Consider the following 72089-nt stretch of genomic DNA (forward strand, 5'->3'; position numbering starts at 1 on the left):
CCAGGAAAGTGTGGGGTTTAGAGTGATCTTTATTTCTGGCTGCAACTCCCTGCATCCAGGCAAAGGCTGAGGGGCCCAGATTCTGAGTTGGGGGCGCAGAAATGGAAGCCACAAGAACAGGAACAGTGTCACCTCTGGAGCTGGCTTTGCAAGACTTGTCTTGTTATTCTGAGAAAGTGAGGAGGCTATGACTGTTCCCACATTGATAATCATGGCAACTGTGGCTCTTGTTCACGTCTCTCTTTGCTACTAAGCTGTGGGGTCCTGGAGGACAGCCTCTGTGAGTACTCAGTACATGCTCAACAAACACAACTTTAGTGAATGACTGAGTGCTCCACTAAAACTCCAGGTTACTGTGGAAGCTGAGATCCTCACACACTTGAGTGAGTAGCTGATCAGGGACCAGAGCCCACCACCTTGTGTTCCACATCCCGTAGTGTAACTTACTGTAAGAAGGGTTGTTGTCCAAAGCTTAGACAGAGCTAATTTACCAAGACAGAGGAATTGCAATAGAGAAAGAGTTTAATTCATGCATAGCCAGCTGTATGGGAATACTGGAGTTTTATTATGACTCAAGTCAGTCTCCCAGAAAATCCGAGGATCAGAGTTTTTAAGGATAATTTGATGGGTAGGGTGTTGCAAAGCGGCAAGTACTGGTCGGTTGGGCCGAGATAAAATCATAAGGAGTTGAAGCTGTCCTCTGGTGCTGAGTCAGTGTCGGGGTGAGGGCCATAAGACCAGACAAGCCAGTTTATAGATCTGGGTCTTACCAGCTGATCCACCAAGAACAAGGCCTGCAAAATATCTCAGCCACTCATCTTAGGTTTTACAATAGTGATGTTATCCCCAGGAGAAATTTGGAAAGGTTCAGAATCTTGTAGCCTCCAGCTGCATAACCCCTAAATCATAATTTTGAATCCTGTAGCTAATTTGTTAGTCCTGCAAAGGCAGCCTAGTGCCCAGGTAGGAAGGGGATTTGTTATGGGAAAGGGCTGCTATGGTCTCTGTTTTAAACTATAAACTCAATTTCTCCTAAATTTAGTTTGGCCTATGCCCAGGAATGAACAATGACAGCTTGGAAGTTAGATGCAAGATGGAGTGAGTTAGGTCAGATCTCTTTCACCATTATAATTTTCCGTTATGATTTTTTCAAAGGTGGATTCAGTAGTGGCCAAGGCTGAGAGCAGGGTCCTCACCTTGTGAAGCCCTTGTCTGGGCCAGGACAGAGGAATTCACACAAGGTCGAAATGTTGTGACCGGTACCCAAGCCCCAGATGCCCTTGCCCTCACAGAAGCACATTCAGTGCTTAGACGCTTAGACAAGAACAAGAGGGCCAGTCCCTTCTCCCCCTGCTCCTGCCTTGGTCTCTTTCATATGCAGATTAAAGGAGCCAGGGAGCCCTGGTTAGCTGTGGGCAGCTGAATATGCAAGGGGAGTTCAAGGTCTTTGTCAGCGGATCCCTTTGGAAAAATTCTGAGTGAACATTAAGTCATCTATTTTAATACAACTTGGAAAAGCAAAACACTCAGCGGGGAGGTGTTAGAGAAATGACCTGGCCTAGAAAATACAGGCTGGTAGGATTCTTTCGTCCATCTCTTTCTCTCCCACTTTTTATAGGATACTGGTCGTTTACTTTGGAGAGGAGAATACATTAAGGCCTTTCACCACTATTTTTCATCAGAAATATCCTCCTCTTTCCTAAAAATGGAAAGAAATCCATCCGTTTAGTGAACGTGTGTGGAGGATCTAGCAAATGCGTTCTCAGAGCAAACAGAGCAAAGATAGGAAGGAAAGTGTCTTTTAGCATGCTAATGTATTATAATGAGCAGCCAGGGCGACCAGAGTCACATTCATGGTGGGATTTGGCTGCCTTCTTTATCACAAACTGTTTTATCAGCAGGGTCTTTATGACCTGTATCTCCTTCTATCTCATCCTGTGACTAAGCATACCTAACCTCCTGGGAATGCAGCCCATAGGTCTCAGTTTATTTTACCCAGTCCCTGTTCAAAACGGAGTCCCTCTGGTTCAAACGCCTCTGACAAAATCATCTCGTGCTAAAAGACACTCCCACCAGTGCCATGACAGTTTACAGATGCCATGGCAACATCAGGAAGTTACCTTATATGACCTAAGAAGGGGATGAACCCTCCCTTAGTTCCAGAAATTGCCCACTCTTTTCCCAGAAAACTCATGAGTAATCCGCCTCTCGTTTAGCATATAATCAAGAAGCAACTCTAAGTATACTCAGTATACTCAGTCTAGGAGCCCATGCTGCTGCTCTGCCTATGGAGTAGCCAGTCTTCTATTTCTTTGCTTTTTTTTTTTTTTTTTTTTTTTTTTTTTTTTTTTTTGAGACGGAGTCTTTCTCTGTCACCCAGACTGGAGTGCAGTGGCGCGAACTCGGCTCACTGCAAGCTCCGCCTCCTGGGTTCAAGCAATTCTCTGCCTCAGTCTCCTGAGTAGCTGGGATTACAGGCGCCCACCACCAATCCCAGCTAATTTTTTTGTATTTTTAGTAGAGACGGGGTTTCACTGTGTTAGCCAGGATGGTCTCAATCTCCTGACCTCGTGATCCGCCCGAGTCAGCCTCCCAAAGTGTTGGGATTACAGGCATGAGCCACTTTGATTTCTTAATGAACTTGCTTTCACTGTACTCTATGCATTTACCCAAAATTCTTTCTTGCCTGAGTTCCAGAAACCCTCTGTTGGGGTCTGAATCAGGAGCCCTTTCGGGTAACAGTTTCAAGGGGATATTAGCTAACTGTCTCCATGAAAATACTCAGCATAATGCAGGCAGATAGGTTATTATCTTAAGTGAAGATTGATAAGAAGACTTTGAAGAGATAGCTGAGGTTATTTGGGCATCATGTATCAACTTTCAAATATAGAATATTCAAATATACTTTAAAAGAGGGACCAACCAGAAACAAAATTCTCAAAGCTCCCTCGAACACCTTCTGTTCAATTTTATCCAGCTTCCTTCCACTCCACATGGGACTTAACTATGTATTATTATTGTATTTCTATTATCAGGATGTAGGAAACATTTTCTTGCTGAATAGCTAAAGCCCTAATAGTCGCTAAAAGCGACCTGATTTTGTGTTTCCAATCTGGCGCACACCAACCTTTACATCAAGTGGCCGAGGCACACACTTTACAGAAACTATTATCAAAGAACTCAGTAAGGTATCACCACTTATTCAAAAACTACACCGATATTATCATCCCTAACCTTCTATAAAGATTTAAAGGATGAAAGATGGAAAGGATTTTTAACTTAAGAATGACCAATGGCATTCTTCAATTAAAAATAACAAAACCTTCAGAAAACTTTGAGATCATTTAGCCAATGGCACGAGCCCTTACGTTTGTTTGGTCCACTCCTTCAAGGACATATGAGTCATCCTCCTGTGACTTGGCAACTGGAAGATTCATTTAAATAGGGCTTTCGCCTCAGATACAAGACTCTTCTCTGCTGCACAGGGACATGGCAGTCCTATATTCAACAGGTTCAGGTCACCTTCCCACAACACTCTTCCTAAACAGATCCTTAGTGATCTTCAATCCAGAGAATTCATTGGCCCAAAGAGGTATCAGGAATAAACTTCCTGGAACCCCTTTTGGAAGTGACCATATAACATCAACAAATATAGCAGTGGGTTCACAGTTCACAACTTAATGTAGAAACTCAGAATTCTACGTGATAGGAAGCTTACTTCAATCCAAGGCCTGAAAATGAAGTTTTCAAAGATCCTCTAGAATATCCCACATACAGCACTAAACGGTTGACACAAGACATTCTGAAGCAGCTGATGACCTTAAACAGCAGACAGTTTCCTCCCAACATGTAGAATGAAGACCCTTGTCTAATTCCTGTTTTGTTTTCACCTGCTTTATTATAATCATTCTTCCTCTCAATGTCTATATATCTCTGGCATCTACTCATAATGGTCCTTTTACTCATTCTAATGTTACCTCTATAGATGTAATTCCAAACAGTAGCCACTGCCCCTATCCTTGCTGACTGTTGGACATCACCAGACACCCATGACAAAAAGTTCTGGGCAATTTTGGTCTCATTGCATGAGACCTTTGGGAATTATAGCCAACAGCCTTTCAACTTTCACCTACCTGGAAAATAATGTCCCTAAACAAATCAACCTCTGACTTTTCTTGCATCCATCTCTTCAAGAAAAAGAATGAATGATTACAATCTATTGTTCAGACCCTATATAATTCTACGTTTGAATTCAACAGCCTCCATAGCACAATGGGCCAATTACTCATTCCCAGAAACAGACTAATAGAGATTTCAAATATTTCAGCTGATGTTAGCCCTTGATCGGACCTGACAGCATTAGCAACTCCTCTTCCTGGGTCTCCATGGGCTTGCTAGACACTGCTTCTTTATTGCCCAGGACACCTGGTCCTGTTTGCCTCGAATTAGCCCCTTATGCATGGTAGAGATTGTATCCCAAGACTTGATTCCAAAATCACCAAAGCTGCATATTCTGACTCAGACATGAGCTCCACAACAAGGCTACCCTTAATTAGCTATTGAGGCACTCAGTCTAGGGGAATTGTTGACTTATTATTTATGCAAACAATCTGAGCAATGTTTCCAATGGTGAGAGTCATATAAACGAAAAACACTTTGGGCTCAGTGGTTCATGCCTGTAATCCCAGCACTTCAAGAGGCTGAGGCAGGCAGATCACAAGGTCAAGAAATTGATACCATCCTGGCCAACATGGTGAAACCCCATCTCTACTAAAAATACGAAAAAATTAGCAGAGCATAGTGGTGCATGTCTATAGTCCCAGCTACTCAGGAGGCTGAGGCAGGAGAATCGTTTGAATCGGGAGGCAGAGGTTGTAGTGAGCAGAGATCGTGCCACCGCACTCCAGCCTGGTGACAAAGGGAGACTCCATCTCAAAAAAAAAAAAAGTTAGTCAGGTGTGGTGGCATGGGCCTGTAATTCCAGCTACTTGGGAAGCAGAGGTAGGAGAATCACTTGAACCTGGGAGGCAGAGGCTGCAGTGAGCTGAGATAGTGCCACTGCACTCCAGCCAGGGCGACAGAGTGAGACTCCTTCTCAAAAAAAAGAAAAAAATATTAAAAAGTAAAATAAACAAATAACACCATAAGAAGATGATAATTAAGCCTAGCAGAAGTTATTAATATCACCTGCAGCTCATAGGCGAGCCAGTCGCCATCTGAGAAGGCTGCAGAGGTTTTCATCTCTCTTTATGATGTATCAGTTCACTTCAAAACAATGAAAGAAAATAAAAGGCTTTTGGGGAGTGATTTCTAGAAGTGATGAAGAAAAGCATTTAATATGAATATTTATCTGGAGAAGACAATCAAACACAAGCATTTTAAAAGTAGAAAGATGCATAGTTTCTTTTCTGATGTTTTCTTCTCTTCTCTTGATGAAAGTGAATTATTTAATGCCATCTATAACTTCCCAGTTCAATTTAATGAGCTTTACCAGCTCCCCACATTTGACAATTTATTTTCTGTTAGGCTTTCAACTAAAATCCAGAAATAAAAGGTATGTTCCTTCAAAGCAATGTGATTTGCTTTGTGTATCTAATATATTCAAATGGAATAAATTCAGACATATTGTATCAGACTTCACTGAAAACCATATTAAAAGTTCTCCTGTTTGTTTTCAACGTCCCTGAAAATCATTCTCTTCCAGGCTATATTGACCTTTGTGAAAAAAAGGAGTAATGTTTGTCTATGTAGATAAACTTATTTGCAAAAGCCCACAAATTTAAGGTCATAACAACTAAGACAAATCTTGAAAATATGAGAGAATGCGTAAGAGAGTTAACAAAATAAAAGATACTGCAAAAAGCATATAAAGGAATCTTAAAAAATGGAAAGTCATTGATCCCAGGTTTGGGATGAATAGTGCAGTTCTGGTTACTTACTTTGTCATCGTGCTCCGTGTGAGTTCTGTTTCCAGAGCCCACCCTCCAGCACTAGCACCTCCTGCAGCCCACACAGGTGGGAGCTGGGGGCAGAGGACTTGGGAAGAAAGGCAGGCTGTGGCCAACTTTGCCATTAACTCACAGGCCTCTCAGTCATTTTGACGAAGTAGAAATCCTGTAGGCCTGGGTTGTCTAGGCTGAAAGACGTGGTGAAGTGTCCTTTCTCTCAACTCGGATGAAATGGAATTTGCATTCTGTACAGGAAACATGGTTTTGGGTCAAAGATTGGTTTGAAAAGGCACAACAGAGCTCCCATCTGTCCCTGATGGCTTGTGCAGAATCAGGTTACAAGCAGGTGTGGGACAGGTTTGGTTCAAACTTGGCCTTGGCAAGCACTATTTAGTATCTTTGTTCAATGGGCTTCACCCTTCTGACCCCCAATTTTCTCAATTATAAACAAAAAATTGTTGGTGCAGCAATTCCTCTTCCCAATGCCGCTGTATGGGTGAACCATCATTGTGCCTTCACAGTGGTTAGCTGGCTTCTACTAATACCACTTATCACTACCTTTATTGAATAATGATAACCAGGTTTTATGAAGCCAAACAGCGTTTGTGAGTTAAATTTGCAAACATTAGGTTATTTTATCAATATACCATCTGTAAATTCGGCTTGCCGATAAGAACACCTGGGTTAGGAGAAAAGTAACTGTCTCAAAGCTGCATGGCCAGTAGCGAGAGGCGAAGCTCTCACACCTGCAGATAGTCTTTCAGTTCCTAAACCTGTGGTCTTCCCTTTCTATCCTGTTATCTCTTCAATAGGCAAAGATCCAGGGTGCCCAGCCTGTGACACTCACACATATAACATTGCAGAAAAAGGTGCATGAGATAAAGTGTCTCCATCTCAGAGTTCCTTCCGGGAATTACAAAATGGTTTGTGTAGCCAGGGTGCAGATGGTGTATGACTGTTTAATTTGGCTCTCAAGCATTTTTTTTTTAATTTTCTGTTATAGAAAATTGCAAACATACACAAAAGCAAAAAGAAGAGTATAATGAATCCCTGAGAACCCATCATTCATTTTTAGCAATGCCAACTGGCTTACCCCTGGAGAGCATTTAGAGGGTCTCATAATTGGCACTTATTGGACTTGGAATCAGAGCAAGCCAAATTAGTAATTATTGGTTTAATCCAACCTGCCTTATGCACTTGGTTACCAGCCTGGATAGGGAAGATGTGTGTGTTTGGGACCTTTTTCAAATGTTGATGCAAAATAGAGATGGAAAAAAAGTAGTTTCTGACCTCAACTCACATTCACTTGAGATAAAAAATAAAAAAAGACAAACCATCTATAAACCAAGTACTGACATATGGGGCACATTAATTTGTCAGGGAGTGGAACATGTTCCTTTGGCAGCTGATGAATTGCAGGTAACTTGGGGCTTCTCAATCTGGAGTAACTGCAGAGAACAGAAATAAGAGTTTCATGTCCTCACTCAAATCTCCTTCACCATCCCAAATAACTACCACTCTCCCCAAAAACCTACAATCAAAACACAGGCACTTGAAGTTTTACATGGGGAATATTTTGATCTGGCAAACCTTGAACTGCAAATTATTATTGCTGAGGAGGAAAAGAGGTGCCAAAAGTGGCAGGGAAGGAAATACACTTTAACAACCCTGTCTCTGTGAATTCTGCAAATATGTGTTAACAAGACAAATACTCGCCAAGCAAAGAATCAAGTCCGACATTCATTCAGTTTTTATTTGTTGCTACACAATTCTGGTTGGTGTTTGTTGATAGCCTTAAACGTGTCAAAATTAGGTCTTTAGACATTGTATTTCACAACTTAATTTAGGCAGATAAAGTAAAATATTCCAAGTAAAAGACACCTATAAGTATACCCTGAGTCTATCTGTTTTCTAATACAGAAATCCAAGTAGTTGGGTTCAGCAAGGATTCGTTTTGAAATAATAGAAAATAATGCTTTAAGTTTACTGTGAAAGATGTAGCCACCAACAATGCTGAATAGCTATAACTGGGTATTCCTTCCCACAGAACATTTGAAGGAAAGGGCTCGTATCAATATCGAGAGCAGAAACTAGTTTGTCTCACGCGAGTGCGTCCATGGATGCTCTGGTCCATCTCCTCCAGATTCCCTAAGACCTGTTCTGTTCATATTGTTACTTTCTCCTCATTTTCTCCTTTCCTAATGGCTCTTTCTCATTAAGATTTTAATAAACTGAAGCCAATTCCAAAAGAAGGAGAATCAAAGTCTCTGAGTCTCTATTAGCCATCCTCTCGCCCTCTTTCCCTTCTCAGCCTAACTTTTTAAACCCCTTTTTCCCTGATTATCCCCAATGCACTCCTCAATCCACTGCAGTCTCTTTGGCTCCAATCATTCCACTGAAACTGTTCCTTAAGATTAATACAATTGGGCCAGGTGCAATGGCTCACGCCTATAATCCCAACACTTTGGGAGGCCAACGCAGGTGGATCACATGAGGTCAGGAGTTCGAGACCAGCCTGGCCAACATGGTGAAACCCCGTCTGTACTAAAAATACAAAAATTAGCTGGGCATAGTGGTGTGTGCCTGTAATCCCAACTACTAGGGAGACTGAGGCAGGAGGATCACTTAAACCCAGGAGATGGCGGTTGCAGTGAGCTGAGATCACACCACTGCACTCCAGCCTGTGCGACAGAGTGAAAAAAGAAAAAAAAAATCAGTGAAATCTCCATCTTGTTGAGTCCAGGACATTTTCAGTTTTCATTTTGATTGAACCCATGAACAAATTTGACATTGTTAGTAATGCCATCCTTCTTTAAACGATGTCCTATTTTTGTTTCACACATTTATGGAATTTCTGCCCATGCCTCTTTCCTGCTCCATCCTAATCTGTTTGATGGATCCTCGTTCTCTACATGCCCTTTAATGCCTGACTCCTTGACACACAGTCTCCGGATTTGTCTTCTCCTCTTCAAGATGAATAGCTTGCTCACATTAGTGTCTAGAAGCACCACTTGGAAACGTATTGAAATGCATGTTCTTTGGACTTACCCAAGACACAGGGCATCAGTTTTGACCAAGCCCAAGAGACAACATTTTTAAATAAACATGTCAAGAAATTCTTTCTACCTGCTGGGCTGATTGAGCTTAGCCAGTCCAGGGCTTCCATTGCTGTCTAATTCTGACACTTTCATTTGTATGCCTCCACCCAAAACCTCCTTTCTTGGCTTCAGAGCCACACATCCACTATCCTGGCAAATACTCACACTTGGATGTCATCAGAGAACTCAAAGGCAAATAACTCAGAACAGCTATCATCATCTTTCTACAAAGCTGGTTCTCCAACAGCAGTCTCTGTGGGAAACAAATGGAAACTTTTTGTCGACTGGGCACTGAGAATAATGTGGGAGTTATCCTTTGTTTTTCTCTCTCCCTCCTTTCTTTCCTAGCCAAATGTCTAGTACAATTAATTCTATCTCCCAGATATCTCTTGACCCCATTAATTTATCTCCATGCCCAGCACCCTAACAAAACTCCAGGTGGCCATCATCTCTTACCTGAATTATTAAAATAGTCAAAGGTCTCTGCCCCTCTACTCTTGTTCACTCTCATGTCTTTTCCACACAACCACCAGGATCATTTTTCTAAAACAAGATTTTTATCATTTTATTACCCTGATAAATAGTTTGTAATGATTTCCATTGCCTGTAGGGTAAAATCCAAACTTCTTAGTGTGACTTTTCATCATCTCTCTCCTGTCTACGTCCTCAGATTCATCTCAAGCCAGTTGCTCTGAATTCTGAGACTTTGCACAGGCTACTCCCACTGACGGTAACATTCTCCCCTTCCTCCTCAGACTCTGGTCTCAGCTTAAAACCCTCTACCTTGGGGCCACCTCTCCTAAGCCTTGTATGTTTCAGGTCCCTTGCTGTGTACCTCTAGATCTGCCTCACGTAACACTGGGCATATTTTATTTAGTATTTGTATGATCTGCTTTTGGCATTCCAGGGTAAGCTCTGTGAAGACACAGATGGCATCTACCTTCTTCTGTATCTCCAGCACCTGGGATGATGCCTGTACATTTCATGTTCCAAAGATACCCACGTGAGTGAATGAGTCATAAATTATCCCAACATTCCCGGTCTCTCCTTTTCCCTACAGCTGCCTCTGACCAATCCAGTAACAATATCTGATATTAACCTTTCTGTTAAATTATTTTTAACTTAGACCCTAAAATATACCATTGAGCATCCCAGATTTAACTGATTAAATGTACTTGTTCATGTACTCTTTTCTCTTTGCCAGATAACCGTATATCTTTCTTTTGCACTTAGCATAGATTCTCACAACCTAAGAAAAAATGCTTCTCCAACAAGGTAATTAAATATAAGTTTACATAGGAAAGCACGCGTCTCTAAGAAAAAATTCTGCCTATGGGATAGATCATATAAAGTATATGGTCATCTTATAATGAGGCCCCTATAGGAAAAAGTCAGGAAGGCTGTGACTGAGCAGAGGATTGTGAGAGAAAGGCAGCTTTTGCATCTTCACAAAATTTTATTATGATGTGAAGAAATATAAAAATGTAATATACTTGTGACTAGTGCATAATATTCATAAATGTACTTACTGTCATATTAAAGGAAATAAGTGATACAAAATTATATGCACTAAGGATAAATGTATAGTTATTGACATAAATGTAGAAAAAGCTTTTGGCAAAATATGCTGTTATCCACAACAAGAAAATAACTACAAAACCGGGGATAGAGAGGAATTATATTAATCTGGTAAATGGATTGAAGGATGTGGACTTCCTGATTGGAAGATTCTACAACAGGCACAGCACAATTGAGAACATTAGAGCACAGCGTTTTCAGAACACTGGAGATAGTCAGGCGATCTGTGAACTTCCAAAGACTAAGAACATGCTAAGTTCTGGTGAGCCCATCCACCCTTCCCTACCAAGACAATTCAGTGCCCCGATGCGTTTCCCAAATTTCTCTTTGCCTCAGGATATTCCTATCCTGCCCAAAGCTCCTCTGGCCCTCAAATACCCCTGCCCATAGGATCTCAGATGTTACACACGATGTGTGATCAAAGGGAAAAAAATGGCTTCTGTAAAAAGAGGCAGATACATCAACCCCACTCCTACACCCATCCCCACTCCTGCTAAGAAATTCTTATTTGCTGAGGTTCCGAAACAGGTTTCACATAAGCTAAGAAAAGAAAAAAGTAAAAAAAAAAAAAAAAAAGCCCTTCAAGTCATTACCGGGTCTGTCCTATTTTTTTCTTCTCACCTGCCAGTGATCAGGACATAGAAAAGTTGAATTTTAAAATTCCGAGTCTTTATTTCTGTTACCAAAACAACAACAACAAGAATTACGTTATCTTTGGTCTTCTCAATAGTGACATCAGAATGTCAAAAACAATGGAGCAATGTCTTCCAAGTTGTTAAAGAAATTGATTTTATGTTAAAGTTTAATATGGAGCAAATAAGAATAGGATAGAATAGGTATTTTCCACATATGTAAGGTCTTGAAAATTACTTACCATGCACCCCCTTTCAGGAGGTTGTTGGATGAAGTGCTCTACCAAAATGAGGACATAAACCCAGCAAGAGATATTCATGGAAACTGTTAAAAAGAGGAGCTTACACAGGAGAAGGGCAAAGGGAGTCCCCACAGGATGGTGAAAACGGTCCCCAAAATGGCGAGTATATCCAACAGGCGTGTGTCAGAAGACTGCAAAACTGGATCCTTCAGGAAGGCCACATGAATGGAATAACTGATTTTTCTAAACAGAAAAAAAAGAGAGTTTGACAAATGGCAGAGAGTTTGGAGTTAATAATCAGTGTATAGCAAACCACACACACATACCTACACACAAAGGAGATAATCATTAACTCAAGACAAAACAGTAAGTATTCAGGAAAACAAAGTGTGTATAGGAAACCACAAGGCTCGGCTTGAATAAGGTTTGCATCGTGCTACACAATGACCCTGAATATGCAGACAGAGAGCTGGAACTTGTGTGGCAATAGAACTCCCACGCAAAGCTCAGGCTCTGCAACAACCAGCACTGGAAAGCCCAACTGCAGCCTCCACAGCAATTTGCCCAGAATGGTCAGAACTTGGTGAGTGACTTCCAGTTTCCCTCCAATTCGAGACCGACTAGACGAAGCCAAAGGGGCTCCCAAGCCCGTTACATAAGATGCCTTCTTCTAGTTAATTCACCTCCAGCTTCCCTGGGCCAGTAACCTGGGACCTGAGCATACCTGAAGCCTTATTTTTTCCTATTCTAAGCTCTCTCACTCCTCCACCTGTGATCTAGTCCCTGCCAAATGCAAGGGATGGTCTCTGACATCCTAGCCACAGCAAGCTCTGAGTGAATAGCTTGTGTTGGTTCTCATTTTGGTGGTCTTCATTTATTTCCACAACAGAACATTGATTTAGCCACAATGTATTACTACTGTGGGGGGAAGGAGGTCAGAAAGGATGGATATAGGAAGACAGTAGGCGTATGTGAGAGATTAATACGTGTCTTCTAGAGGGGGAAAGCATAAACAATGACTAACACCTAAAAAAATAATCAAGTGCCACTGTAAGTATATTACAGAGAGATTTGGACGTAAACCCCAAAGGAATCAGCTAGAAATGCTTTCCATCAGGAGAGAAAGAGGAGGACTGTAAAGGGATGGCTGTTTGACTGACAAGCGTTTTTGAATTATCTGATCCTATGTGAAAATACGGCTGAGGTAAAAACTAAAAGAAAGCAAACCATATATTTAGAAATCTCCAGATTAATCCTATTCATGTAAAGTAACACACACAAATTCAAAAACCACCACCAAAACAACAATACATATTGTACAAAGCTACGACTCCTAAACAAGACATATGTCTATGTCTATATGACAGAGAATGAGATGCAAGTAGGAATCTGAAATGAAGAAAGAAAATGAAATAAAACAAATGCAATATCCTGCCTAGGGCAATGGGATGTGTCTTGAAATCAGAAGTGCGAAAAATCAAATCTCTGCATTGGAGGTTAATAAAAGGGGTGGGGGCAGGATAAAAAAAGAGCCTTAGAAAAAGAAAGGAAAATAAAAGAAGGGAAGAGAAAAGAAAAGAAAGGAAAGGAAAGGAAAGAAAAGAAAAGAAAAAAGAAAAATTAAAAACATATTTGCAGAAAACTCTTCAATCTTCTGGAGAGTGACTGTGAATCTCCTAGCAAATCTTGTTCTGACATAGGAATTAAAACACCTGTAGTATTAACCCTGACCCTAACCCTAACCCTACCTGAACCCTAACCCTAGCCCTAACCCCAACCCTAACACTAAACCTAATAATTAATCTAGTGTTCAAACATCATCCTACCACCTACTTTCTATGTGACCTTGGGCATGTTTTCTCATCTGCAAAGAGGAATAATAATACCCACCTCTCAGGATTGAGTTGAAAATTAAATGAAATAATATGTAAAAATTTCTAACACACATCTTGCCAAATAATGAGTCTTAGTAAATGTCTGAAATTATAATTATCAGATGCTTTGCGATTATTTGGCTTTTCATTGGGACTTCCAAAATAAAGTCTAAGTCTTATGAGAAAAACAGATGTTTTAATCTCCTTTCTCCCTCTTACTCTGTGGCTCTCAAAAAAAACACATTTGCATACTTAATGGTCATTGAGTGAAAAGAACTCATTTTGGTGAGAATTACAAAGACTGCTGAAGAAAGGGAAGAGACCCCATGAGTCCAGACTATGGAAACTGGTGATGTGGGGTTTTTAGCCTGTAGATAAAACACTTGGACTAAGGTGATTATTATAACATTCGTAGATAAAATTTTGGAAAGTCAAACGTCACCAGGGCCACTGTTCTGGAAATTAGCAGCTCTCTCACTCAATATTTTTAAACGAAGTCTCACTTTAATAGAGACATAGGTACAATACATATTTCTCTTTCCTTTTTCTATGGAGGAAACCACAGTCGAAGTGTGAGGATTAATGGCATCAGACATGAGTCCCCAGTGTTGGGGAGAAACGGTGCATGTCGGTAATCTGTCTACTGAGGACAGAGCAGCTCCCGTCTGTTGAAAGGAGGAGGCTGAGCTCAGCTCCCTCCAAAGGTGCCCCATACGTAGAGGGCAGACACAAGGGTAGCAGGCCTTAGATCATACAAGAAACTCTATGAATGCAGATTGTCATATAAAGTATCCTCATTTTTATATATTGGCTTATATATTACAAAAATCCTAGGTCAGCCAAACAAAATGCATTATACATCTGCAGACCAAATATAGTCCAATAGTTTGATAAATTTTGATAATTTTTTCTCACAGGAGAGGGATTGTTTTGTGTATTTTTGATAGAGATTGGAAGACTGAGGCCCAAAGAGGGAGAAAAGTCTTCTCAAGGTCAGTTGTGAACAACAGGCCAGGCATGAACAGAAGCCCATTGTATGAGTCTGTTCTCACACTGCTTATAAAAACATGGCCCAGACTGGGTGATTTATAAAGGAAAGAGGTTTAATGGATTCACAGTTCCATATGGCTGGGGAGGCCTCACAATCAGAGTAGAAGGTGAAGGAGGAGCAAAATCACGTTTTACATGGTGGCAGGCAAGAGAGCATGTGCAGGGGGACTCCCCTCTATAAAACCATCAGATCTTGTGAGATTTATTCACTACCACAAGAACAGCACGGGAAAGAACCACCCCCATGATTTAATTACCTCCCACCAGGTCACACGCATGACACATGGGAATTATGGGAACTACAATTCAAGACGAAATTTGGGTGGGGACACAGCTAAACAATACCACCCACATTCTCTGACCTCCAGTCCAGAGATCAGGAATAAAAGGAAGTCACTGGCCTGGCCTGCACCTGAGCTCATCCCCCAGCAGGAGGGAGCCCAGATCTCAATCCTCATCTGGACAGTCTCAAAGTCAGAATCTGGAAGGGTGTTGCAGGGCCTGTGCATTTGGCTAATATGTAACTTGTAACTCATGAAGAGCAGACATATATTGACTTATATTATTAATATATTATGAAGTGTGAATTATCAAAATGTAAATATTTAAAATATTTTTTTGTTATGTTTTTTGATACTTCTTCATTTTTGACCTACTGGAGAGCCTAAAAATGAAAGTCGTTCATTCTGTCTGCACCTGCAAGAGATCCTGGCTAGATTTGATTGACTTCTTTTCCCTGATGTGAAAAATGGGGAAGGTATTCTCATATCCAATGAGTATTCTGAAGGGAGGCTATGCTGCATAAATGTATTAATCCGACCTCCCAATTATCTTAGAGCAGAATTACATTTCACTTATTAAAAATTCTAGTAACGTGTTCTTAATTAAAAACAAAATTACTTTCCCTCTGCTAATGTAAATTAATGAATAATGTACCATTCTCAACTTGTTTTATATGCATTAAAGCATTCTATCATAAGAGAAAGTCATAACTCCATTCAATAGTTTTTAATATAAATAACTTCAGTTGTTTCTAATATTGACATACTGATTTGGTCACATTCTTTCTTTTCTTATTAAAAGACCACAGCAGAAACACATATCATCTCATATCTGAAGAAATTTCAGAAAATATTCTTCCTGTAGATTCAGCTGATTCGACATTAATTTCCTATATCTTTTCCCACTTTGGCATTCTTATCCACAGATAAACCTGTGGTTCTCAACGGTAATGCAGCACGCTTGGAGGGTCGGGATTCGGTCCACGTTGTCATTCTCAGGGTTTACTGCTGGTTTAGCTTACCTTTCATTCATAATTCCCTTACAAAGAGAAAATATTCTGTGACTTTTATTAGCTACAGTGGTTTGACTGTTGCAGTGATCAAGCACATATTTTGTTAGCAGATGTGTTTGCCAGTAAAGACATTCTCAGGTTCATGGGTCTGTGTATATTTACTTAAATTATGCAAAAGACTTCATAATTACTAGTTAAGGAAAACTTTAGGTGATGGATGTAAATTTTCCCATGTTTCTCATCTGATGAGCATTATTTATGTTAGCAAAATTTATCTGAAAATGTTCAGATAAGCCTTTGTTAGGCAAAGAGACTCAGAGAAGGACTCTGATACAGTTAATTGAAACTCTTATGTTCTAGGAGGACACGGTGGCATAGAAAAAGCTGCTATCCAAGGTAGAGAAAGGTAAGGAAATGGATGAGACGTAGCTCAAATCCCCTAGTGGGCCAGGGGTGGGAGCCTTGAGTTTTCCATGGAGTATGAAGGGAATTTGGTGTTTGAAGGAAGTGGATTTTGAATTGGGCTTGAAAGATGTTCATGCCAAGAAGGAGGAAAGCTACTGCTGGTGATGGATACACAATAAACACAGAAGTCGCTTTTAGAATGCACACTTAATGGGGCTATGTCACCTGGGAGGTAAAGAGCTTTACACTTTTTTAGATATAAAGCACAAATATACATACAGCAGTAAAAAGATATGCAACATATTTGGGGTATTAAAATAGCATGTGGGATGATTGTTTAGGGTAACAATAATGAAAGAAAGCTGAGTAGCACTGCTTCAGAGATGTAAGATATCTTCCATTTGGAATATTTACATTTTAGAATACAGAACATGATGGATGAAAGCGTTCTCTTCAGTGAGGGGGGGAGTAAGCATTTTCTGAACTGACCCCAGTGGCCAAAGAAGGCTGCATATGTGATAAATGAAAAACAAGAGTCCAGTCTTTTCCCAAAACCATGGGTACTGCCTCATGTTTTACCATTGACTGTCACTTCCTTGGGTTTATAAGACAATAGGTGATGATGTTCCCAGAGTAATTAAGACTTCATGTTGATTTTAAGTACCCCTGAACAACCTGAAAAATCACATATGAACATATACTGCATGGATACGTCTCAAAATTGGCATTAAATGAAACATTCAAGAGTACAGGCACCATTATTCATACCAAAGAAAAAAAAAATTTGCGACTTATGTTCTATGCATGTTTTGGGACAATTGCCAAACACATTAGCATCTCTGGGCAGAAATGAAATCGACGTGAAGGGAAGGAAAAAAAACTAGCATGAAGCAAAAAGGAGACACTTTACATCAGCTGACAACAATAGCATATTTGCGAAATCCTTTCCTCGAATCCACTCTGAACCTGCAGTCCAAATTATTTACAATGGGAAATAAGTGAATGAAAGAAAGTTCTTAGATTTTTATCTCGATGGGATCTCAGCACAGATTTGTCTGATTTGCTAATCAAATGATTTAAATTCAAGATTTTCATTTCTGGACTTGTGGAGTAACTGTAACCTAATTACCCTTTAGTCTTAAGCAATTTTTAAAGAGTAAATGTATTTGAGATGAATTTTCAGGCCTTAGACAACAAAAAACACAAGGTTAGGAGCTGAGCGCTTGTGCTGAGAGAAAGTAGTAATTGTCCACAAGTTTACCTCTAGTTTAAACAGAAGTTCGCTCACCTGTTAGTACTTCATATCCAAATTATTGTCAAATGTACATAAGCACTGAGTTAATTTATTGTGGGAAGGGATGTACTTCAGAAGGAATATTTGAATTGTGAATTTAAAAAAGGGGTATAACAAAATCTGTGATTTCTGGGAAACTATTTTAATTTGCTTTTCCTTGAAATGCAAGGTTGTACACAGCATCTGTCAGATTCTCTACTACAATGTGAACACAATGTTACATTTGTATTTTGTTTGTATTTTTTTTCTGCCATCTCTCAACTATTCTCTTACCCAGTGAACTGCAAACGGTTACAGATATTTTTGGTACATAGCATAGACATAGTGCTTAATGTTCATTGAATTAACTAATTAGCCACATAAAATGATAAATAAATAAGATGCAAATGAGAATCCCAATGTACAGAATAACACTGGGGAGTTGGAATCTAGTTTTGAGTCTGTCACTCACTTCCTGACCTTAAATAATATAACTTCCTCCATCACAGCTGTAGAGTAACCCTCTATCTAATGAAGAACTGACTTGCGTGCTGTTTGAGACCCTGGTCTTTCTTGCTCTGTTGCCCAGGCTAGAGTGCAGTGGCACAATCATGGTCATTCACTGTAACCTTGAATTCTCAAGCTAAAGCGATTCTCCCGTCTCAGCCTCCATAGTAGCTGGGACTACAGGCATGCTCCACCACACCCAACTAATTTTTTATTTTTTGCAGAGACTGGGATTCTCGCTATGTTGCCCAGGCTGGTCTCAAACTTCTGACTTCAAGTTATCCTCCCACCTCAGCCTTACAAAGCATAGGTGTGAGTCACTCAGCCAGACCTTTTGTGTTCTTTATACTTTTGTGTCTTTACCTGTTTATTCCAGCTTCCTGGAACCTTCATATTTGAGACTGTTAGTTTCCCACCATGGCTTAATGGCCTCTTTTCACTCCCTTTCCCTTAACAGTTGCAAAAAGTTTTTGGTGTTCTCTCCTTATTTCTTTCAAAAAGCCCTTTCACATTATTTATCTCAAGAGGAGTTGGTTTTTAGTCCACTGAAAACTCTTCCTTTTTTCCCCCTTGTTTTCAAACAAACATCTATACAAGCCAGGGTTTCTGATGGGCAGAAGCTGGGCCTACAGAATAGTTCTCCTACTTGTAGACACTCTGGGCTTCTGAGTTACACAGTTGACCTCGCAGGATGAAGTTCTTACTACCTTTGGAAAATTACATTTTCCAAAAGGAACACTGCAGTTTCTCCCACCCCGCATGCGCTTGTTACAATCAGGGGTTTTTAGTTTTGTTTTGCTTTCTTTTCATTTGTTTGTTTTTTGAGACATAGCCTGGCTCTGTTGCCCAGGCTGGAGTGCAGTAGCATGATTTCAGCTCTCTGCAATCTCTGCCTCCCAGATCCAAGCAATTCTCCTGCCTCAGCCTCCCGAGTACCTGGGACTGCAGGCATGCACCACCACACCCGGCTAATTTTTGTATTTTTAGTAGAGACGGGGTTTCACTCTGTTGGCCAGGCTAGTCTCGAACACCTGACCTCAAGTGATCCACCCGCCTCGGCCTCCTAAAGTGCTGGGATTACAGGTGTGAACCACCACGTCCAGCCTACAATCAGGTTTTAATACTCTTCCCATTGAGATGTTGGGGTCTGTGTTCCTTCTCCTTGAATCTGGGTTTTATTTTTGGGATTTATAGCAGAAATCTTGCTATGTGATCTCATAGAAGGCTTCCTCCTGATTCTTGAAGCATTATCCCTCTGGGAACCAAGGCACCATGCTGTGAGGAAGCTCAAGCATCCTGAGGAGAGATCCACGGAGGGAGACAGTGAGGCCTCGTCAGTGTCACAGCCCTAATTGAGTTTCTGGTTGAGAGCCAGCCCATTTGCCAGCGATGTGATGAGCCATGTTGAAAGCAAGCCCTGCAGCTTCCAGTTGAGGCTCCTCAGCTGATGCTGTAAGGAACAGAGATGAACAATCTTTTTCCAGCATTGTACAATTTGCAGATTTTTAAACAAGTTAAATGATTATTTTAAGTCTATGTATTTTAAGGTAGTTTGATACAACACAATAGAAAACCTGAGCATCTTTTGGTTTTGCCCCAGGGGTCAATATTTTACAAGATGAAGAAGCAAAGGGGTGAAGAACAGATACGTTTTTCTCAGTGAAACCCCAGTAGCCTTGGAAATTCCTTCCAGACTTAGAAGTTAGATTGCCCATCGTTTCTATGGGGACATGGGATCATTTTGTTCATCCCTTTGTTTTCTTTCATGAATATTTTAGAAGGAAGTATAAGTTGTTCACACCAGGGGCAACAGCCAAACAGCATGAGAAATCAAATGTTTCTAATGAAAAGTGGTGAGAGGCAGCTTGGGGTGGTGGCTGTGGACACAAAGGCTAGGACCAGGTTTTGCAGATTCATATCCTGGCTATGACACATCCTTGTGGTGAGCAGGTTTTTTTTTTGACATAGGGTCTCACTCTGTCACCCAGGCTAGAGTGCAGTGATATGACCTGGGATCACTGCAAACTGCCTCTGGGTTTCAAGTGATTGTTGTGCCTCAGACTCCTGAGTAGCTGGGATTACAGGGATACATCACCATGCCTGGCTAATTTTTATATTTTTGTAAAGATGAGTTTTTGTCATGTTGGCCAGGCTGGTCTTGAACTCCTAACCTCAAGCAATCCTCCCTCCTCAGCCTCCCAAAGTGCTGGGATTACAGGTGTGAGTCACCATGCCCAGCCATAGATTAAAAAAAAAGTGGCAACCAAGGAGATGTGGACATAACTCACACATTGTGAGACATTAAATAATTTAATGACTGTATTTATATTCTCGTGGGGAATTAAATGCCAAGGTACAGAATTTAAAACCATAACCTTCTGTATCATTTATAAAGACTGGACTGCAAGAAGAGAGAAGCCTTCCAGAGGCTAAGACCAAAACATTCTAGTTCCTAAGACACCAAAATTGCAAGCTTTCTTCTATGCCTGAATTTATCCAAAATTTCTCCGGTTCCCTGAATCATTCTAAGCATTCTTTGTGATCTTCAAGAGAGAAGGGGCTTTTTATTCATTAGGAATATAGCTTTGAAATAAAATTTAATATGCACTTAGAAAGAGATCAATATATTTTTAAAAAGAGATCAAATATACCTTTGAAAACCAGAGGGGGTCTCAGTATTTGTTCCAAAGAACAAAAGAGAGTGTGACTTTGAAATTCTATAAAGGGGTTATGATGTCTGTTTGCTTGAAAAAGAGAAGCATTAGGATATTTTTAATAATTGGGTTTTTAAACAAACCAATGTCAGGAACTTCTTTTGATTCTGGAGACTGCTGTCCACGTCTATATCCCCAATATTTGGTACGGTGTAGGCATGCATTCAGTGTTTGTTAAATAAATAATGGCTGAAATCATCAAAGACCAAGCATTCAATATTCACATTAACCTCACGATGTGTGGAAGTACCACTTATTATCAACTATTTACTAGATAACCTAACTATGGCATAGGGAGGATAAATAACTTCTCCAAAGACACATAGTAAGAAGGCAGAGCTGGAACTTGAACCCAGGCAGTCTGACTTCAGGGTCTAAGCCCCAAATTCTCAAGAACTAAGTGCCAGGAAGGGACACAGAAAGTAGGAAAATAAAGCAGAAAGAAGAAAGGTGAGAAAGAAAAAAAAAAGAGAAATGCTGCTGGCCATCAGAGAATCATTAACAATATTACACAGGGCAAATTCAGAATATTTGGGTGAGAAGCATGAGTGTAGCAAAATGAGGACTGAAGGAGGAGACAGGATGTTGAGATGAGGTCTGGTCTATTGAGACAGAGAGGAGACAATGACAGACATGCTATAGCAGATAAGGGCAACAGGTGGGCAGCAGGGGCAGGGGAATCCTATCTGAGTTCCCTGTCCCTCTAGGAATTGAGAAGCAGGTGCTTTCCGACAGCACAGAGGGTGGGGATTAGTTGGGCGGTTGGGGGAAAGATCCAGTGAGAAAGATGCCTGGATTCATGTCATAGAAGACTTGAGTGGCCATGAGGTCAGCTCAGGGCTGGAAACCATGAACTAGCAGAGAAATCAAGTCCACTCCCCCGGGATATTCTCCCAATAGTCTTTGACAACCTAGGTGCAGATATCGTCTATGTGGGTGTTGGAATTTGTCAAGAGTTTATAGGTAGGCATAGTGGGAAGATAAAAGCGCTAGATGTTGATGATCTTTTTACAGGATGATTACAAGGAGGTCCTGTTAAGTCTACACTGGATAGGAAGTTCACCGAAAGGAATTCAATTGACTGAAAGAAACATGAAGGGGTTGAAAGGAATGGGGCTAAGTGAGGTCTAAGGGCAGGTATGAAGAAGGAAGATGCAAGAGAACCTTTGCCTATGGAAGGTGTGACTCAAGGTGGGGGTTCACCCACATTTCGGTAGGAGACCTTACAGGTGGGGCAGGGTTCAAGTGTAGACCTTGGGAAAAGCCTGCTGAAAAGGCGGCCAGTATCCTTCTGTAAGCCACACAGGGGCACACCAGGCTGGGACGAGGCTGCTGAGTTCAACCCAACATCTTGTATAAAGCAAGGACCTCCCTGTCTTCCTCTGACAGTCTTCAGAGGGATTATTAAAATGTGTCAGGGGAGTGCCCATGTAGCCAGTAAAAAGAAAAAAAAAAGTCATTCCAGGATTACTTAGGAATTATTCAATTTGAATTATGTTGATTCTTTAGGAATGAATCTTTCATGTGAAATATATTCTCCCTACATGTTTATGTACTTTAAATATGTCGTTTTATGTAATTGACTGCATAGAAGCTGCTATATAAACTGCGATTTTACTACTCTGAGGTTGTGTTAAATTGCTGTAAATTAAGAATCATAATAATGCCCATATCAAAGAAACACCATAAGGATAAACTTAGACCATATATAATGTCCCTCCTCTCTTTCATTTAGATCCCAAGTTCTGATGTCAGGAAAAATTAGCTGAAAAATCACTGGTATTTTTACTTTCTTGGCTAAATAAATTGGCACTATAATGGAGTAATATCATTAACTAAGTTTACAATCTATTCAGCAAACCAGCTGTGAAATAATGTCATTCTTGGTGCTTTATTACTAATTTCGGTGGCATTTATTATTTCCAATTATTCAAATCAAGTAATATTGCATTAGCATTTCATGTCACATAATGGTTAAATTGGCATGTCTTCAATTTGAATGAAATGTAACTGCAATCTGTATTTACAGACACGGAAAAAGATCTCTGTTCACTTACTGATTTACACGAGACCTTCTCTTTCGGAAAAGTTACTCTTGCTGGGAAAAGTCTTGGCAAAGGTGCGTGGGTTGGAAATGTCTCTGACTAATGGGCAACACTGCTTCAGGAAGGGAGAGATGAGGGTCCGTGGCAAGGTAACAGCTAGGAACCCGGCTCTCCTGGGATCAAGGGGAGTGGAGGTCATGGAGTGGTGAGAGAGGAGGATGGAGAGAGATGGGTATGGCGAGCAGTGAGATGAGGCAGCTGGGACCCTTTCCCGAGACCTTGGATGTCCTCAGTAACGTGAATAAATGGGGTTTGTGAACCTGGACATGCTGATGTTTGGAGCTGACAATCATTTGTCATGGGAGGTTGTCTAATACATTGAAGGATTTTAGCAACATCACTGGACTCCAATCAAAGGATATCTGTGGCATCCCCCTTCACAGTCCTGGAAACCAAAAATGTCTCCAGGTGTTGCCAAAATTCCTCAGGTTGAGGGGAGAAAGAGGTGAAATTTCCTGTGGCTGGGAACCATTTAATGGAACTCCTGAAATGCTTGTTGGGACTGGACATTTACAGAACCAGAAGAAGGGGCTTAATATGGTGACTGGACTGGCTCATAATCAAAATGTCAAAGAAAAAAAAAACTTAGCCAGAAGAGCTGTAAAGAGGTGACCATGAGGAAGTGAGGCCACAGGTATTTCAGACATTGTATGGGGATGGGGGACAGTCCCAGGTCCTGGCAGAGGTTCACCAGGTATAGTTCTGTAGGTTACTCAGAAACCTGGGGGCCCATAGATCATATTCATAATTGTGTTTTCTTGTTTGTTTTTAAATTCACACTTTAAAGGAACCATTCGAGTGAACTATAAAAACTGAACATAAAAAATCAATTTAAATTTATATAAATATTTTAGGGAAAGAGAGGTCTTACTGAAAGTGGTTGAGTTTTGTTAACACTGCTTCCAACTTGAATACGGGCTCTGTGGGAGGTGAGCCTTGGGTCACTTTCTCATAATGCATTTATGTAGAGATACTCTACTACTTTTGTAATTATAAAAAGAAAAAAAATGCAACAAACCTTAAAAGTACCTTTATAATTGAAAACACACAAAAACGTCTGAGTGTTTCAGAACGAGGGCCTATTGGGGGCCTGAAGTGGCATCACTGTCTTAGAAGCAGGATCATCCTGCAGGTGCAGATGCTACAGGACATTTAAAAACATGTTTAGACCCCGTCACAGATTTGCTATCACTTGTCCCTGCATAGCTGAATGGAAGCTGCTGGGCCAGGCATGGAGTGTAATCCCAGCACTTTGGGTGGCTGAGGCAGGAGGATTTCTTGAGCTCAGGAGTTCAAGACCAGCCTCGGCAAAATAGTAAGACCTTGTTTCTGAAAAAAGTTGAAAAGGAAACTGCTCAACATAATGAGGTACTGAGGATTTGCCTCTGGTCCACAAGCACCAAGAAGGTGTTGCCTTTTCTCACTACCTTGAAGCTTCCAGGTGTTGAATGGGGCGAGGTTGAATCCTATTAGTTTGCAAGTTTCTTTATGGGTGGGCAATAGACTAAATGAAAATGCATTTGATAAGGAAGATGACCCATTTCTCATATCTGCAGAAGCTATACACACTCCTTTTATTAGGCTACATACATCAAATACAGGCTCAGCTTACATTAGCTTCTATCTAGCCAAATTATAGGAGTTTCCTGCCTGGATGTGATTGCCAAATATTGCAGTTTTCCCCCCAGACCAAAAAAAAAACTGTCTCTGAGATCAAAAGGATGAAAACAAATTGTTTTATCTTTAACTCAAAAATGCAAAGAGGTCTGGTCTGGCTCACTCCTACCTCCATATGTGCAGCTCAAAACCACATTTGTGGATGAGTCAAAAAACATTTACCAAACTCCTGAATCTTTCTTTAAGGAACCACTTATTTACATTGATTTTGCCATTTTAAAAATTGCATATATTTAAGGTGTATAATATAATGTTTTGATATCCTTATCTTCATATACATATGTAGTGATGTAATGAAGTGATTGCTATAGTTAATGATAACAACAGCAACAAAATAAGGAGATCCTGCCATTTACAATAGTAAACTGGATGAGCCTACAGGACATTATGTTAAGTAAAACAAGCCAGACACAGAAAAAAAAAAAAAAAAAAAAAAAAAGACTGTATGATCACACTCACATGTGGAATCTTAAAAAAAAAAAAGAATACATAAGATGGAGAGTAAATATTTACCAAGGGCAGGGGGTGAAGGTAGGAAAGAGGAAGATGGAAATCAGAGCATGTGCAGCTGCATTCACGTGGCATAAAAAAGTCTAGAGATCCACTGTGCAACATGAGGCCTATAGTTGTAAATAATATTCTATTACAGACTGGTAATTTGCAAAAAGAGTAGATTTTAGGTAGTCTTACTATACACATAAACATACACAAAACAGATAATTTACCTTTACATTGATGTATTAGTCCATTTTCACACTGCTATACAAAATACCTGAGACTGGGTAATTTAAAAAGAAAGAGGTTTAATTGACTTATAGTTCCACATGGCTGGGGAGGCCTCAGCAAACTTACAATCATGGCAGAAGGGGAAGCAAGGCATGCCATACATGGCAGCAGGAGAGAGAGACAGAGAAAGGGGAGGTGCCACTTTTAAACTATCAGATCTCTTGAGAACTCACTATCAGGGGAACATCATGGGAGAAACTGCCCCATGATCCCATCACCTCCCACCAGGGTTCCTCCTCAACACATGGGGTTTACAATTTGAGATGAGATTTGGATGGGAACACAGAGCCAAACCATATCAATCACATTCCACTGTTAACCAGGGAGCACAGCAGGATGAGTTCAATGTTCGTTATTACCTGAGACATTGTGTGCTTTGAAAAATAATTTTTAAAAGATTTCCCTGGGTATATATACAATATGTTAAATTCTTGCTCACACATCTCACACATAAACAGAAGTCACAAATGAAACCTTCCCTCTATTAAAAAAGATAGATTTAGGAAACAGCTTCCAAACAGGAGGAAAAGGCTGTCAGCTACACTGTTTCCTTTTTGAAAGATACATCAAGAAAAGAACCAACTTTATTAAATGGTTCCACCAGTTTTGAAGGAAGCCATTGAACTTCTTTCACAAATTTCATCCCAGTCATCTGAGAGAGAGTACAGTTTTACAAAACTGTGCCATAATGCAAATATTTTAATTTTGTCCCCAAAAATGAGAAGCATTGAATCTATTAGACTATCTAGATAATAAACATACAAAACAAATCAATTCAGATGTACGGATTTCCCTGTGAACTTTAAGGCTGCTCTGGGAAAGGAGGTTGAGAGTGTAAGAGGCTTTAGGACCTAAAAGGATATGGAAGAACACAATATTTGTTTTAATTGAAAGAAATACCAAACTTGAGAATGCCTGCCCTGAATAACTTGATTTGTTTGTTCACTATGAAATGAAAGTTTCAGGAGAGTGTGGAGACAGACTCTTGTCTCATAATTTTACTTGCCACTAATTTGATATCTCATGATACAGACTGTCAACTTTTCCATGGAAGTAGAAAATTCTATTTGTCAGGATGGTCTTGGAATTCTAAGCTGGCTTTGTTCATACTGGGCTTGGCAGGCAGAGACAGCATTGTAACCAATCACAAACTTTCTTTTGCATCTTTGGAGACACAAAAGGACATGTCCTTCCCTGATTTATTCAGGATTGCTTTCTATCAAAGGAGCTTGCATGTTAATCTGTTGAACATTTGTATATCTTCTTTTGAGAAATGTCTGTTTAGGTCCCTTACCTATTTTTTAAAAATCAGGTTATTTGTTTTCTCACTATTGAGTTGTTTCAGATCCTCATGTATTTTGGATATTTTGAGTTGATTTTTGTATATGATGTGAGATAAGAATCTAATTTCATTACTCTGCGTGTGACTGTCTAGTTTTTTCCTCAGCACCATGCATTTAAAAGATTGTTCTTTCCCCCCTGTGTGTTCTTGGTACCTCTGTGAAAAACTACTTGGCTGTAAATGTGTGGGTTTACTTCTGGGCTTTCTATTCGGTTCCATTAGTTAATGTGTCTATTTTTATGTCAATACCATGTTGTTTCATTTACAATAGCTTTGTAATATATTTTGAAGTTAGGTAGTGTGATATCTGCAGCTTTATTCTTCTTGCTCAAGATTGTAGGGTCTTCTGTGGTTCCATATGAATTTTCAAATTTTTTTCTATTTCTGCAATTTATTTGTAAGTTTAGGGGCCTTTTCTTTGTAATGTTTTTCTTTATTTGAGCAGGTGAATTTCAGAGAATGTAGCACCTGCTGGTGTTAAGGAAGTGCTCACTTAGAAGCAGAGCACACAGAAGCCTGCCTGTCCCTCTCATCCCCTTGAGAAGGACCAGTCTGTCTTTAGGGGACTCAGGTGCCTATTCTAATGAAAACAGAAAATTTGAGAACTGGGGTAGAATCAAGTCCTGGTGACCCTGCAGAGGCAGTTGGACAGGGCTTCAGCACAGTTCTGTGCTTTGTTCGTGAGTCATGGAAGTGGCATCTCAGATCAGCCTGTTTATAGGGCAACTGCAAAGCACTTTACTCCCGGACTGTTTCTTATCTCATTCAGGGGAATGGTGCTGACCATGATTTCCTACTCTTTATTGTCTCATGTATAACACATGAATCGGTATCAGTTTGGTAGACTCTTAATAACCTGATGAAACTATTGAAAAGATATTTGGAGCAAGGAACATATGTCAACAATGAAGAAAATAGTGTTATTTCACTGGCTACATATTAATGGACAGAAAGAAATAAAGTAGATTATGATATTTCCCTCTATGAGGTAGGAATCTTCTGCTTATATGATGAATAAACAGCATGGTTTCCTTCACTTGTCCAGCAAATAAACAAATTGGATAATGTCATTTTTTGGCTCAATATTAAAACTAAACATTGGATGTGATTCCAAGTGGTTTCCTGTCCTTAGAATAAAGTCCAAAATCCATATTAGGACCGTCACGGTCCTACATTGTTTCTGGATGTCATGACCATGTTGTTCCCAGATACTATTAATTGGATTCTTCTCATATTGTCCTCTTTGCTTTGCCTCAAATACCCCCAAGCACACACCTGCTCTTCTTTCTTCCTGGAAGTCAATTCCCCAAATATCTTCCTCACTTTGTTCAGTCTCTGTTCAAGTTCGACCCTTTCAGAGAGGGCACCTTGAACTTCCTGTATGAAACAATACTATTTGTTACCCTTTAACCCCTTGGTCTACTTTAAATTGTTATCTTTCACAATTACTTGATATTATATGGCATCTATTTTTTTCTTTTGTTTATTTTCAACTCCCTATACCAATTGCTTTCAAATGTTTTTGTTCATGACTCAGCATTGTGATAAGAGTTCCTGTGAAAATAGTAAGGGAAATAATAAGTTGGGCTAATGGATTAATTAGTATGGGAAGGATGTAACCAACATTTTCAGGGTATGGGCCCAATAGCCTATTTAGCTGACCTTACTTTAGGACATGGTGTAATAGGTAGCAAAAAACAACAAACCAACAAATGAACAAATGAAAAAGAAAACCAATCTCATTACTCTGTATACACACAAATGTTCCATTGATCAATCTTCACCTCTACCATATACAATCTGACTCGGAAATAGTGTATTCTATTTCCTTTTTCAAAAAATGTTGTATTTGCCACTGCACTTCAGTAAGATTCTGTCTCAAAAAAAAAATCTCCAGCCGCTGAGTTAATTTTATGGTCAATGAATTTCAAACTGCAGATGGGAAAGTCCTGGGTTAGACTAAATTCTGTGTGAGGAAGGGCTCAGTGAGTTTTGTACACTGCGGCAAAACAGGTTGCTACTGTTTTGATACCACATGGAAGGGCATGAAAACAATTTGTGTTGAATGAATGAATGCATTTTTAAAAAGGGTTCCTCTTATGTCCCTAGTACTGAACTGTGCGCTGGGAATATTATGATGAAGACTACAGATATGTTCCAATTTGTTACATGCAGATCCGGAGGAAGATTAAAAAGTAAACACATGCAATCATTTTGTATATTTAGTCAACAAACACAAGGCTGCAAGAGCCTACTAGTTGCTTGAGGTATGGGATACAGAGATGGATAAACCTTACTCGATGAACAGTGCAAACAGCTGCCAGAGTGGCCTGCAACATTTTCAGAATACGTAGTTATTTTGTCAAGTGTCATTAAATGAAAATCTACCATGGCCCACTGTCATCAGTGATTGGGTTCATAACCCTATGGAACACATGTCATAATTTAAGCAATTCCACCATACTGAGGATATTGAACAATGTTACTGAAAAAAAATCTGTGATTCTTTGTTTACAAAATGAAAATGAAGACCAGAGAGCTTTCTCTGGGCCATTTCATATCTCTTTGTGCCAGTCGAAAGTCCCACAAAAACATACTGATGTCTGCTTTGATAGAGCAATGAAAATTGTTTTAGTGTGCCTGCTGCAATTTAATAATGGTCAGACTAATTGGAGAGTCTGTTTGTGACAGTTTATTTTTCCGTAACTATGACAGCGTTTTTGCATACTTTCCACTGACCTTTTCCAAATTTGCAGAGCTAGAATCAACAGAAAAACATCAGTAGCTAAGAAACTACATAATGAAGAAAGCCCATTTTATTAATTCCTTATTTCACATAAAGATATAATCCAAGTGCACAGGCAGGAAACATTAAAAGGGAAGGTAATTCCGTAAATACTCATTAAGCTACCACTGCCTTCCCAACACAGCTCTAGATATTCAGAGGCTTCAGTGATGAAATGTTTGTGTATTTGGTTGTTTGCTTGATTGGTTTGTTATTGCTGTAAGGTCTTGCTCTGTCACTCAGGCTAGGAGTGCAGCGGTTTGATCTAGGCTCACTGTAGCTTCTGCCTCTTGGGCTCAAGTGATCCTCCCACTTCAGCCTCCTGAGTAGCTGTGACTACAGGCGCATACCATCATGCCTGGCTAATTTTTGTTTGATTGATTGATTGATTGATTGATTGTAGAGACTGGATTTCACCATGTTGGCCAGGCTGGTTTCAAATTCCTGGGCTCAAGGGATCTGCCTGCCTTGGCCTCCCAAAGTGCTGGGACTATAGGTGTGAGCCACCATGCCCAGCCTAATTGTTTTTATTTATTTTTCGCCTCTGTGAAAAGATACTTTACTGCAACCAAGAAAAAATCGCACGGTAATACAGTGCAGTGTATTTTGCAAGCTCTTGATGCACTAGAAGTTGGGAGGTGGGAAGTGGTCTGAGGAGCATGGTGTGACGGGAGGCAGTATGAGGTGGGGATGGAAGGCAACAGTGTAGAGTAAGCAGAGGATCCTAAGTGTAACCTCAGGTCTACCACTATGAATTGTGTCATACTCATGGAATGTCTTGACCTCTCTAGTCCAAGTTGCCTAGTCTGATCATTGGAAATAGTAACAGTATAATCTACAGGTTACTCATTCATTTCGTATATATTCACTGAACTTTCATGGGGTAAGCAAGAGTTGCTGATTTGTTGCTTATCATTCTTCACTTTACTTCGGGTAACTGCATCCCACTTGCCCATAAGCACGTCTGCTTTTCCCCCAATCTCAGCCCTTGTTATTCTAACAAAACCGATTACATCTCTAACTCAGTGTAATGTGGGTCACATAGTCCAAGCCTGATCCAATCAAGACAGAGCAATTTTCTGGCCAGTGAGAAAATGGTTCTGAGAGGGACACAGGATCCAGTCAGACATGCAGTCATAATTTTGCTGAAAATTTTGGAAGAGTCTAACTTTATTCTCACTGGTTCTAAACATGGAGAGGATGTAAGTGCTTTTCAAAGTGCAAATATGATCCCCATTGTTCCCTTGCATCAATCCCTTTGATGTCTTCCTACATTTTTTAAGATGCCAAGTGGTGCAATGACACCAAATGCTTTGGTGCTGCAGTGCGTACCTCGATCCTCCTTTCCCTTTTGCAGAAGTGGTCCAGGTTCATGGGGCCTAAAGCACATACAGTATCAGGGCTTCTTTAAGGAAAAGGGTTCAAGGTCACCCATTCAGAAAACAGTCCCAAGTATTTGCCAAGGGATTAAAAACAGATTTTTAAGATGTGGTGTGTGTGTGTGTGTGTGTGTGTGTGTGTGTGTGTGTGTGTGTATCTATATGTATACATATCTTATATATATTATGTATAATATTGCACACACAATAGAATATTATTCAGTCCTAAAAAGGAAAGAGATTCTGACACTTGCTACAACATGGGTGAACCTTGAGGATATTGTGGTAAGTAAAATAAACCATACACACAAAGATGAACATTAGATGATTTCACTGATATGAGGTAGCTAGGATGGGCAAATTCATAGAGACAGAAGTAGAATGGTGGCTGCCAAGTGCTGGGGTAGGTAAAATGGAGAGTTATTGCTTAATGGGGACAGAATTTGTTTTGCAAGTTCAAAAAGATCCGGAGGTGCATGGTAGTAATGACTGCATAGCAATGAAAATCTATTTAATGTCACCCAACTATACACTTAAAAATGGTTAAGATGGTAAATTTTTATGTTGCATGTATTTTACCACAAATAAAATTAAAAATAAAAAAGCATATTGTGGTGATGATTCACCCAGATAGTCTCAAAAGATTCTAAGCAAGGGGTTGGGGGCATTTTATCAGCTTCCAGGTGATTCTACCCTTGAACATTTGCGCTGCATCTGTATAAATGTCTTTTTTGAGTTGGGGTCTCGCTCTGTTGCCCAGGTTGGAGTGCAGTGGTGTGATCATGGCTCACTGAAGCCTCAACATCCTGGACTCAAGTGAGCCTCCCACCTCACCCCCTCGAGTAGCTGGGATTACAAGCATGCACCTCCAGGCCTGGCTGTTTTACATTTTCTATAGAGACAGGGTCTCATTAGCAAGTGAGACCCTGTCTCAACCTCCCGAAGTGCTAGAATTGTAGGCATGAACCACCACACCCAGGTGCACAGATTTATTTTTATTGCTCACACAAAGTAGGCTCCCTCAACAAGATGGAAAATATTAAAGAAGAGTTAGGAGACAGAAATGATAAATGAAGTTTAATGTAGCCAATTCGAGTCCCAGAGGAGAGAATATATACATAGAAAGAGAGGCAGCATCTGATGAGATGATGGGAGACAAATTTTCGAGGACGAATGAGAGACCCAAATCCAAAGATTCAGGAAGCACAATACATACCAACTAGGATAAATAATTTTAAAAGTTGCAAACTCCCATAGCCTAGTGAACCTGCAGACCATTAAAAACAGAGAGAAAGGCAGATTATCTATGGAAGAATCACAGCTGAACTAAAAGATTTCTCAACAGCAACATTTGGAAGCCAGAAGACAGGGTAAGACATCTTCTAATTTCTCGGAGAAAATAACTGTTGCCGAAAATGTGTGATCTTCTAACAACAAGGGTAAAATAAATATTTTAAATTAAGACAAACAAAAGAAAAAAGCAAATTAGGCTCTCTCCAGCACGCCTTGCAGCATGCTGACCCTTGTCTTGGAAGTTCTTCCCTCTCCCATTCATCTGGTCATGCCTCATGTCCTCTGCGAAGGCTTCGTTCATCTCCCCTGCTGGACGAAGTCCACCTATCAGAGGCTGTCAAGGACCTGTGCCTGTTCCTCCTTTGTCCTGCCTGGGTTGTTGATCAGCTGCCTTCTCTCTGTTTCTGCTCCTGAACGGTGAAGGCCATCAGGTGGTTCCACTCTGTGTTTTTGCCCAGCTCTTTATTTACAGTGCTCAGCACAGTACGTGTCACTTAGGATGTTCTGAATAGATATTGCCTGAGTAGAAGGAAGGAAGCAGAAAAGGGAGGTGGGTGGGAGGAGCAAGCACTTGTGTCTTGTACAAAAGAAAGGTGGAAGATGTTAAAAGCCCTGGAAGCATTCTTGCTCAATGTTTGAAGCATAATCAGATCTCAAACAAGATAATGGCAAGAGGCAGAAGCTCTTGAGACTATGGGCCTTCTCCTGTAATTTTACACAAAATCGTTAGTCCCCAGGGAGTAGAGTTTGTGTTTAAAGATCCTTTTCATTTCTGGGTGCTCATGCATTGTTGTGGGTGTGATTTTGTGAAGAATGTACTTGAGAAGTTTCAGCACTCCTTTCTTAGTCAGTGCTAACTTAACCTCCTGGGGAGTACTTACAGAAATGACTGCAAGTACAGTAACAGGGAACAGAAAGCCAGAGACTAAATAAATGTACTTGGATGTGCATCAGAAAACTCAAGTGTAGAAACTACACATTGCTCATGTTGGTTATTTATAGTCTTAACTTTGATTTCTGCAAAGTGGATTTGATACATCTTCTCCACTACTTCAAGCACAGTCCAGCTCCTGTGACTTTCTTGTCCATCCATGGTTTTATTCTCACCTCAGTCTACTTAGCATTTATTTTTATTGCCACCTGACCATAAAAACGTTTATTTGAACAAGACAAAATTCTGAAGTTTGTTGCATCAAAGGGCAGATCAACTTCCAAGTTTGAATTACTATTTGCTTGTGGAAAACGAAGAGCTCAGTGTAAGAATATGATGTAATTGTTAAATATTTATTCTCTGGTCATGGTCAAATTGCATTATAATTTTTGGAACAACACAAAATGAGTAGCAATGTAAATAAACTCACTAACAAATGTCACACAAAAGAGGAATTGAGGTTGTAATTATTTTTAGCAACTTCTTGGAAACCATTAAGCTGTGGTTTTGAGATGGAGATCCAGGCATTGCGCAGTTCCTTCACCCATAAGCCTTTTGCACAGATCCCAGCTGAAATACACTGAAGTAGAAGGGATATTGATTTCCATGAGTTCTGGGAAGGCGGTAAAGTCTGAGAGATATTGGAAGTAGGGTTGGATTATGCAAGCTGCAGAGCTCTGGATTCAGATCTTCAGTTTCAGTCTTACCAGCTGGCCCCGGGTAAGCTAACATCATGGATCCTCCCTTTCCTCATCACTAGGCTGTAGATCACAATTGTATCTTTTGCACAGTGTTGAGAAAATTAGACTGTCTGTGCAAATTAGCAGAAAAGTGTGTTTCATGTGGTGCTACAATAATTTTGGCCACTGTTTTCAGTAACATCATGCATATTGTAACCATTTTTTCTAAAGCTATAAAACCCTTATGGAGTCTATCCTATATAAATGGGGATTTGCATATTAGAGGGAGTTCTTTTACCTGAAAGTGTTTAAAAATAATGTTGTTTGTGCCAATACTATTGGGAGGATTCAGGCCACTTGTTATTAAAAGCAGAAAGTTTGGCATTTTCCAACACTCCTGACCCCTCCTCATGGTCCCCTGGGTGGCCTCCAAGAATGCTTTACTTCACCACAGTTTTCCGAGGCCAACTCAACTTCCTTAGGGTTTCAGCTATTTTTTTTATGTCCTCTTAGGTATACAGAGAGTTAGTCTGGAAATACTACAATCCATGGATGAGCTGAGCCCCTAAGCAACACTGTTCCTGGAGAAAGGTATTATTGCACAATCAGCCCTCCCCTCAATTAAGAGCGGGCTCACTTACAAGTAATAGTGGTGGGGGACAAAAATCTATTAGCAAAATAAAGCAACTAACAAACTTCTACTAGACCCTGTGGTTAACTTTTTTCCATGTGTTCAAAATTCAGAGCTGATTGCAATATCACTTTTAATCAGTAGAACAGATTACATGGCCACACAATTACAAAAATTGTGCAATTGCTGATATCAAGAAAGTTATCCTTGTAGTCACGGTCAGAGCTTAGCAAAAACTGCACTTTCTTAAATACACTATTCTTAAAATAGATGAAGGCAGAATCTCCAACACTGAGGGGTGATGGGAAAGTACCTGTAAGCCAAAAGTGACAAGTGTGCTGCTTCAAAGCAGAGAGGAAAATGATTTCCTTCTGATTCTGTCATCCAGCCATCCACTAGGTAGGAGAAAGAAATGGTGCTTGTTTTTCTCAAAGACTCCTTCAAGTGTAGTCTCTGGGTCTCCATGGGGGATGGCTTTTACCTGCCTCCATTTGCTGTTCATACATTCAAGAAATATTTATTGGATAATAACTATGTAGCATGGAGGGTATTCACAAGACCAGGAAAAAACCAACAAGCAAAACATTGACAAGAATAATGCTGTAGTTATCTGCAAAGTATTATAGGAGCAGAGATGAGGAGTGACTAACCTTGTCCAGCAAGAGAGGACAAGGAAGAAGTGATATCTAAGCTGGGTTTGCACCCAGAGATGGCAAATGGATTTAATCCTAGCTCCCAGATCTCGGTGTCTGAAGCGTTGTATTGGAAACGTCTGTGAGGCTGGTCTGCGGGCCTGGGACAGAGGTACTCTTGACTCTTGATGTCTACCACAAACCAATACCTGTGAGTGGCATGGAAGGGCTGTATCCTGCCCCAAATTTAACAGCTTGGCCTCAACCACATCAGTATGCTTTATGTTTGTTTCTGAGAAGTAAGAATTAGATATAAACACATTTTTTTCCACCGCCTTCTCATAATAATCAGTGCTCTTTCCAACATTTTCTATCCTCCCCTGGCCTTCTTTACATAAATAAGTCCAAGAACTCCATGAATGTTTACTCAGTTCAGCGTTGCCAGCCCTGGATACTTGACGTTAGTGATTGTAAGCTGGAGTGTTGTTGGCTAAATACGATTCAAAGATGTAATACATTTTGCCCCACAAAGGTTTTCTTTTTCTCTGTGTGTGTGAGAGAAGGGGAATTTGATACTTTTTTTTTTTTTGTCAGATTTATGGCTTCTCTTCACAACTCCATTTTCAATTTCAAAGGGAGATGGGGTGTTCAGGGAAGTCATCTCCTAAGAAGTAGCATACAATGTAAATCCTGTGAGTTAAAAAGTCAGTCATGTGAATCAGATCTAAGGCAGAGGTGAGCAAACTCATATGTAAAGAGCTAGACGGCGCAAATGCTTGGCTTTGCCAGGCATGCAGTCTTTGTCATAATGACTTTGCAGTGCAAAAACAGCCATAGACAATACTTGGGTGATTGAGTGTGGATTTATTCCAATAAAGCTTTATTTACAAAAACAGTCCGATGGGCATATACAGCTCATGGGCCGAAGTTTGCCAACCCTTGACTTAGGGGGAGAGTCATCCAGGTAAAGAAATCAAAGGGTGAAAATCCCTGAGGTGGAAAAACAATTTGTAAGTTTAAGTGAAAGAAAGAAAAAAAGATTTCGTTATTTATCAAGAATAAAATCAGAGGAGATTAGGATATGAGAGAACGTGCTCATCTGTCCCTTAGATTTGCCAACTAAGTGGGAGAGAAGTTATACTGAAATCAGTTCTAATGTACATGCAATTCTATATATATTTTAACTTACTTGTCCCGGCACCAACACTCATTGATATCCATGGAATTAATTATTAAGAGATTCAAAGCTGTTTTATTGTGCATTCCATCAAATGTAGTCCAGTCATTCTAAACATCAACATGTAGTTATCTTCCATGTCTCTAAGGCAATGCACAAATGCCTAAATTTCTTTCTGGATTATAATAGTAAAAAAGAATGAATATAGTTTGCAGACAAATACCTCATATATAAAGGAAGCAATAGATATTGTTGAATCATAGCACCTTTTTATAAGGTACAATTATCTGAAAAATATTAAAATATATTTGGAATTCTTTACATCTCTGGCCAGATATTTGGATAACTGAGACATACCAATTTATGATAAAGAGTTAATGTGAAAAGGGCGATTTCACTACAGTATTTTCATCTGCCTTAGCAGAGGATGATGAAGACAAGATAACTTAGCAATCATGTAGCCTAGCATTTCCAAAGTCAAGGAATATCGAAAAGCTCTGGCAATGTGAGTATGAACACGGCATTAAATATATTGAATTAAATAGTGAGAACACCACTGCCTTTTTCATCCCTTTTTAAAATTATTTTGATTATACTCTGTGAAAAATCTCAGTTTTGTACAGCCATGTTTTAACACGGGCTTATCTCCTTTTTTGCAAAGAGAATTCTGATCTCCAGCTCAGAGCCCTCAGCAGACACAGCATCCATAAGACACTGATTAACTTTGGTTTGTTTTTGTATCTTCCCAGTTACCTTCTACGCAGGGTTTGCTCTTCCCCAAACTCTCCACTCTTCTGCATCCTGCCCTCTGTCCTGGGAGGCTGTCCTGAATGGACAATATCACTGGGCTTTCAGGCTCTCTGGCTCCCGGCTGGGCTAGCTCAATCCCCCGGGGAAGGCTGAGGGAGGGAAGAAAGTGACGTCAAGGCAATTTTCCTCTTGACTTTCTCCATTGGAGGTCACTGCAAGCTGGCTCTGTCCCTTGGGTGCTGATCTACCTGATTTCCTCTTCCCATTTCTAGTAAACTATCCCACCCCCTCACCCTTGTAGACCTAAGGAAGTGTTCCCTAAACCCCATCCAGATCTGTATCACCTGTAAATCCACCCACCTTGGCTCCTGTTGAAACCTAAATAGTGCAACCTCTATTTATGTTGATTTATATCACTTACCTATGAACAGTCACGATGGAAATGTTCCTTTTAAAATAAATATTTGTTTTCAGAGTGATCCACTTTCTTTTTTGAGACAGGGTCTCACTCTGTCACCCAGGCTGGAGTGCAGTGGTGTGAACACCATTTGCTGTAGCTTCAACATCTTGAGCTCAAGCCATCCTCTGCCTTCAGCCCCCCAAGTAGCTAAGGCTACAGTCACGTACTACCATGCACAGCTAGTTATTTATGTTTTTGTAGCCATAGGGTCCCCCTGTATTGCCCAGGCTGGTCTCTAACTCCTGAGATCAAGTGATCCTCCCATCTAGGCCTCCCAAAGTGCTAGGATTACAGGCATGAGCTACTGCACCTAGTCAATCCACTTCCAATATTAGATAGCAATTCAAGTCATACAAAAATATGCTAGAAATTTATGAAGATGATTTATGGCTGACTGTATTTGTCCAGCCTTGGGTTTTTTGTTTTGTTTTGTTTTGCTTTTTTATTGGTTGGTGTTTTAGTTTGTGATTTTACATTTAACTGAACTGGAGAGGGGAAAGGATGTGCTCAAGGTCACCAGGAACATAATTGGTTGTATGTCAAAGCCATAGCTGGAACCCACATTTGCATAGTTGTCTGGCCATGGTTGCCTTTATCATACCACATGGCCTAATCCCAGCATTAATGATATGGGCTGAACAGGCAGACATTATCACCAAACAGGGGATAGTAAATTCTACAAATCGGCACTGGAGGTGTTTATGGAACCTTAATATATGCAGCTTTGCAAAGCTGAATGGAGTCCAGTTGTCTTGGATGGTATGAACAAATATCTACTGTATTCCCAGATAGACTAGTATCAGATATATCTACCTAGGGCAAATATATGTTCTATTTCCCAGGTGCACTCAAGGCGACACAGAAAGTAGGCAGCTAGCCCAAAGTCACACTTCACAGAAATACAAGGCAAAAATCAAAAGTTAGAGTAGCCTCAGGCGATAAGAAAAGCAACCAAGAACTTCTGTCTGCTCATAGAAGATAATTCAAAGATAATGTGTGGGCAAAAATAGCACTCTTAATATGAGTCATCTATGTCAAACCCCAGAAAATGGGGACAATTATGGTACTCCTTATCCTCCACCTCCTCATGAAACTGCAAGAACAGTCTCTCTTTTTCCACTCTTAGGAAAAAAGTTTCTGTCATAAGATGACGTAGTGGGTACCCATAGTTTGCAGGCTAACATGTTTATAAATTAGTTACCAAAATTTAAAAATGGGAGATTTTACATAAAAATCTAGATTTCCAGACTCTCTCAAAGTCTTAAAATTTGAGTCTAGATTCCGACATGACAATCGGCCAGGACAGGTATTAATCTTCCACCTTCGCCTTAGGTGGTAAATGTTTTCTACTTGATAGACTCACCACACAGGAGGGTTTATATTCAGTTGGAAAAGAGAGAGAGACACACACACACTGACTGGACTCTCTTTGCATTTCAGTTTTTTTGTTTTTTAATTTTAAATAATAGTATTTTATTGAATGAGTTTTGTTCACAGAAAAATAAGCTTTAATCTACAATGAATGCCAGATTGTACAGCAGAAAGCAATTTTCTTAGTTTTCCACACTGATAGAAAGGTTCTTACTAAATGAAAAAAGCCATAAAATTATATTCACAAATATAGTACTCTGTCTCAAAACATTCCACATGATTATTCACAATACTAATACAATTAGATCAGTCATTCAGTCAGGGTAAAGCATAACAGTAATGAAAAAATGCAAAATCTAACATAAGTTACATTAAAACCTTTGTTACATCAAATCAAAAATGCAAATTTCTTACTAAATACAGAAAAATGGTAAAATATATAGTAATTTAAAATATTACATTAATGGTACAGAATAAGAAAGTGGTAAACTCCAAAAATCTGCAGGCATATCTGCAAACTTCAGACTTCAAAGTAGAATCTGACCACCCAAACATTAACGTAGCATTTGTCTAATTTTTTTTGTTTTGTTTTTGAGATGGAGTCTCACTCCATCACCCAGGCTGGAGCGCGGTGGTGACATCCCGGCCCATCGCAACTCCGCCTCCCAGGCTCAAGCGACTCTCCCGCCCCAGCCATTAGAGCAGCTGGAACCACAGGCACGCGCCACCACGCCCAGCCATCCTTGCATTTCGTTAGAGTCAGGGTTTCAGCAGGTTGGCCAGGCTGGCCTCCAACTCCTGACCCCAGATGATCTGCCTGCCCCAGCCTCCCAAAGCGCTGGGATTATGGGCGTGAGGCACTGTGCCCGGTGCTATTTGTCTAATTTGAAGATACAATTGTCCCTTGCTATCCATGGGGTTTTGCTTTCACGCCCCCCTAGGACCTGAGGATGCTTAAGTCCCTCAGAAAAAATCACATAAGGCCAGGTGCAGTGGTTCACGCCTGTAATCCTAGCGCTTTGTGAGGCTGAGGCAGGCAGACCATCCGAGTTCAGGAGTTCGAGACCAGCCTGGCCAACACCATGAAACTAGTTTCCACTAAAAAATACAAAAATTAGCTGGGCGTGGTGGTGGGCACCTGCAATCCCAGTCACTCGGTTGCCTGAGGCTCAAGAACTATCCGATCCAGGAGGTGGAGGCTGCAGTGAGCTAAGATGGTGCCACTGCACTCCATCCTGGGCAACAGAGCGAGACTCTGTTTTTTTTTTTTTTTAAAAAAAGACAAGTTATTTGCAAAAAACGTATACACATCTTCATCACATACTTTATTTATGCTGAGACAAGGTCTTGCACTGTCACTCAGGCTGGAGTGCAGTGCCATGATCATAGCTCAATGCAGCCTCTGCCTCCCAGACTCAAGCGATCCTCCCACCTCAGCCTCCAGAGTGGCCAGGACCACAGGCACACACCACTGTGCCCAGCCAATCTTTGTATTCTTTGTAGAGATAGGGCTCGCTCTGTCACCAGGCTGCAGTGCAGTGGCACGATCTCGGCTCACTGCAATCTCTCCTCCCGGGTTCAAGCAATTCTCCTGCCTCAGCCTCCTAAGTAGCTGGGATTACAGGCATGCGCCACTACACTCAGCTAATTTTTGTATTTTTAGTAGAGACGGGGTTTCACTATGCTGGCCAGGATTGTCTTGATCTCCTGACCTCGTGATGTGCCTGCCTGGACCTCCCAAAGTACTGGGATTACAAGCGTGAGCCGCCGCTCCTGGCTGCATTTCAGTTTGAGTATCCGAAGAAAAAGGAAGGTATGAAATTGTTACTGACAATTGCAAATTCTTGAAGATTTTGTATTTCTCAGCCCAAGTTTGTGGGGCAACAGCAGGTGAAGAGCCAGCTTCTCTCTGAGTTCCTGTTTCAAATGCTCCCTACACATTTCCTTCTTGAAAATATTGCATTAGATCAATGCATTTTTGAAACCCTGTTACCGAAAATCGTATCACTTTTCTTAAACCAACTTGGTTTCTCTTACCTGGGTGAACCTAATACAATTTCCCTGTACATCTGTCAAGTTAATCCATTTGCCGTCATCTTGTATTTTGAGTCAAAGCTAATACATATACTAATCTTTAATTTATAACATGAATTTCATTAGATTAGGTGGGTTTAAGAGAAAGGCTTTATTTTGATCCCAAGATGTATTCTGTGAGCACCACTTAATATCACATGTGTTCAGTGAGTTGAATAAATTTAGCTGCTCTGCTTGCTGCCCTTCTTACTAAATACACTCAGAGCTTTAATGCTACTAGGTGTTCCCAAATTTTTGCTGAACAAAATATTTCAAAAGGAAATATTTAGGTCAGTTTGTTGAAGTAAACTTTACTCTGAAAACTTGGTTACAGAGTGGTTCAAACTTTCTGTTTTTAAATGATTGCACCCTTTTTTCAAAAATATTGTAGTCCTGTCCTCGCAATTAAATGAAGGATGGGTAATAGGAATTGCATTTGCAATTAGTGCTGTTTAAGCTGTAATTATTACATTATGACGCATTTACTCCCCCAAATATGATCCGTTTCATAAACACATTGCTCTTTTTATAAAGAATCGGGTTTGGAGGCTGAATTGCAGGGGGATCTAATGCCTGGGAATTTCCCCAGTTAGGAGATATTTTTTCTAACCATTTAACTCATGCACAAGTCAAGCTCTTTGCTGGGGCAGGTGGGCCTCGCCACATTTCTCCATGCACACATTTTCTCTGGAACCATCGTTTCTGTACATTTTTGATTTGTTTGTTCGTTTGTTTGAGGACCGGGGAAGACAGCAGGTATTTTGAAATCCCATACCACTTGTAGGGGATCCTGGCCTTATCTTCCTCAGCTTCTACCACAGGTGCAAGCAGTGGGGCAGAGCCTACATATACCTCTGGGTTGAGATTTCAGGCCCCAGGCCCAGTGTTAAAAGCTCACCACGCTCTGCATCTCTTGCTATTGTAGTGACTGGTAAGTTTATTTCCTTAAGAAAGCAAATGGCAGCTGGACATGGTGGCTTACGCCTGTCCATGGTGGCTAATCCCAACACTTTGGGAGGCCAAGGTGGGTGGATCACCTGAGGTCAGGAGTTTGAGCCCAGACTGACCAACAAGGTGAAACCCCGTCTCTACTAAAACTACAAAAATTCGCCGGGTGTGGTGGCGTGCGCCTGTAGCCCCAGCTACTCAGGAGGCTGAGACAGGAGAATTGCTTGAATCTGGGAGGCGGAGGTTGCAGTGAGCTGAGATTGCGCCACTGCACTCTGGTCTGGCCTGAGCAACGGAGCGAGACCCTGTCTCAAAAAAAAAAAAAAAAAAAAAAAAAAAAAAGAACACAAAGAGCAAATCCATCTTTCCATCTTCCCAGCTTCCACAACTACTCAGTGTCCTACAATTGTCTCTACAGATAGCTTAGGGTTTGCCTTGAAATTAAGGGAGGAGACCACCCCTTATACTGCCTTCTGCCCAATTTCTGCCTCCAAAGAAAGAAGAAGTAAAAACTAAAAGGCAGAAATGAAATCCACAGGCAGACAGCCTGGCGCCGCACCCTGGGCCTGGTAGTTAATGATTGACCCCTGACCTAATTGGTTATGTTATCTATAGATTACAGACATTGTATAGAAAAGCACTGTGAAAATCTCTGTCCTGTTCTGTTCCATTCTAATTACCGGTGCATGCGGTCCCCAGTCATATAACCCCTGCTTGCTCAATTGATCACGACCCTCTCACATGGACCGCCTTAGAGTTGTGAGCCCATAAAAGGGACAGGAATTGCTCACACGGGGAGCTCGGTTGTTGGAGACGTGAGTCTTGCCGAAGCTCCCAGTCGAATAAAGCCCTTCGTTCTTTAACTCAGTGTCTGAGGGGTTTTGTCTGTGGCTTGTCCTGCTACAAAATGAAGATGATAAAGCAGCTCCAGGAGTAATTTAAGGCCCTTACAATTGGCATCAATGGAGAGGGAGATCCTGAACATCTACACATGGGAGTACTTAGGATTTTATGAGTCATACGGAACTCACTGAATATAAGGTAACAATAGAATTGTATGTGATAGTGCGCTTTGTATGTGTATGTGAGCAAGTATGTGTGTTCAACCGTGTTATGAGTGGAAATTTAAACCTGACCTGTGGGGTCAAGTATCTGTTTTGCACTTACTAATCAAGGGCAGCTACTTAAGCTCTTTGTGCCTCAGTTGTCCTATTTGCAGAACAGGGATAATAAGAGGATTTAAATTATAAAGTCATTGTGGGAATCTAATAAGTGCCTGGCCCATAGAAAATGCTCAGTGAATGTTGATTACAATGGTAACTATTACTCTGGTTGAAAATGTCGAGATCAGTTAAAATGCTTTCTTTTTGAAAATTTCTAGGCCTCAGTTTCCCCTTCTTTAAATAGCAATGATAACACATTCTAGGATAACTGCTAGGATTATATGCATTAGTACACTACAAATGCTCAAAGAGTCATGGTAGCATACTAATTTCCAGGATGAACTCTAGAGCTGATATGGCTCCAGCGCCTAATACCTGTATGACTTTGCTCAGCCCACCTGATCGTTTTAGTTTCTGTCTCCTCATCTGTAAAAATGGAGATAACAATAGTACTTACTTCTTGGGGATGTGGTAAGGATTAAATATCTCAAGGCAAGTAGAGAATTTAGAAGGGTAACTGCTAAGCAGTGGGTGTTACGTAGATGCCGGATACAGTTATCTGTGGGTAACACCTGATTACCTTCTTACTGCGCTCACAGTAGACTATGGGTCCTCTTGCTGCCTGTGCTGAGCCACATGGTTTGAAGGGCCTCATCTGTACAGTCTCACTTGGATTCCCATCCCCTCCTTCAGCTACCCCTATGTCACTATCATTTCATACAGGGCCTTCGAGATACAGCCAACAGCTTGTAAGATAGTGTTATATGTCTCCCGGCAAGGATTAAAAACTGTCCCACTGATACTTAAAAGCAAGTATGTTTAGCTCTCTGAGCAGTTTAGGGCATGGCATGATATGGAGAAAAATGTTCAACTTCACAATAATAGGTTTCTTGCATTTTTTAAAAGCGCAATTGAATCCCACCTTGATGGCAAGGTCTACTTGCACTCATGTGTACAGCCACTGGCTTGACAGCACAGCAACTCCCAGGCAGGGTGGAGAGTTCGCATGGCCTGAGTTCAATAGTGGTGAGTCTTTGGGGAGGTTCATTGACCACTTAAGCCTTAGCCCTCACCTATAAAAGATGGGTAACGAAGTGTCTCTGTGAGAAAAAAAAAAGTAAATACATAGATAAGCATCTAGGATACAACAAGTACTCAGTGAGACAACAGTAAAATCCTGGCAAAACGGCTACATGCTTAGCAGATACTGTGTGCACACACACTTTTACAAAAGCATGATGGACTAAAATTGGAATTTTAAACTGCTTTATATGAAAATTCAGTTACGGCCAGGTGTGGTGGCTCACGCCTATAATCCCAGCACTTTGGGAGGTCGAGTCAGGTGGATCACCTGAGGTCAGGAGTTGAAGACCAGCCTGGACAGCATGGCGAAACCCCGTCTCTACTAAAAATACTAAAATTAGCTGAGTGTGGTGGTGTGCACCTGTAATCCCAGCTACTAGGGGGTGCTGAGGCAGGAAAATAATTTGAACCCGGGAGGCAGAGGTTGCAGTAAGTTGAGATCGCGCCACTGCACTCCAGCCTGGGCAACAGAGCAAGACTCTGTCTCAAAAAAAAAAAAAAAAATTAAAACCAAATTAAGTTGCCTAACATATCATTTCCCAATCTTTTACATAATTGTTCGTGTTTTCTGAGAATCACTGTATGTCTGATGTTATTGTAAATATACTAAAATTTTTATGCAGCCCTCACTAAATATCTATGAGGTGATATTTTCTTTATTATCCCCATTTAGTAGAGGTGGAAGCTGAGAAAGGGAGGTAAAATATTGTGCATAAGACCAGGCAATGACAGACCCAGGATTTAAATTCAGGCAGTTTGCCTGCTGAAAAGCAGCTCAGCATCGGAGAAATTACAATTTCACAATAACATTTCCCCTAGAGCTTTAGACAGTATAAAAACATTAAAGCAGACCATCAAGGTTTCATTAAAAAGCACATTTCATATATCTCAAATTGTCTTTACCTGATCTTCCTACACTCAGTGTAGAAAGCAGTAACACTTGCTTATTATTTTCTACCGTTATTATTTTTGTCTCTTCCTTCACATACATTTTGCAAAAATATTCATTTTACTCTGGGAACTGAGATCCCCTCAGCGAGAGGGGCAAATGTCCCACATGGTGAAGCTCTTACCTGGTGTATTTTGGCCAGTCCAGGGTTAACCCAACTTTCTCTCTCTCTATATATAATTCACTCGTTAGTAGTAAAGGTTTCCTAATGACTGTACAGGCAACTCCCAAATTTTAGTGGCATCAGCAGTTTTCCAAAACACAGATGTATTTCTTCTTCAAATCACAGTACAAAATGTATTGAGTGGTGAAGAGGCTCTGTTCTGCACTTTTTTAAGAGACCCAGATTCTTTCCACATTTAAGTTAAAGACTGAGGTCACTCCACATTGAAAAAAATACATCATGGAATCCCCTTATGAGATTTATGGTTGGACTCATAATTTTGATAGGTCAGAACTAAGTCACGTAACCCCATGCTAAAATTATTGTCATGGGCCAGAACTCAGTCACATGACCCCCTACTCACATCATTTTCATTGGTCAGAACTCAGTCACATGACCCCCAATTCACATCATTTTATTGGTCAGAACTGAATCACATGACCCCAACCCAAACTCAAGAGAGGATGGGAAAATTAGTCAAAGGCAAAACCCTAGAAAGAAAATTAAGTGGGTTGGTGAGTACACTGTATGATCCTTGCCATTACCTAGACTAACGGTCTTGAGCTTGTTAGTTCGCTTTCTCAGCCAGGAGTTACTATGCTTTCCATGCCCTTGCTGAGCATTGTCATTCAGGGAAATGGCGGAAATGTTCCCTCAGTCTGCCAACATTGCCTATTCCAGAGGCCAGGGAGGTCTGACCTCTATTTGCTCAGCTGCAGCTGGCCCTGGAGAAAAAAGTTGCAAGTATCAGAACATTAAAATAAAAGACCTTTCTGCAGGAAATCAGCCTTTTCAAACCCTGACGTTGCTTCGTACTTCGACAAACAGCAGAAATGCAGCCTAAAAATTAATTGCTGAATTTCACGTGCAGAGAGTTGATCCTTTCTTCCAAAGTTAGTCCCACCAATGGGATAAAGCAGCAGCATTTTGTAAACCAAATCTAATCTTCAGCCACACATCTGGAAGTGCAAACTTCCATCAAGTTTCTCATGATTATCAGATGCTAATAACGGCACAGGCACAAGAAGAAAGTTATATTTAGAAGCACAGTTACCTGGAAAAGTAATTCTCCTCTGAGCTGGATGATTCTGAGTGAATTTGATGCCAAATATTTTCACACCTCCAACACACAAACTTAATCTTCAGTCCATCTATAAATAAAATCAGAAGTAAAGTGTATGCTGATGAGAGTTTTATGTTCTTGAGTTTTCTTTTCTAAAACTTAGGTAGCAAAGAATTCTGTCTAATCCTCAGTCAATGGCACAGAAATATTGGTTCGTGCATGGTTGTCTCTTAAACTTTTCCCATCTCTATCCTTATCTCCGTCTCCACTAAATTCTCCTGCACTGCCTTCCCGATCCCATCTAACTGATTGATTTATGGCCTTGGGTGACACCTGTGAAAAATATATGGTAATGGTTTGTGTACACATGCATCTTAAATTCACATCCTATTGCGCTGTAGAGTTTACGTTTCTTGATTTTCTTCATTCAGCACTATGCTTTGGAGAGCTCTCAAGGGTGCTGTTGGTTTCTGTAGTTCATTGCCACTGTGAGTTTTAACTGATAGAGCTCTATCTTCCTGCTCCCATTCGTAAATACACATCACAAGAATAGTCTGTGTCCACTAAATTCAAGTAATTTCTCAGTCCACTGGGTTAAGATAAATTTCCATTGCTTAAAATGTGGCCTTAGTAGAGACAAACACTCCATTTGACCGCTTATTTTTAACTAATATTTCAAATTTATTGAAATGAAACATTCAAGATCCATTTCTCCTAGGCGTTTAAGTTCAACTTACAAACTTCAATATTGTATGTATAAAGCTAACACATTTTACAATTTAAGCTAAATTAAACTTTTTCAAATATTTTAAACTGCATTATAAATTTAACGTTTTATTTTAAAGCTATTAAGATGCTACATTACAAAAACTATGTAAGTACTTAAATAATACTAATAAATGTAATATATTAAACTTTGAAATAGAGTGATCTGACATTCTGTTAAACATGCTAATATTGTTTAAACTTAAATGCCTTTTTAAGTCTTTCAACTTAAAATCACAAGCCTATATTTTTTTCTAAGTCATATTTTTTAATTTAGACCACAAGGCTAATCTGTCACCTCAGTGTGCCAAATTTAAATATTTCAAATATTTAAATACAAAATATTTACAATTCCATCTATAGCTTAACACTAAAGTATTACCAGAGGATTGATTCACTTCAATATCTTGATTCTTATTTCTAAACCTTCCTAGTATGAAATGCCCACTGAAGAAAGAGCTTTACTCTCTCCAGCAATCAGGGCCAATTGCCCAAGTGAGTGGGGAGTTTTTGTCCCATAGTGATCAAGTGTTTTTACTTGGTGGGGCGTGATTACTTGTTGACCAGAATGTTCAAATAAGAAACAATCTGCAACTGCAAATATCGCAGAGGTTATTCTCACCACCCAGAGGGACTCCTTGAGGTTTTTCCAGCATCTTTATGTCAAGCTGGGATCTGAGTCCACGCCCTCCAGGGACCAGACATCTAGATTCAAGTTACAAAGTAGCAAAGGTGATTTGGTAATGAACTCTCCCATGCAGGATGCCTCCGCATAATTGGTATCACCAAAACTATTTAGTCCTTCTTTCTGTCCTGAATTATTTTCCCATCTTGCCTGTCTATTAACACCTGTGGTTAGAGCCTGCATATTTGTTTTGTTCCAGTCCTTCTAGTTGTTTTCTTCTAGTTCAATAATTTTTTTTAGCATCTGAGGCACTTCATAAAGATGACCTCAGCAATTGTTATTCCTAAAAATAGCAGCTTAGAAAATAAATTTTAAGCTTTGATCATCTGTTACTAGCTTTATTATGTTTATTGATTTAAATAGCAGACTTTAAAATTTAGTATGGCTGGCTCTTTTTAATGTTAAAATACCAGATAAGACAAAAATAATGCATACAAATTCAATTATTGTAAAGCATCTTACTACTATACTTTCTTCTTAATATATTCCAAAATATCAACACAATACACTCTTCATTTTTTCATTATTTTACTAATTTGTTACTATAAATACACACATATACATAATTTAAAACTGTCAATGATTACGATTAATAAATCACTAGATTTTAATAGAATGTGAAATATCTATGTGTAATAAATATCCCCTACATATTAAAAATAATTAAAATACATATCCATATATATATAATGTTGCATTTAATACTGGTAATCATAATATTACATATTATAATAATGTCAGTACTAACTCAGTGCTTTTCACGGATAACCTATTGCAATTATCTATAATAATCATTTTTTTGTTGTTTCTGTTTTTGGTACTCGAGATCATTAAAATGCATCCAATTAAATCATTTTAACTCAGTGTTAAACTGTTTTCTGCCTTTTTAAATGTCATGCTGAGTTTAAAAAATGTTTTTTTAAGCATCCTTGCTTGCTTTCTGGCAACATTTGAAAATTATAACCTCTTCTGATTTACTTTGTTGTCTGTTTGTTGTCTCAGGATTTAGAATCAACAGCCAACTCCCACATGCCTCCTGGATTTCTTCAGTATGGAGTTGGTGTTGCAGGTCAACATCTTGGTAATATGGGTAGTGATGGCTGGCAAGCAGCTTCTTCTATTCTTGGCTCATTTTTAGATTCTGATCTGGAGAAATTACATATATCTTTATGGTCATGAATTTAACTCACGGTTTCAAATTCAATGTATTATGTGGCCATCATTAATGCTTCTCAAGATGCCAAGATTTCTCAAACTCTAAGACTTTCTTCTGTCTTATTGACTCTTCAGCTCCTCGCTGGGTATACTCCCTGGGTCGGTTATTTATGTTATGAGGCTTCCTAATATTTTGGTTTTCTTTCTTCAGCCCCTTGTTTTCCTGGGGTGGCTACTCCCCATGGTGGTTGTTCCTGCTCTCCTGGCTTGAACTACTGACTGTAAGCTCTTAACTGCCAAGTCTTTACCCTCAGAACTCGTACCAGAGATTCCGACTCACATCACCACCTACCAACCAAGTAACTCCATTGGATTTCCACAGACACCCAAAGGATCTCATTATCTTCTAAAATGTGTTCCTCTTTGGTCTTGTCATCATGCCTTTTCTCTCTTAGTCAAAGATGCTACCATCTCAAGTCACCTAAGATGGAGTTAATGTCTATCTTAGGGGGTTAATGGGGTTAATGTCACCCTTCATCTCTATCCAACCCTAAAACCAGCCTTCTCAGTTTGCACCCCCAAAATATTTCTTCCATAGCCCTTAAATAATCCCAGTATGTAATATATTAAACTTTGAAATAGAGTGATCTCAGGTTCTGTTAAACATGCTAATATTTTTTAAACTTAAATGCCTTTTTCCTTTTTCCATCACCACTACTGTAGCTCAGGTCCTCATGGATCATTACCTGGACTAGTGCAGTAGACTCCTAAGTGATCTTGCATCAAGATCACTTCAAGTCAAGCCTCTCTCCTAATCCCTCTCTATGTTTCAGCCACAGTTTTATTTCCAAAACATTAGTATATTCATTTCACTCTTATGATTAATTTGAGTAACTCTGTGAAACCCTGTTTGTTTCTCTGAGTAAAGTTCATCCTCAGTGTTGTGTTATACAAGGCTCTTTATATCATGATTAACACGGTAAGATACTTAATCATGAAACTTAATGTGCCTGCATCCCACTCCCTAGACTTCAAGAAGAAGGACAGAAATTGCATATTTTTGAAAAGGCTATTCTAATGTACAGCTGGGTTTGTGATCCACTTATAACCCCTGGAAACCACTAACCTGTTCTCCATAATTTTGTCATTTCTGGAATATCACACAAGTAAAATCACACAGTATGTAACTCTATGGGATTGGCTTTTTATTTTCCTCTCAGCATAATTCATTCGTGTTTTTTGTTTGTTTGTTTGTTTACCAATAGTACATTCTTTGTTATCGCCAAGCAGTATTCCTACATATGAATGTATCATAGTTTATATAGCCATTAACTCATTGAAGGACATGTGAGTTGTTTCCACAATTTGGCTATTATGAATAAAGCTTCTATAAGCATTTGTATACAAGTTGTTGTGTGAACATCAGTCTTCATTTCTCTGGGATAAAGGTCCAAATATACAATGGCTAGATCATATGGTAGTTGTGTGTTTAGCTATAAAAAGAAGCCGAGAGTTTTGGAGATTAAGTGAGAAAATCCGCATAAAGAATCTCTAACAAAACACTGAATAAAATATGCCTATCATTATTGATGTTACTATTAGTGTTAATTACAGAAATACCAACAGTGAGGACCTACACTTGGTTGCTCAAGGCATGAGATGAGGGCATGGGTTGCCACCTGGTGACAGTTTGCTTTGGTCATTTGCTGTTCTCTTTCAGGTGAACCAAAGTTGTGATTACTTCATTTTCAATTATAAATAGAAAAAAATCAACCAATCAACCAGGCAAACTAACAAAAAGAAGAATCAACTGACTCTTATGTAACTCAGTGATTGAAAATATTAAGGAACAGTTGTGAATGGTCGTGCTTTGAATACCTGTTAGAAACATGGGTTCCTAAGGTGTGCCATCTCTTAAAACTCATATTTAGTTGACTAGTTGCTTAAATACCCAAGACTGCTAAAGATAGGCAGGTCAATAGATTGAATAACCAATATGTGTTTACTTGCTTTTGTTAAGTTTTCAGATTCAATGGTTGGATCCTCCTTCTGTGTTTCTTCTACATAGTAAAGATGAGTTAGCCTTTACCCCAGGTCATAGATGATGGTATTAAAGTGAAAGTTGATGCTATTACAAGATATAATTATATGTATTACAGCATGTATAGATAAGTGAGGATTGATAAGTATATTAGTATATAATTATCATAATCTAGAATATGATTACTCTTGGGGAGACCAAAGACAGAGCCAAATTAAGCATTACTTAAAATGTTATGAAATCAAACAGTTTTTTTTAAAAAAGCAACAATAAGTAACACTCACCCAACACTTGGGATGGAGGGGCCTTCCCTACTAGTCTTGCTGATCTGGTAATTAAGCAAGAGGAAATATATTTATTTTGGATCCTGTAGCAGAGTCTCTCCAGGCTCATGATCCACCCACCTTTCTGTTCTCCTCTCTCATAGCGCTCTTTCCACTGCCCATCCTCAACCCTCACCCCCAGGGAGAAAATCCTTTGCTAGTCTTCAGATCAGGACACTCAGTAACTACATTTTCCCTTCTGACCTCAGTCTGGGGCTTTAATCATAAACCAATGGAACAAAACAGGGGGTTGGGTGAGAAAGACACAACAGGAAATAAAATAAAAACAAATATAAGTTGGTGGAATCTTTTTAAAGACTCCAAGATGAGAGTATTATTATTTATACTTATTTGTGGGTGTGATAAGGACTGCACTAGGTTGATCAATTTTGTGTTTTGACTCTCAGGTTTTAAAGAGAAATGGCTGTCGGTTTCTCAATTCCCAGTGAGGTAACTTGCTAGGGAAGACAGGTTATTTCTCCGAAACTGGATCTGTCAGCAAGTGTGTTCAGTTGTGTAGAATTCTTTACATTGTACAATACAAAATGCTGTTCTGTATCAGGAAACATGACTGTCTCTCTCCTCTGAAGAATGTACTTTTCTTCTTAGCAGAAGTAAGGCGTTATCACTGACTGCATGTTTCTGAGGATAGCGCGCCAGAGCCTGTGGGTTGCTGTGGGCAGCAGTAAAGAATACTGCAGTGCTTTTCAACTATATTCTTAGATCTTCTTTTTCTCTCCCCCACCCTCAGCCTCTCACCTAAAGTAAACTCTTTTCCAAAACAGTAATTGAACAAGCAAATAAAATGCCAAGGTTATGAGAACAGCAGCTTTTGAAAATTGTGTAAGAAACACAATCAACCCTCCTTTTCCACGATCAGGGAGCAATTTCCCGTAATTTTGTCAGTACTTGAGGTTTAGCCATTTTGAAAAATCTTTTTTAAAATGAAAAGAAGGAGGCAGCAGGGACGTTCAGAGAGGGAGGCTGAACAAGAGGCACCCCAGGCTTTCTCTGGGCCAAGGAAATCGTCATTTGCTTCCCTGCTTCCCATTCTACAACTCTAGCTCTATGATTTTTGCATTAAACTACTTTCTTCTCCAGTTCAGTCCAGAGGACGGAGAACATTCACTATTGAGCTTAAGATAAAATTAAAAATTCACAGATATACACTCCGAAGAGAGAGAGAGAGAGAGATTGAGAGAGAGAGAGAGAGAGAGAGAGAGAGAACAATTCTTTATAAACCTTGGAATTTTGCCATATTCTATTCCGTTAGAATTGTCTTCAGGGAGAGCCTCAGGGGTAAGACAGGAAAAAATACTTGCTTCTTCACGAAAACTAAGAATTAACTTTTTCTTAGCTCCACAGCCTCTCTTCCTCAGCATCTCTCTGTGTTAAGCATATTTTTGACCCATGTTTGTCATATAACATGGTTCCTAAAAATAACGTCACACTTATGCACACAGCACATAGTGATCCATTTGCACCCTACAGGGAAACTGGTTTCCGCTGGGTCTATTGAGTAATGTTAACTAGATGTTGTTTTCATTTTCACATTCTCTTTCAATCCCAAACCTGGCATAAGGTGTCCTTTCATCAGTCCTTCCACCTTGTCCAGGATGTTGTTTCTATCTGTATCTTATAGAGGAAGGAATATGTTTAATCTCAACCAGCTAGGGCATCCTGTGTGATTTGTCCTTCCTGTCTCCTAGAATAGTAATACACACACACACACACACACACACACACACACACACACACTTTGTTTCCTCTCTTTCTGTATGAAGCACACAGTTCTGGCCAGCAGGCCTCACACTGTTTTTTGGAGCAGTGGTGATGAGCAGGCCCAAAGGCCTGACACCCCTGGCATCTGCGTTCCCCATGTCTACTCTACAGGCACAAGTTTCACTGCGAAGGCTGGGTGTAAAAGCTGTTTTCTCTTGGCCTATGGCTGTCATGGGAATCTGGCTTAAGAAGGTCTACCCTGGCTGGGCGTGGTGGCTCATGCCTGTAATCCCAATACTTTGGGAGGCTTAGGTGGGTGGATTGCTTGAAGTCAGGAGTTTGAGACCAGCCTGGCCAACATGGTGAAATCCCATCTCTACTAAAAATACAAAAATTAGCCGAGTGTGGTGGTACACCCTATAGTACCAGCTACTCAGGAGGCTGAGACAGGGAGAATTGCTTGAGCCTAAGAGGTAGAGGTTGCAGTTAGCCAAAACAACTGAAATGTGGTTCAATAAGTTAATGGCTATACAAACTATGATACATTCGTAGGTAGGAATACTGCTTGGCAATAAGAAAGAATATACCATTGGTAAACACAAAAAACCTGGATAAATTATGCTGAGTGAAAAAATAAAGTAAATCCCATAAAGTTATATACTGTATGTTTTTATTTATGTGATACTCCAGAAATGACAAAATTATGGAGAACAGATTAGTGGTTTTGAGGGGGTATAAGTGGATCACAAACCCAGCTGTACATTAGAATAACCTTTTAAAAAATATGCAATTTCTGTCCTTCTTAAAGCCTAGGGAATGGGATGCAGACACATTAAGATTCATGATTAAGCATCTCATTGCTTTAATCATGATATGAAGAGCCTTGTACAACACAAAAGCCGAGATCGTGCCACTGCACTTTAGCCTGGGTGGCAGAGTGGGATTCTGTCCGCTCCTCCCAAAAAGAGGAAAAGGTCTACCCTGCAAGAGGAGAAGAGAGAGCTAGTGGCTTGGGCCTTTGGGGTGCACATGGGAATTGGGGGCCCACAGTGTCTGGTGAAAGCAGAGGAGGCAGGAGGCCTTTTCCTTCTCATATGGTGGTTGAGCGGTGGGGTGCTACTGCCAGCCATCCCGGAACATGTGTTGGGCTCTCAAGACTCAGGGATGCAGCTTTCCAGGTGTCCAATACCAGTTACCAGGAAGCAGAGAGTGATGGAGACTGTAAAGACGCAAGAAGAGGGAAATAGACATCACAGAGGAAAAAAAAGAAAGAAACGCAACATCACAGAGAGGCTAAAATTAGCACCAAACCACCACCTTCAGACTCCCTGTGAGGGAACAATTCTTGTTCTTATGGCTGAGCCAAAATTGCTTAGAGTTTCTATGATTATGATTGAAACATCCTAAATAATAAGTGTGTATTTTGTTCGTTTGTTTGTTTGTGTTTGTCTTAACCATGGAATTAAAACATTCTCATTCTTAAAATTTTAGGAAAAATAGAAAACTAGAAAAAGAAAACAATCACCTGTAAGTTTACAATTACTCATTACTCGGCTGTCTGGGTTTTTAACCCTCATCTCTAATTCCATTTCTCAGGACCAAAGCAAGGAGCACACATTGAATTCAGTGTCTCCCCTCCGTCTTTCCTTTGATCCTTCAAATTTCAAATGAGAACAACTGTACCTTTAAGTAAATGCAAAGCCTTAGGTTTAAAATCCCTCTTTCAGTGAATGCCCTTCTGTAAGGGGCCATGCTCCTGCTGCTCTTGGCATTGGAAAGGCATCCACGAGCTGCCCTCAGGATGAATAGGACGCATATTGGAATGCCGCTGATCTTTCTTAGGTGAGAAGCTAAAACCTGCTTATTTACACTTACAGAAAGTCACTTGTTTGTTTTCTTTCAGGCTCAAGTCACTTTGGAGGATTGGCATCCCGAGGCAGCCACATTCTAACAGTGAGATAATCTAGTCACAATGACAGAGAAATCTTCAGAAACCTAAAATCACCATGCACTAAGATTTGATTCTGAATAGCAATTGATGAACAAGGTAAAGCTCTTTGAGCGCCTGCTCTGGCCACACAAAGGGACCAGCCTTGGTGCTGATAAGGGAGTGCTTGCAAGTCAATGAGGGTGGTAATTAAGTGGTCTTTCAGAAAGTTTGCATACTCACTGAATATATAAATTTTGAATATTATTTGAATTTTGAATATTCGAGTTTAAAAGGAGATAAATAACCTAACGTGAAAAAATACATGCATTGACTTTAAGACTACTTTTAATGTCAACCATTTGTAAACAAAAGGCTAAAATAAGCCATGCAACCCTTTATTTTCAGGCACTATTATAAAAATGGGGCTCAGCTTGGCAAAACCTTGAAGGGTACTATTGTGAGGTTTTAAAAAATGTGTTTGTATGTGAGTTGTTGGATGTTTAGGTATGCACATCTGTGCTCTGTAAGGATGGATGGTGCTTATTTTTTTTAATGCCCTTACAGAGCATTGACACAGTTAGAATGGAAAGAAGCACATTTGACTAGGATGCACCCATGTTAATAGTAGAATTTTCTTTATCTCTACATGATATTGGGGCAGTGGCAATCAAAGTTAAAAAATCAGTGTCTCACTCTCTTTGAAACAGATCTTCCTTGTGATCTAAGCAATTAATTTATTACTTTAAGTAACACAGCTCTATTTATATTTATTTCTGTACATTCTAAGCAAAAAAAAAAAGTATCCCTGTATATTATAGCTGAGGAATTGTTTAAATCTAAGTAGCTACAATGGTCAATTATGCTACCTTTATGTGGTTACGTGAGTTTGGGGAGTGCAGCAGTCACCAAAGGCAAACTTATACAGAAGTAACAAATAACCCCTAAGTCACAATGGCCTATCATACACTGGAAAGGGCTGTCACCACGTCTTGTGGGTGTCCCTGTAACTAATCCCAAGTCTGATGTTGATTATCAGGACTCAAGAAGTGAACACATCAGTAACAATGACCAGATATGTCAGAGTGTGGTCTCTTTCAAAAGTCATCTCCAGACTCTTCACATGAAACTGTAAGATTCTTGCGATTATGGGGAGGGTGTCACTTTGGGGAGGAAGGATACAAATATGAATGCAAGGACAAAGATGTATAGAAAATGAAATCTTCCTTACATCATATAGTTCAACTGACATTTGCAGTTCAGTCTTCATGATACCAGGTTGGCAGACATCCTGAGACCTGCTCTGGGCCAGAGTACTTGAAAATCCAGAGTCCAGTAAGGTCCTGGGGTCTTATGAGTGGGGCTGCTGCTGCTTCTTCCTTCTCATTTCACTGAGGTTCTTATTGTATTTTCATACTTCTCTTGGTATGGGGCAATGGTCATGAAACAAATATGTTTTATGAGGTGATAAACCACGATTGATCCAGGGTTTCTTCACCCAGATCAATTGTTTTCAACTATGGCTGCACTTTAGAATCCCACAAAAAACTGTCTCTCTCTCTCTCTCTCTCTCTCTCTCTATCATCTTTCTCTTTCTCTCTCTCTCTCTTTCTCTCTCTCTCTCTCGATGCCTACACCCCATGTCAGACCAATTGAATCAGTCTATCCAAGGGCTATATTGGGTCTGTGTCTCCATTTTGTGATGGCTCCCCTGGTTATTCTAATGTAGAGACAGAGCCAGGGCCTCCAGGTTTTATGTGGCCTGAAGATTATACAATTTTAGAAACCCCCTTTAAGAAATATAATACAAAATTTACAAATAAAAACTAAGTATGAATTGTTGGATGTAAAAATGTTCTAGGAAAAAATGCTCGGTACCACAAAGTGAAACTAGCACTCAGGCAAAAGTTCTCTCAGCAAGGCAATTTACTTCTGCAGAAGGGTGCCAACTCTTGTCAATCAAGATTGCAAGAGCACAGGGAATAAAGGAGAGCAGCGAGTTTTTATCTCTGAGGGTAGTCCCTACCTTTGTGTCACTCCCCAAGAGGCTGGGGTCAGACTGCACAATCTGAGCTGACCCGATTGGCTACTTGCAGATAGTTTTCTAAATATGGAAGGAAAGGTGAACGTGAGGTACAGTGAAGCATGTGAGACGGGCAGTTTCAGGGGAACAATGGGTGCAGGTAACCAAGCGAACAGTTGTGAGTTATTAATTAGAACTGACTGGAAGCTTGCAGGCTATTTTACAGTAACCAGGGGCAAGGGGGAACAGGCAAGTTGAGTTTGAGAAGAAAACACAAGGAGGTTAGCAGGCTAAATCTTTGAAGAGAAACTCAGAGAAATTCATTGTATCTTATAATTCTTCCCTTTTAATTTTCTTACGATTCTTTCTCTTCAGACTTTTTAACATGTCTTGGCTTTGCTATTCAATTTGATCTTCTAAATGGAAAACTTACTTGAATAAGGTGGAGGAGAACTAAGGGAGGCTTTGGTAAGTGTTGTTTGTACGATCTTTTGTATTAGCCCATGGATGCATGGTATAACACAGCACTCAACAAGAATGCGTACACCTATTGTGATTGCAAGAGAAATAAGAATTGAGGTTATGATTCCTTTCCATCTACTAAACGACATTCCTAGCCATCCTGAAATAGGATCATTGACTCCTGAATTTTTAGATAATTCATTGGGTAAAGCGGTAAGTCCTCGTAAGGCCTTCGTTTTGCTCCCAATGGGGACAGTGTTGTTTGGGATGAAGGTACAACATTGGGTTTTAATCATAGCACAAACCCCACATTTTCCAGCTAATAACATGTCTAAAGCTATCCTGTTTTCCCAAGCCATGTGGCTAGTCAGCTCTAATTGGTCGACTATTCTTTTGATAGCATCCCTCATGTAATTAATAAACCAGTGTTGATTATAATAGATGTAATTTATCCAAGGTACATTTTTATTAATAGTTACCTGTGGAAATATGGATTCAACTCCTGCAGCTATTTGGTCTCAGGCTTTGAACCTGTCAGGCATTCCTCATGAGACTCCAATGACATCTATGTAAACTTGAGAGTCAAAAGACCCATAAGGGGCTTCTCTTATTTTTCGGTGTTGTGGGTTTTCTTTTTCTCGTTGATGAAATGCCAGGGTGACACGGATAGCCAATTGAACAAAAGCACAAGTGCCACTCCAGTTACTTGGCAGAGTGTCCGGTAAGGGTCCATCTCAATATCACCATGCATCCTCTCGAGGATGACTAAGGGCAGACTGATGGGTAAGCTCTTGGAAGGGTCTAAGCTCACTGCATCCCATTAAGCTTCCAAGGAATGCCAAGATCTCCCCACATCGTGAGAGATATGAGGTGAAATTGATGTCGGGAGACGGGAGCCGAATGGCCCTCAGGGGCTGACCCACAGGGTGTTGGACTTCGGGATATAGTGTAACAATTGTTTTGTAACAAGTGCGTATGGAATATTGAATCCATTCCAACCACGCATTTGCTAGAGTTTGTCTTAGATTCTTCACTTTCACAATATTTACCTTGGCATTGTTGTTGTGCAGGGTAGAAGGTTTAGAAGGAGAAGGGGGGGGGTCAATAAAGCGTATTTTATAGAAGCCTATAGGGTCGTATCAATTGACCTCTGCTCCTAAGACACACAAGTGTTCTAAAAGGGTTGTAGGGGTGGTGGAGGTAGGGGGGTTAATAGACGTAGTTACTGGGTTACAATGGTCAAGCTGACAGTTAGAGAGGGTGGCTCCTTTGGTAAGGCAGAGGTAAGATTTTAGGTTGGTACTGCCTTCTGGAGAGGTCTTGCCATGTACACTGGTAGTCAGGATGACATCTGCCCATTGAGAACATATCTCCAAACTTGGGGTGCTTTGATACCCCCGCAATGAGTAAGGCGCAGAGTTAGTGGGTTGTATGAAGGGTCAGAGGTATTTTTCTAAAGTAGAGACATACGTTTGCCACTGTTCTCTTCACAAGGCATAACAAGGCAAGTATTAAAGGTAATGATTTGGGGTGAGTCTGAGTTACATTGATAACAAGGTTAGCAATCGAATGAGGAAAAAAGAAAGGGGAATAGAATAGATAAAAGAGAGTTAAACTTTTCTTAACCTTAGTTTGAGGGGGTTTTTCCTTTAGATAATGGCCCATGACCTCGGGGATGGCAGTGATTTTTTTGACTTGGGTGTGATGGGTCCATCTTTTCTTGATGTTTAGACTATTTTCCAGTGGTTAGAAGCACTAGGTAGGCTCCTCAGACTGGTGTTAATGTACTGAGAACTCTAGGGAGGGCGCCTGTACTGGAAAATTTTGAGTTCTGAGGGAAGAGAAAGTGGAAGATAAACCAAGTATGTAGGAATATTGGCAGTGGATTGTTTCGAGAGTCTCTAGACTCGTTTGCCTAAGGGTATAAATTCCTATACATGTATAAACTTTGACTGTGTTATACTTGGGGTCTTTAACGGGTAATATTTTTTTGAATTTCCTTTAGCACCTACAGGAGAAACCTGTAACCTGTTCAGCTTATCTGATTTGCTAGGTTATTTTAAAAGACAGGCTTTTCTGGTGCTTGAGGACATGGATGATAGACACTTAGGTGATTAACTTCTCATGAACAAGGCTTTGCCTTTTACTATTAATCTAATCTGAATTTTTTTTTTAATGTATGAGCCAGCATAAAGGTGTAGTTAGCATTAGTATAAATGGTTCTTTCCTGGTCCTGCAAGTATTTTAAAGCTTGACTAAGTGCAGACAGCTTATAAATTTGAATAGACTAATTATTAAACATTTTGACTTTATTTTTTTAGGAACTTTTTTATTAATTACTGAATACCTGTTGTGTTCTTTTTTCCTTAATCATTTCTGAAGAGGGTGTTTCCTAAGTTTGGCCGGACGTCTATAATTAGTTAAATCTAAACATCTGTGCTTTCGTTTTAGCTTTGGCTCTCTCATTAAGAAACTTGCTAGGTTAAGCGAATTATTAGTAGTTAATGTTAAACTATTTTTTAAAACAGAATAACTTTATATTTATACACATGTAATACTTTTCTGGTGGTACATTTTTATAAGTGATCTTAAAGAATTAAAGTTCTTTTTTGGTGGATATACTAACTGAAAGATTATCTACTACTTGGCTCAGGAAACAGCTGTGGGGATGCCTAACTGCTTGGAGCCACAGCTGAAGCTCCGTATTACTTGGCCCTGGCAAAAGTAAGGCAGATGTCCCATAGCGTAATTTGCTCAGGGTATAAGCTGCAGCCTGTCAATATGGTCCCGGGACCCTGGACCAGCTGGGGGGCAGGAGCATGGGCTTTGCCTGCTGTAGGGGCACACTATGGGCCAGATGACGCTGACAACGTGTTGCGATGGATCCTTGATGTTGCTAGCAGCACAAAAGCCAGCTGGCAAATTAGGAGCTTAGAGTCCTTTTGGGGAGGGGGACTTAGATTGGGCCTGAGGGGATGGGTTGGGGGTATTAGGTGGGGGACTAGGGGTATTAGGTGGATGATGGTCTAGGGGATCCTGTGTGCTGCTGTCTTTGGCAGGATCCCCTGAGACCCTTCCTTCACTGACTCTACAGTAGGGGCAGGTGCATAAGGGAAAAGGGAGGACAGGTTTTTGCTTCTAACAATGAGCATAGTCCAGTTTTTCTTGAAATATTGGGCTTTTATTAGTTACATGTTGAATTAAAAGTTGACATAGTATATCCTCAGTTGACCCAAACTTTGGCCAGAAGATTGAGGGATTGAGGGTAGGTCTTTGTGTCCAAATAGAACAGCAATATTTTATTATTTGTTGCTCTTTTTATGTTTAGTTCTTTTATTATCTTCCCAACATTTTAGCATGACACCTAGGGGGCTATCAGGTGGCACATTTTTGTTATTACTCTTATCTTTTTTTTTATGAGACTTTGGGGACTATCAGGTGGTATATCTTTGTTACTATTCTTATCCTTTTTGCTTGTAATTTCCCATATTGGGTCTTGGCTAGGTACAATTCCTTGTATTAGGAATTTCTTGCCTAGCGGGGACTTGCTGTGGCTCAGCCCCTCATATTAGGGATTTCTTGCCTATTTGGGGGGTCCTTTGTGGTTCAACCCCTTATATTAGGGGATCCTCTTTTTTATTCTTCACTGGAAGCGTTACTAAGGCTCAATTCGCCTATCCTTTAGCCCCACCTGCTGGAGACTCCTTGCATCCTTCTTTTGCTTTGTCTGCTCTGGCCGCTTCCCTTGCAGGAATATTTTAGGTCCCTTTTAGCATTGATGGTGGGTCAGTATAAACCCCTGATGGCACCCCTGAAGGGCCACCCTAAGCCGTATGAAGTGACCACGAACCACAGATTGGACTCACTCCGCACAGCAGTAGTGCTTGTTACCATTCACGCACTTTCAATCTCCAGAATGCCCCTACCTCCCCACCCCCAACCACCAAGGAAGTACTTTGTTGCCCCTGCAGCATTTCCTACCTTGGTCTGTGCACAGAGTTTATCTGGTCACCACGGTACTGTAAGCCTCTCCTGCCCACATTGCTAAGAGTCCAAGTTTATTCATCACAGTGGTGGGTCTTGATCTGCCATTCCGAAGGCCACCACAACGAGGCAGTGGGACATGTCTCCCCTGGGTAGAGTGACTGAAGACCCCTTCTTGAAGGAGAATGGGGATCCCGGACGAGCCCCCAGAATTGTTGAATAGAAAAATGTTCTAGGAATAAATGCTTGGTGCAGCAAAGTGAAACCAGCACTCATGCAGAAGTTCTTTCAGCTAGGCAATTTACTTCTGCAGAAGGGTGCCACTTGTGTCAATCAAGATCACAAGAGCACAAGGAACAAAGGAAAGCAGCAAGCTTTTATCTCTCATGGTAGTCCCTACCTTTGTGTCACACCCCCATAGACTGGGGTTGGACCGCACAATCTGAGCTGACCCAATTAGCTACTTGCAAATATTTTTCTAAATATGGAAGAGAAGGTGGACGTGAGGTACAGTGGTGAAGCACGTAAGAGGTGCAGTTTTGAGGGATCAATGGATGCAGGTAACGAAGGGAAGAGATGTGAGTTATTAATTAGAGCTGCTGGAAAGGGGGTAGGGTGTTTTACAGTAACTAAGGGCAAGGAAAGTTAAGTTTAAGAACAAAAGACAAGGAGGTGAACAGGATAAATCTTTAAAGAGAAACTCAGAGAAATTCATTATATCTTATAAAATGTGAATAATCATTTAGCATTGAAAATGAATCACAACAGATTACACATTTTAAAAAGTTGACAAATACCAAAAATGTCACAAGATTTTAGGAAATGAACACAATTATTAGTAATAGTGAACTGTGCAAACATAATGGAGTGCATGGACACAAAGATGCACAAAGATGGTAGAGTTTAGTGTACACATCTATACTGTATGATACAGCCTACTGCTCTTAGGCTATAAATCTGTGCAGCATGCTATTGTACTAAATACCGTAGACAATTAAAACACAACAGTAAGTATCTGTGTATTTAAACATATCTAAACATAGGAAAAATATAGTAAAAATTCCATAAAAAGGTAAAAAATCGCACATGTATAGAGGGCATTTGCCATGAATGGAGCATGCAAGAGTAGACGTTGCTCTGGGTGAGTCAGTGAGTGAGTGTAAAAGACTAGAACATTCCAGTACACTACTGTAGACTTCATAAACACTCCACACTTAGGCTGCACTGAATTTATTTTACAATTTTTCTTCTTCAATAATAAATTAACCTTAGCTTATTATAACCTTTTTGCTTCATATGTGTTTTTATTTTTTAAACTTTTTGACTCTTTGGTAATAACAGCCTAAAACATGAACACATTGTAAAGATATACAAAAATATTTTATTTTTTATATCCTTATCCGATCTTTTTTCTATTTTATTTGTATTTATTTATTTATTTATTTTTAATTTTTTCTTTTTTGTAGAGATGAGATCTTGCCATGTTGCCCAGGCTGTTCTTGAACTCCTGGGCTCAAGTGATCCTCCTACCTTTGCCTCCCAAAGTGCTGGGATTAGAGGCATGAGCCACCGTTTGTGGCCTTTTTATACTTTTTGAACATTTTGTGAAAAACTAAGACATAAACACAGTCTACGTCTACACAGGGTCAGGATCATCCACATTACTGTCTCCCCCTGCACACCTTCCTCATGGGAAGAGCTTCTCAGGCAGTAACACACACGGAGCTGTCATTTCCCAGGATAACAATGACTTCCTCTGGATACCTCCTAAGGATCTGCCCCAGGCTGTTTTACAGTTAACTTTAAAAAAATAATAAGTAGAAGGAGTACACTCTAAAATAATGATTAAACATATAATATTATAAATACATAAACCAAAAGCATGGTCATTTATTATCATTATCAAGTTGTATGTACTGTTCCTAATTGTGTGTGCTATATTCTATATGACCTGTCAGCACAGTAGGCTTGTTTACACCAGCATCACCATAAACAGTTGAATAAAGTGCTGCGCCACGATGTTACCAAGGATATGTGATCACTAGGCGATGGGAATTTTCAACTCCATTATAATATTATGAGACCACCGTTGTATATGCAGTCAATTACTGACTGATGTCCTTGTGTGGCACATGACTGTATATATGTGAAATTATTCCAGCATTATTTATTGAAACGCTGTAGTTTTCCCAGTGAATTACTTTGGCATCTTTCTCAAAAATCAATTGGCCACAAATGTATGGGTTACTCATGGACTCTTTGTTCTGTTACAGAGATCTACATTTCTATCCTTATGTCAATACAACACTGTCTTAATGTAGCAGTATAGTAATTCTTGAAATAGGGTGGTGAGAGCGCATTGCTTTTTATTGAAATTGTGTTGGCTAATACAAACCTTTTGCTTTTTTTAAAGATAAACGTTGACTGCATTTAACTTGCTAATTTAAACAAATAGCCGAGTAGAATTTTGATTTGAGATATCTTTAAATCTATAGAGCAATTTGGAGAGAGATTATTTCTAAAGATATTGAATCTTCCAACTCATAGGTGTAGCATCTTGAGTATGGTAAGCTATATTTATTTAGATCTTCTCTGATTTCTCTGGTCAATATTTTATAGTATTTAGCATACTAATCTTGTATATATTTTTGTTAAATTTATAACTTCATATACCCTCAAAAATTTTATGCTATTGTACATGTTATTAAAATAATATTCAACCACTAATTGCAGATTATATATATGTATTGATTTTGCATCCTGTGACCTTACTAAATTTATTAGTTCTATTGGTATTTTTGAATGTTCTCTGGAAATCTATATAGACAGTCATGTAATCTACACAAAAAGATAATTTTAAATTGTTTTTTAATAACTCGTATTACTTTAATATTATTTTCTTGCCTTACTGCACTTTCTAAGACCTTCAACACAACGTTTCATAAAAGTGATGACATTGGTTACTTTTGCTTTATCCCAGTATTTTGGGGTAAACAATTTCAGTTTTGAACAGTGAGTATAATATTAGCTATAGGTTTGATGAAGATGTTCTTTAATCAGGTTGAAGAAATTCTGTTCTATTCTTCATTTGCTGAGAATTTTTATCATGATGAATCTTGACTGTTGTCACATCATTCTGTTTGCATCTATTGAAATTACCATGTTTTGTTTGTTTTCCTGTTTTTAATATGGTAAAATATACATACGTATATTGTATTTCTTAATGTTAAATTGTTACATTCCTGCAATAAACCTTACTTGATAAGAATGTGCTATAATTTTTATGTACTTCTATTTTCAATTTGCTTATATTTTGTTAACCATTTTTGGACCTACGCTTCTGAGATACACTGACCTGTAGAATCCTTTCCTTGTAATGTTCCATTTGCTGTTTGGTTTGGTTTGGGTGTTTCACAAAATTAGCTGTCATGTGTTGAGCCTTTTTAAATTCTTTTCTGGATGAAGTTATCTATATTTGATATTATTTAGTCATCAAATATTTGGTTGAATTTTCCAGTGAAGTCGTCTGATTTGGAGTTGTCTTTCTGCTAAGGCTCTTTGCCACTAATTCAATTTCATTAATAGATATAGGATATTTGGGTTGTCTGTTCCTTCTTGAGTGAACTTTAATAGCTGTGATGTTTCAAGCAATTTGTGCATTTCACAGAGGTCATGAAATATATTGGCATAAAGTTGTTATAATGTTATCTTATTATCTTCCCAATGGCTGCAGGGCTATAGAGATTGTTCTGCTTTCATTCCTTATATTGATATTATGCATCTTCTTCATCATCCTGAGGCAAGATGGGATAAATCTGTGTATTATAACCATAGTAGCAGGGCGAGTAGGGGGGGAAGCTTACTGTTTCCCAGAAGCAGATGAGCTTTGCTTCCATCCCTCCTCTCCTAGAAGAAATGAATTTTTTCTTGAGCCCTAGAGGTGAGAGGAGTTGCTGCCTCTCTCCCATCAGAAGAGGTTATTGCTTAATAGGAGAGAAGGGGCCAGGCAGGGACTTGCAATTCCCACACTAAGGGCACACAATCACAGCCTGCACACTTGCACTACAGGAAGCTGTCTATGGTCTTGTGCTGTGCTCCTTACTGGTAAGCATTCCCTGTACTCCCACGGTAAGGAGCTTCTGAGTGACCACAAACTTCTGTTGCATTTGGAGCTTCCAGTTGCTATGAAAGGGGTGATAGCTCTCATTTGGAATATGTAAAATTTTAACCTGATTTATATCTGTTTTTATGAAAGCCACTTATTCTTCCATGCTCTGCCAAAGGTGAAAGAGTTTATTATGGTTGTTGTTGTGCTTAATCTTTTGTTTCCTTGGAGTGTCCTGTCTAGGAGTGCTACAGCCAGATCCTTCCAGCTCCCAAGGGCCAATTATGCAAATCTCTTCCTAACTAATCTCATTGACCACGTTAGTAGCTTGAAATTGGCCACAGTGGGAATATTTATCTCACAGAAATTTGTAAAGACTAAATATCAGGGCTGTTCTCCATCAGGAAGTGGTTTGCTAAACATTTTCCACCACACCAGTGGACCTGTTGCTCTTCGGAATTTACTCAGTTGTCTTATGAATTCAACTTTGTGAGCTCTCTGCTGTTCTCAGAGAAAATTATGACTTTGTAAATTCCCATCTTATTCTCATTCGTAGGAGAACTGGCAATTCTTCAGCTTTCTACAGCATAAGCACATTGGATTTTCAGGTGCAGTTTTAAGAAACATTTTCCCTACTTATTTATTAAATACACATATAAACGAATATTTAATAAAACAAAATAGCTCAGTACATTTCAATTTTTTTTAAAATTAAACATTTCTTCATTCACTGTGTTTATTACGTCTTTCCTGTTTCCACATATTTTCTCTTCAGTTTTGAGAATTTTCCCAAATAAGACGAACTTACGTCTTAAAGGAGCCCACGTTATTTTTATTTGCAAATAAAGTTCCTAAAATGAGCAAGCATGGTATAGTTTTAAGCATTTAGTTTAACATGGACATTACTAAAAATCCACACCTGGCACCATTATTATCTTTGTGGGTAAGACGTGGGTACTTCTGATTGGGGAAATAATAGATTAGATTATTTCTAAAATTTCTCTAGATTGGCAGATTTATAAAGAAATATAAAGTGTTTTCGGTAGTGATATTTTCTCCAGAAACCTCTGGCCCAATGAGTCCCTTCCAAGACTTTTGCTGTGATTTGGGGTATGGGTTTAGTATTTGCACGTTACCCTACTTTGGTCTTGATTGCTGGTCATCTTGGTCTTTGCCTGTCTATATGATGCTGCGATTCAGGTTGAATAACTACTCTCTTTAACTCATTTTCTATGTAGCATGTATTGAGACAATCCCAGACACACAAAGAGTTACCATCTCCTTTTCTTCCCCTCAGTGATTTTGTACTTTAAATTGCTCATTCTTTACCTCATACACATCAAAATGGCTACCAACAACAACAACAACAAAACCCAAAAATATAAACAAAACCAAAACACAAAACAGAAAACCACAAGGGTGCTAAGTGTGTGGTGAAATTGGGACCATTGTGCACTTTTGATGAGAATTTCAAATGGTGCAGTTACTATAATGATTCCTAAAAAAAATTAACAGTAGAATTATATATGACCCAGCAATGCCATTTCTGTATATATTTTAACAAATTGAAAGCAGAGTCTCAAAGAGGTATTTGTAAACCCATATTCATAGCAGCATTTTCTTCAATAGCAAAGAAGTGGAAGCAACCGAATCCCCATGAATTAATGGGTAAATGAAATGTGGTTCGTCCATACAATGAAATATTATTCAGCCTTAAAAATAGACGGAAATTCTAAAACATACTGCCAAATGACTGAACCTTGAAGACATTGTGGTAAGTGAAAGAAGCTAGAACAAAATTATAAATATTGGCTGGGCATAGTGGCTCACACCTGTAATCCCAGCACTTTGGGAGGCCGAAGCAGGCAGATCACGAGGTCAGAGGTTCGAGACCAGCCTGGCCAACATGGTGAAACCCTGTCTCTACTAAAGATATAAAAAATTAGCAAGGTATGGTGGAGAGCACCTGTAATCACAGCTACTCAGGAGGCTGAGGCAGGAGACTCACTTGAACCCAGGAAGTGGAGGTTTCAGTGAGCTGAGATTGCACCACTGCACTCCAGCCTGGGAGACAGAGCAACTCTATCTCAAAAAAAAAGTATAAATATTATACCATTCCACTTATATAAGGTGCCAAGAGTAATCAAATTTGTAGTATCAGAAAGCAGAATGATGGGTGTCAGTGCCTGAGGTAAGGGGAGGAGGGGTGGGGAGCTGTTTTTTAATGGGTAGAGCTCTTGTTTTACAATATGAAAGCCTTCTGGAGATTGGTTGTACAATAATGTGAATGCATTTAGCACTACTGACCTATACACTTAAAAATGGTTAAGATAGTTACCACAGGCCGAGGAGGGTGGGGAGGAGAGGGGAATGGGGATGGGTTAGTCATGGGGACAAAGTCACAGTTGGACAGGAAGAAAGGGTTTTGTTGCTCAATCACACAGTAGGGTGACTGCAGCAAATAGTACTGTATTATATATTTCAAGATAGCTAGATGAGATTTTGAGTGTTGTCACCACAAAGAAATGATAAATGTTTAAAATAATGGACATGGTAATTACCCTGATTTGATTATTATGCTATGTATACATGTCACAGAACATCACATTGTACACCATAATTATGTACAAGTATGTGTCAATTATAAGTAAAAACATTAGCAGAACAAAAGAAATGTGCACAGAAAAAAAGAGCTTTATGTGATGTGTATTTTACCATAAGTTAAAAAGTAAATAAAATTTTAAAATGTACCGCTCTCCAGAATGTCTGAACATCAAAGTCAGAAATGGAGGGGTTAGGGCTGGGGAAGGGAATAAATAACATGAAAATAATGACTCGTGAGTACTGAGTTCTCCTTTACCTTAAAATTTCTAACTGTGACTGTAAAATTCATCTGTTGAATGAGTAGAGTGAACACTAAATGGCTCATGAGATCTATATCACATTAATGTATGTTGCATCAATTTTCTATTGTTGCTATAGATAGAAATTTCACAGCTTCAAACAACATCGATACATTATGGACAGTTCTGAAGGTCAGAAATCTGGATCTAGCATAGTTCAGTTGGTTCTTCTGCTTAGAGCCTTGCAAGGCCAAAATCAAGGTATCTGCTGGGTTGCATTCCTGCCTGGAGGCTCTATGGGGGAGTCAGTTTCATTGCTCATTAGATTATGGGAAGAATTAATCTGCTTGCAGCTGTGGGAATGACATCCCTTGCTGGCTGTTGCCTGAAAGCTGTTTTCCACTTCTCGAGATGCCCACATACCTTGGCTTATAGTCACTTTTCTCCATCTTCAAAGCCAGTGAGAGCAAATGGAGCTACTCCCTTCTCCTGCTTCCAATCTCTCCCTTCTCTTCTGTTGTGGCATTTCTTTGACTCTTTCCCCTTCCTCTTCTACCTTTAAGGGCCCATGTAGTTACACTGGACCAATCAGATAATCCAGGGTAATCTCTCTATTTAAGGTCTGTAACGTTAATTCCATCTGCAAAGTATTTTCTGATACGTAACACAACATATTCACAATTTGGGGGCATTTGTGTGTGAACATCTTTGGTGGGGGATCTGGAACACATTCTCCAAAATTGGTCTGTCTCCATACCTGACTCATAGGAGTGCAATGTGTAAACACATACACACAATCTCACACACTTGAGATCATACTCTATATGAAATTTAGTATCATGCTTTTAAAAAATAGCCATCATAAACATTTCCATATAATTTTTAAAAACATTTTAATGACTAAACAATATACTGATTGATTATTCTATCCTAATGATGATACATTTTAAATTGTAATCAGTATTTTCCTAACATGATTAATAAGCAAAGACAGCTGTATACAAAAACTTTTGACTCCAACTTTATTTCCTTAAAGTAAAATTCTATCAGCAAAATTATTAAGTCAATAATTTTATAACATGGCAGAAGGTGTTGAATAATTTTTCTAAAATAGCATGCTGATTTTTAAAGGGAATATAACTGTCCATCTCACCTCACCTTCACAGCATTGAGAATTATTAAGTATCTGTCCACCTAATAAGATAAACATATCTCACTATTTTATTAATATGTATTTCATTACTAGCTGTACAGATTATTATTATTATTTTGAGATGAAGTCTTGCTCTGTTGCCCAGGCTGGAGTACAGTGGCACAATCTCGGCTCACTACAACCTCCGCCTCCTGGGTTCAAACCATTCTCCTGCCTCAGCCTCCCGAGTAGCTGGGATTACAGGTGCTTGCCAACACGCCTAGCTAAATGTTGTTTCACCAGGTTGACCAGGCTTGTCTCGATCTCCTGACCTCATGATCTGCCCTCAGCCTGCTGGGATTACTGGAGTGAGCCACCGCACCCGGCCTACAGATTATATTTTATATGTTCACTGACCATTTGAGTTTTTGTTTTCTGCTCTTGTGCACTCTCACTACCTTCCTCCTCCTTTTGATTAGTAAGAGAAGAGATGGTTGACTATGAGCATGCTTTCTCATGGTGTCTCCTCTTGGCCTTTGCTCTTCCTTTGGTTGTGTTTTCTGTCTTTATGTGCCATCTTGCTTTGTTACCTCACTGTACAAATACACTCAAGCCCCCCATCCACACCAAAAACGTTCTCTTGATTTTGTCAATGTCATTCCTCTCTTAAGCCCTCTACTCTTGAACTTCGAATGACCAATACATTTACTGAAAAGGGCCCAGGTGCTAGGCACTGTGTTAAGTGATTTACGTGGCTAATCTCACGTAATATCCACTTCAATTCTATGAGACAGGATCTCTTAATTATCCCATTTTGTAGATGAGAAAACTGTTACCCACCACTGTGGGTGAGGGCAGGGGTCAGATGGACTCAATCAAGTATCTCTCTGCTGGGGCCAGTCCCAGTGTAGAGGCCCAGCCTTGTCCTCTAGCTCTCCATAGTGTGCCTGGGCTAATGTCAGTTGCCTGGAAGAATGATGTTGGTTCTTTTCTTCATCTGGTTGGTAAACACAAGGACTTTGGGAGTTACCCCAGCCCCGCTGCCTAGGATCTACTTGCATCTATCTCTACTCAACTCTTTGATGCCAAGAAGGCAGAAGGAACTTAATGGGAGGCCGCTTCTACTTTCAGATTCCCAAGCTTTTGGGAGGACTCATCACCTAACCACCATCAGCTTACAGTACTGCATAGCCCTGCTGGCTTTTCTCATCGACTCTCTCTAATCTGCCCTAGAGCATGTGGAATCCTTATTCCAGGTGAACAGGAGAAACTCTCACCAGTAACATTGCTTTCTTTGCCTGCTGTTTAGATCAGAACCTAAAATCTTAATTTCAAGGGAACCAAAACCTTGTAACTGAAAAACATTTATTTTTCCTCTTGAAAGCACTGGTTTTGTATTAACTTTCAATTCTATTAGGAATCTCAAAACCTGGCCATAGACTAATTTGTTTCTTACGAGCATTTTTTTTTTCTTCAAGTGTTGTCATTTGGAAAAGAAGCCAGAAATGGCTCAGCCGCTTAGTTGTGCATAAAAGTACAAGGAAATTTGGGGGAAAATACATCATGCCTTGTTTACTATCTCCTATCATCCCGACACAGGCGTGCTTCTGTGGCTGCAAGACTGTAAGCTTTTGGGAAGCAGCCAGTTCCAACCACAATATTCCACACCCGAAACCCACTGCTCTTAGTCTGTGTGGGGCTTGGTTGATTTCAATGGGCCATTCCCCAGGCAGGAGATGCTGTGGTTCTTAGAAGAATTATCCTATATAGAAAAAACCAGGATCACTCCCAGAGAGAAGACACATAATTAAACAAGCCTCTTCCTTCCCCAGCGTGTGTAATATTCATTTAAATATTTACTTTGAGCAAATACATTTTAATGAATTTTGCATTAAAATTAAATCAACTCATTAAAGCACATTTAAGAGATCAGAAATGTAAAATCAGTGCTGAGAGCAACTTGTTAATTTCTGAGTCTGACTGACTTGAACCTAGGGGAAAATGGTGCGTGGGAGTGTAGTGTTCCCTTTCCCTAGAACAGACAGCCCTTTACAGTTGTACAAGGCATGTTCGCATCCATTAACTTGGCGAGCAAAGCAGGGGTGCTCATCTCCATTATCAAGGTGGCCAAGTAGACTCTGAGATTTTAACAACTGTCGGGACATTCGGCCAGCAAGTAGCAGAAAGCAGAGATAATGACAGAAGGGATCCAGTCCAGTCTCACTGCCCCAACAAAGTGGGAGACTCACTTAGTGCATGGTCAATCTCCCTTTGCCAAACATTTCCTGCTTGGTTTATTTCCTGCCCTTTTCAGCTCTGTTCTGAGCTAGGAAAGGCTGCCCTCTCCCAGGATATCCTTATCTTCTGACTTCCAGTTGGAATTAATCAATGAAGGGCACCAACCAGATCCAGGAAGGCAGGAGGAGAGAGAGAGCAGGGTATTTCTTCCCTGTCCCTTCTGTGGTATGGTGCCAAGTCTCTGACCATCTGCTGCTGCAGGATTGCAGCTTTCAGAGTGCCCCCCCTCCAGGGCTCCAGCCCTGGCATCTGGTGACCCTGATCCTTCCTTTCGCTCTTCAGACCTAGAGGCCATAAAAGCATCCTCCTGTCACCAATCTCTGGAAGGTTTTCCACTTACCCCTGCCCACACCTGTGTAAATAGTCCTTTCATGGAAGCGCCCCTGGGTGGACCATCTGGGTAGATGCTGTTTCCTACTGGCCATCTAGACAGGTCTGGCTGCTGACCACCAGGTGGTCACTAGGCAGCAAAGAGCCTGGGGAACCTGCCAAGCCATCTCTTCTGCTTAGCTTGGTTCAGAGATCTCCGGGGGGGGAGTTAAGAGGCTGGGTGGGGGTGGGGCGGATG

Source organism: Papio anubis, chromosome 9 (genome assembly GCF_008728515.1).
Source record: "Papio anubis isolate 15944 chromosome 9, Panubis1.0, whole genome shotgun sequence".
NCBI lineage: Eukaryota > Metazoa > Chordata > Mammalia > Primates > Cercopithecidae > Papio > Papio anubis.